This window comes from Typopeltis vanoorti, chromosome 19 (genome assembly GCF_054136105.1).
Source record: "Typopeltis vanoorti isolate ZY-2024b chromosome 19, IOZ_Tvanoo_1.0, whole genome shotgun sequence".
Classification (NCBI taxonomy): domain Eukaryota; kingdom Metazoa; phylum Arthropoda; class Arachnida; order Uropygi; family Thelyphonidae; genus Typopeltis; species Typopeltis vanoorti.
The window spans coordinates 110,371,137-110,432,084 of NC_143567.1; the positions used below are offsets into that span (position 1 = coordinate 110,371,137).

The following is a 60,948-nucleotide window of genomic DNA, read 5'->3' on the forward strand; positions in this document are numbered from 1 at the left end:
TTCAAAAATTCAAAAGCAGTGATGATAAATGGATCCATTCCTATTTTATAGCCAAATTTGCGAAGAAAAAAACGCAAACGTTTCGAAATTTACTTGAGCGCTTATGATCTTCAGCACTATAGTTCTGTCTTATTTTGCACTACGTAAAAGACACAAGCTCTGCTCAGGAACCCGTATGTATGTTCGCCTTTTTTTTATTGCAACGATTACTAGTTGTCGAAACCAAGCTAGTAAAAACGTTCTCCATACCATAGCACTCTTACGTCAGAATGTTATATCAACCATTGATAGGTGCATAATAAACTTCTAAATCATTGAGCCGAAACACTTCAATTTGACCTAATAAAGTTGCTAGATTAGAGAACGTTAGGAATCGATTTATGTTTGTATCGAAACATGGAAAGAAACAAAATATTTTAGAAATGTAATGACTTTTTTGACACATGATTGCTATGCTATTAAATAGAGAGGGTTTTCGTTCCCTTTAGGTTTCCGCCTACTCTCTGATGCGAACCAACTTTGTGAAACAGTTGTCAGGCCAGCAAAACTTTAATAAAAGGTGAACATGTAGGCTCCCGGGCAGAACTCGTGTATTTCAGATAATGTAATACAAATCAAAGCAGCTCTGATTCTGATGGTTATATTTTTATAAGCTCTTGTGAAAGTTTGAAACTTTTAAATGGATTTCTATATCTGGCAATGAAATAAGGATGGATCCATAATATCCTCCAAGAAAATATCTCACTTATTCCAAACTGAAGCATTTCGACTCCTCTATACTTTAGTAAATAACAAAAGTAAGTTCCAACTGGACAAGTCTAGAGAATAAAATTATAGAAAGTAGAAATTGTTGTGTTGATTTAATCGCCTAAACCAGAAATGGAACGTTGATATTTGTAAACTCAGTTGGAATGCAATGCTGGTTTGCTTATGTTTCGCGAGAATCAACCACCCTCTGATTCTAGTGTACACAATGGATTTCCTTTTTGAGTCTTGAATGTGCATTGCTTCCAATGGCTTACATTATTTTATTTCGGTCGAAGACTTTTCCAAAGTAATATTTGTACGACTTAAGAGATATACATAACACTGCAACAAATATCTTAAGCATATCGAAGTGAAAGGAACCATTAAAAATGCCATTTATCGAAGCGGGTTTTTCCTCATTGTAGAAATGAAGCTCAAATAAAACGCTGAAGCGTTGCAGCTTTTTAAACCTCTCTTGCCAACGCTTCTTGATTAAAATGTAGACTTCTCCAGAGAAAGCCTGACAGCCGCCAATCGTGCTGTGTGCACGCAGTAAGCAGAAGGGCGAAACAGAGCGGCAATCGCAGTAAACACGTCAGCTGCGCTTTAATCACAGCAGGAAGCGTTCTTCGAATGTGCGTCCAAAAAAGAGAAGACGTCGACTTAATTCAGAAGAAGAGGAAATGAAAATCATACTACGTGCTAGTACAGCATAACTACTTCTCGAAATTTCCCTCCGAAAGCAGATGTGGGGAGCGCGTTTTCCTCAATAAAACGTCTTTTGAGTCAGTCTACGAGGGACATTAATTCTTAACGTGATATTGAAGCCAGCGCTTTGGATCTTCGCATGTAATCGAAGTCCGAAGCGTGTCTGGAGAAATTAATGAGCCATCGCCTAATTAGGAAGACCACTGACAGAAGAGAAGACCGTGCATGACGGATATCCTCTTTGCACGGACAGTCAGGTGGACGGACGTCTATCAAATCGATCATTAGGAGCGGATCAAATAAAAGTCTTTTTGCTAATTAGTTAGTGCGTCTGTTGGGCTGTTGTCGAAATACCTTCGCCCGCTCTGGTGGCAATCGTCGTATGGAACATTCATCAACGGCTTCGTTGGCGTGAGCTGTTTACCAGTTACCAACTCGGGTATCAAGAATCCGTCTGTTTCTCATTGCGTCATTCTAAATTGGATATTCTCACTAATTATAAGCGAAAATGGACCTTCATTGCCATAAACGGATGTCACTTGCGCCACCTGGTAATCACTGAAAGGCAAAGCTAAATATTCATTACTTGGATTGCACAAAAAAAGCGTGTTTAAATTTAAAAAATTATTAATCAAGAGAGATACGAACCTTTACACTGTTCATTCGGTAGTTCTATAAGAAGTGTGATCGAAAGATTCTCCAAATGGTACTGAATATAATAATTTCTAGGCAATCAATTTATTTATGATTGAACATCCGTCGACTTGTGCATCTCTCACCAACCGGTGGCTTTGAATCACACATTTCAATAGTGCGATTTAGCAGGGAAATCTGTAGGTGAGCATTTAATTCACCGCTTGTTTAAACCACGACTTAAGATACATCCCAAGATCGTGTAGCTATTGCGTTTATCAATCAAGGAGAGATAGAACCGTACGAATCCTTTGACAAAAACAATCCACGAAATGACATTGCTGTGCTGAACTATTTGATATGTGGTTCAGTGAAAATACAACTTGGGACGTTGCAAGTGTTTTAATGAAATGCAGCTCTATGTGATTTCGTTTTGTTGTCAGAATTCAAGTTTCCTTCAACAAAGATTTAAGGCCGTCATTTCAGTTAAAAGTTCGAAATTGTAATGCAAATATTCACGTCGCAATTTCTTTGAAAATGTCCTTTATTTTTCAAAGAAATTGGAAATCATAGCAGGGCTGATTTCTATTTGCTTGTTAAACGTGTGTATCAAGTGTTCTTTTCCTAAAGCCAGATAGTCGTGTGCAGATATCATTTGAGTGTTTGTATGTCAGCAATGAATCACGCCACTTGGAAAGGATCCAAAGTGTCCCCAAGAGATTCAGGTAAATGCATCTTCCATGAGTCGTGTTATGATTATTACCCACTCCATTCTTCTGAAAATTGGCATTGGCATCAGGCCAGGTTTTCATAATTTCTTCTACCTTTATTTCTGGCGCACACTTACTGCACTGTGTTCTTGTGGTGCAGTGCATCTTACTGTGATTAATGATTTAAAACACCTAAAAGAGACAAGCTTGTCTATTAAAAGTAGATCTTCATACAGGTCTAAGTTTCGGATTGTCCAACTATATTTAGAATTTGTTCCTCCAAATTTGATAAGTTTTACACTATGCATTCAAAAACATTTATGAAATATATAAATAAATAAAACTCTGTTGTTTGTTTTTAATTTCTGTAGACGAACAAGACATCAAGAATTTGACAGATAAATTTTGTGATGTTTTATGGTCCGCTTATAAAGATGACTTCTTAATTTTAATTATGTATTTATATTTCTGCTAGACAAGTGAACTTCACCGTAAGGCTATAATCAGCATTTAGAAGTAAATTTTTATTGAAGTATCGCATTATAATTGTACCATTCATATATTTCAAGCAAAGACTACTGTTGGTGAGTTATGTACTGCTACACTATTCGATGACACTACCAACTTCCTTAACCGAAAAATCAGTGGTTAAGAAAGAGGTCTCACAACAATGAATTCGAATCCAAGGAGTTGAATATGCAAGATCCAAACATTTGCCTTCAGTGAGTATTTTAAGATCATGAACCTAGTGACCAAAATATTTTAAATATTTCGGACACATAGAAAGAATGGAAGGAGGACTTCCAAGGACAGTAATAGAAGGTAACGTTCCTGGAAAAAGAGGAAGGGGTAGACCATCAATGAGACGGATGGAGGGTGTATGTGTGTGGAGTGAGTTATCTTTAGAGAGTTGAAGCTTCCAGAAAAGCAAACAACAGGACTACATGGGGGAAGCCTGGTGTGGCACATCACCGAGCATCCGAGTGACCATACTGCATCTGTGGATGCCCAGTGAACATATGATGACGATACGAACCTGGTTTGAAGTTTAAAGAACCAAGGATTGACAACACTGGAACTGGAATATGACGCATTCCAACGTAGACGGATCTTTTCTTCGTGACACCAAAAGATTCGTTAAACAAGCAGGGGACATCTCTCACATAGTTTGGCTTTCTCTTTTTCAGCTACTTGAGTTTTTTCCGAACGATATTTGCAATCTGCCATACCACAGAGTGAGTGGATCCAACAGTCCTTTATAAAGACTTGGATAGACTTTTATTGGTGTCAGAATATCGTCAAAAAACATCTTTAAAGATTTTTACTTGTTTTCCCTATTTGTTTATGTAGATTAAAAAGAGGCCGATGAACTCTAATAAGTAAAACAGCTTTACCAGCACAATAATTTAAGTACTTGTTTATTTTTAAAAGTTTCTACATAAAGCATTACGAAACAGACTTGTATAGAGCTTCCTGTTTGTGTAAATGTCATTTTGGACTATCTTGTGCAATCAAAGGACGAGAAAAATTTAGAAGGTGGTGTACATTTCAAAAGATTTTAAAAGGTGAGCAAAGAAGCATATTCATTAGAATGAAACTATGGCTTAAATAATCATAGAAACTATTTCTAAGTCGATCCTTGAGGAAGACTCTTTAAAAGGTGGCAGCACCTGTCTAACAAATACCTCTTGCAACGACCTCAGCAGACCCACGCGGTCTTTAATGATTGGCTACTGGAAACAACTCGTCATGAAGGGAGAAAAATGCCGCAAACAATTTCCAACACTTTTTTGCACGCACGCACACGCACACACAGAGTGTGGTTCTTGTCAGATGATGTTTAATTCAGTGTTTCCAAGGAACTTCGTTCCCAGGTATCCGACGTGTATTCCGAGCACGTGAAGCACGCGACCTGCCATCAACTTAAACGCAATAAGTATACGAAGCACGTGAAACACCGTGATTTACGGGGGAGGAAAGAGCACCTCGCGACACGACCTTTCTTATCGTGCACCGAGAAGTCCCGCTGACTGTTCCGATCCGCTCTATTTATAGCCCAATCGGAAAAGACACAAACGCGGGATGATTAATATTTCAGAGATGACGCGGGAGGGACGTGAGAATTTGTTTACTTGTGTGTGTGTGTGTGTGTGTGTGTGTGTGTGTGTGTGTGTGTGTGTGTGTGTGTGTGTGTGTGTGTGTGTGTGTGTGTGTGTGTGTGTGTGTGTGTGTGTGTGTGTGTGTGTGTGTGTGCGTGCGTGCGTGCGTGCCGCTCTAATCAAGTGACGAATAGGAGCAAGTGAGATCCACTCTCCCATTTCGATTCCAAACGTAACAAGAGGGGTCGGTAAAGTTTTTCGAAGAAGATCTTAACCCCATTCGAGAAGCCAGACTTAGCATATTTTGACGTCACTCTCGCTTCCGAGAGTCTTTATGCGCGAGGTCACTTTGAAATGCTAATTACCGCGAAGATGCTAACAGCACATCAACTGCAATCAATTAAAGCGAGGATCGCCGTTTATTTAAAAGAATGTAAAAACTTCACGATGTTTGTCTTGCATCGAGAACGATTAAATTCCGAACTAAGAAGATCGATGAGCGAACATCGCAGCCCGAATAAAGACCTCTTGGTTAGAGAAAAAAAAAAGGAAAACGGGCACTCGTTCCACAGGGAGGTGCTAAAGAGCGAGCTTCAAAACCGTAAAAACAAACTCGGTAAGGTTTAGATGGGTGAAAATAAGTTTAAGAAAAATGTTTATCTTTTCTTTTTTCTTTCTTTCTTTCTTTTTTTCTTACTTTTTTCTCAATTTAAGGAACCTGCCACCTTCGTGATTCTAAGATAACCTTGGAAAAGGATCCCAGATGGGTGCCCTCTTATTAAAAACGAACAAATATCATTCGAAGGAATTATGAAAGGGATTTCTAATAATTTCCCCAATAAGATTAAGAGTCCTATTGCAATTCATGGATTAGCTTTAATGTTTGTCAGTCGTGTGCGTGTTTTGTGTGTGCGCGCACACACACATTCGCTGAATGTAACGACGCAAACATTGCAACAATTGGGCATGAAGAGCGCTTACCTCAGACAAAAAATCTTCCACTACTGTCTTAAAAGGATAACATCACTTTCTGGACTGCTAACCATTTAATATAGATTCATCTCTCTCTCTCTCTCTCTCTCTCTCTCTCTCTCCGGCATCCAACACGCCTGCTTTTCTAACCTCACCTTTCCCATTCTGAACAACGAATCAATGAAATTCATCGCTTGCTCTAAAGACCCCCCCTCCGTTTATTGGAAAGTAGTGCGGAAGAGTTTGTTGTTTGGTCTGTGGACTGAGATTTCCGATTATATAAAAATATAATCAGGGTATATAATATACAAAATAATAAAAATAGGGAAGAAAGCCTTAGCCTCAAACCCTCGGTACTAGTGTACTATAGATTTATAGATTCCTGGATGGGAGTAAAAAAGGGTGTAAACCTATAGTTCATCACAAACAAAAACAAAAACTGACCCTCCTAACTTAGACTACCTCTGCATACACATTTCTGAAGGCTAAAAATGTCAAGCTCCTTCCTAATCCCTTAATTTTTAATACAATTCTGATGTTAATGCTTTCATTGATGTTCACATTCACACCCATAATTTTTTTTTCAGAACTACTCTGATATCTCTGATCTCCAGTGTTTGATCTACTGTTTTATTATTTTTAACCCGACTCTTAGATCCACAAATTAAACTGGTTTGAAAACTTCCTGGTGTACAGCTAGTTGAGTATTTTGACTAATTTCTTTCGAGAAAAATTTTCGAAGGAAGAGGTAAAACTTCAACTGCGTTGGAGTTTTACCTCAATGGAAAACCTGTAGAAAAAGTACATTATTTTCATCTATTTCGCCATCGTTTTTAGTGAAGACCGCAGACAGACTGAATTTGGAAAGAAACATAAGCAGAATAAGAAAAGATACTACGAATGGTAGCCAGTTGAGTAAATTTATATGGAATAAGAGAGAAATTATCCAAAACACAAACTAGCAATTTAAACTAGCTTTCAGTTAAGGATCGGAGAGTTGGATTAGAGATATAAAACATTCTGGTAGAATAAGGGCAGAAGAGAAGCCTGGTTCAGAATCCCGTAACAGCTAATATAGCATCGTCATTGGCTCACAATATCATAAAAACATTTCATAACAACAAAAAATGAAAAACATATTTACACACGCGGACTCATTTCCCAAAATTTCCACTGTTGAGCAAGCAGGCTTTAGGACTCAACATAGTTGTGTGGACCAAGTACTACAACCTTACTACCCATATCTAAGCAGGCTTCCAGAGATGTTTGAAAACCTCTGTTGTGTTTGTTGACCTTACTGCTGCGTATGACACGGTATGGAAAGAGGGGATGCTATACAAGCTGATACAAATCATACCATGCCAATCCATCATAAGACTTAATGGTAATATGCTTCCTGACAGGTTCTTCCATGTGGTACTGGGAAACAAAATGAGCAAACTGAGAAAGCTGAATAATGGGCTCCCACAGGATTTAGTATTAGCACCAATTTTATTCAACTTATATACATCTAATCTAGCGACAACTAGGTCAAAAAATTTGCTTATGCTGATGACATAGCCCTCTCCATCCAACACCAGAGCATTGAAGTAACAGAAAATATTCTCATAAATGACCTTAGAACCATTGAGGAATACTTTCATAAATGGAGACTAACACCAAACCTCAATAAGACCGAGGTTAGCTCTTTTCACCTAAACACCAAATTGGCAAATAGGAAACTTCAGATCAGCTTTAACAACACAGTGCTGTAGCACCAAGATTTCCTTAAATATCTGGGCGTTACCATGGACAGAACACTATCTTTCAAAAGACATCTTGAGAATCTCTCTTTAAAGATCAGAACCCGTACTCTCTTTAAAGATCAAAACATACAAAAACACTGCGATACTCCACGTTGGCATCAGTCTACTCTGCGGCAGAATATTGTTCACCAGTATGGCTAAACAGTTTCATATCAAGAAAATAGAAAATCGACACACAAATAAATGCAGCGATGAGGACAATAACAGGTTGTCTCAAATCCACCCCCCTCTACTGGCTTCCAACTTTGAGCAATATTGCACCACCGGACTTACGCAGACAAAATGCTCTAGTAAAAGAATACAAAAAAATAAACAGCAATCCCCTGTTGCCGATACATGAAGACCTCCGATATATAAACATGAATAGCCTTAAATCCCGAGAGTCTCCACTAATACTGGCTGAAGAAATAGTCAATAGCAATTTCAATGTTAATTTAAAATGGCTAGAAACTTGGAAAGAAAAATCGCCACCAGACTTAAACATCCTTCCAAAATCAGAAAGGAATTGAGCTTCCACGTCATCTATGGAAAAGCCTAAATAGGATACGCACAGGACATGGTATCTGTGCAGACAGCTTATACAATTGGGGAAGATCACCTACACCCCAATGTGACTGTGGGGCGATAAATCAAACCATCCGGCACATTGTGGAGAACTGCAGCATAAGAGCCTACCCTGGTGACCCGAGAGACTTTTTTGAGGCAGATCCTTCAGCTCTTGATTGGCTATCTGAACTAGACTTAAAATTTTAGACTTTTTTTTACCTGATATTTGTATATGTGCATTACTTGCTTCATTTTTATTGTCTGCACAAATATGTATTTATATATTCTGATGTCATGTGTCTTTATTATGCCATACGCTAAATAAATAAATAATCCATGATTTAATTACCTTCTTAATTTCGTCATTTTCAAATGAATACTGCGTTTTGAATCCAATTAATCGTTGCAACTTATAAGTTGCAACGAATGTTTAGGAAAGATTTTCAACCAAACTATAGAGGGATTAAAACAACATTTCCATCCTCTGTATGACTTATATAGAGGAAATGAAGTTTATCTTCCTGAAAACTCGCGATTTTTAGATCCTATATTCAAGTCAAAGGAGCAATGAGACACACATTTAACTAACATTACATACTGGATTCGCATTCTTAGTTTAATCGACTGTTCTGAACCACTAACCGACATAATTTATATAGTAAAAAGTTGTCCCATTTAACTCTGAAATAAATTTTATATTTTACTCACCCTACGTACCGTACTCCAAATGTGTTGTGTGTTTGTGCGTGAGAATCTTGGCCTTCATTTTGCGATGTTAACAGCTCGCCGCGCAGTTCACGCTTGTTTCAAACGCTGAAAGAAGAACTGGAAATCTGCTACATTTCTAAGAATTCTTTCCTTTGCTGCAATTTTCTCAGAAGGCATTTAATCAGCTTCAGTGGTTTCCACTTGGAATCATTCGCCGACACCTGATATTTCAATTTAAACAGTGGAAAGTAAGTCAATCAAAGTTCAAAGAATCTTTCTCCTTTCCCCTTACGAGAGCAAGATGAAAGCCTTTTGTGGGAAGGCAAGTTAACAAGCCTCTCTCTCTCTCTCTCTCTCTCTCTCTCTCTCATCCACATCGTTAACTCATTTCCGTAGCACGTAGAGCATGAAACAGCTGACCTCCGAATGCATTAGCTTTCTGAATAAATAAGAGAAACTCGGTTTTCAGCAGCCACCGATATGTTGAATTCGATGGAGGAGAGCGCGCGGACCCCTTTGGTATGCAGGAACGTTTTTAAATAAGATTTAAATGGGTTCTTGGAAATGTTTAAATTGCAAGGCATGTATTGCTTAACAGAAACTTGTTCTGGTTTGTTGTCCCAACTTGTGACTCTTCTGAATTCACTTAAATGTACATGATGTGTTGAAAGGAGGCTGTCTATCTATCAGAAATATAAAACCTCCTCGTTCTTGCTATGTTTTTACTAAGATCCGTCTTCATTTAGTTTGTATCCTCCGTGTAAATCGACTAACTAAGCACTCCGCATACTTGACACTATTTCAGTGGCGTGTTTCTTTTTAAATGAAGTGTGCTTTAGAATTTAAATTCTTCTCATTATGTTTGCTTATTTTAATCCGGATCAACTGCATCATCTCCAGCGGATTGTATTGGCTTAAATCATATTATCATTGCAACCTTCTTGTTGCAAATGCAAGCTTAAAATTCTCAAATTTGAAAAAGAATGAATTGCATTCTTTTAACGACATACCAATATTATTATTGTTATTGTTATTAGTTTGATGATAGGAGATTTAAACGTTATTTGGTTTATAATCTCTTAATTAAATTTTATTTGACCACACAACCGAAGTTTATTCTAATGTTAATGCTTTGCTTACTTAGCAGTAAGCAATACTTTCAAATGGCTTCTGGTACCACCCACAGAATCCCCTTTTCCCTACCTACTTCCATTACTCAACCTGCGCAGCCAGTAGAAATATTTTCCCTGCTAATGAGAGCACTGTAAATAGTGGGACGGGAATTATCAGCGGAGAAATAACAGCTTCTAAAGAACATGGCAAAGCACTCTGTTTAATTATAGAAAACATGGAAGGGAGCGCTTTAGAATTTAACTGGAAAGTTCAAGGATACATGTAAAACAACTCCAGGAAGTTTTGAAAGGTTGGTATGTAGTTCCTAAACCTAACAAAAGGCATAAACTTGAAAAGAATAATAAATGCTTATTAGCAGTAATAAGGATGAGAACATCAACAAAACCTGTTGAAAGAGATCGATCAGATATTTAGATTTATTCTCGCCCTTTCGGGTATCTTTATTTCAGTCTATAATAAAGAGAATAGTTGCAGTTCATAAACGAATATGAAAATATTTGAATCACTTTATTAAAGGGAAATATTGTCAAAGAAATCTCCGAGAGGTGAACAAAAGAAACTGTTTTTATTTTGAATAGAATTTACTTAAAAGCGGAAATTCTTATGACAATCAGAATCTTAATATTCTCTTAAATTTTATCGATTTGTCTTCTTTAAATAAAGGCGACTTCACAACTTCCTTCTGTTTCTGCTAACCGTCTTGGCGACAAAACAGTATCACGTTAGCACCAGACGCAATTCTTCGAATCACATCCCATTTTCCCTTTTCCTGACCGACGCTAGAAATATTTGTATTATTCCGATTCGCCTTATAATTCCTAGAGAGGTAACAGAATTGCGAGGACTTTATTATAGAAGGATATTGGACAACAAACGCCACTTACTGCAATCCTCAGATAGACTTCTTACAAGACTGAGAGAGTTATGCTAGAAACCGGAAATTCAAGAAAAAAGGTAGTTGCGTGATACGAGGTAAAGTGGTGGTGGTTATCAGAAAAAATACTTCCAGAAAAAATATCACTGAAAACCACTTTTTTTTGCGGTCGACATCGTTAAAGATGATATCGGTTGGTAAATGTCAAGGGTGAAAATTGTCCTTTGACTCCTGAGACGTTTGCTCTAATAATGTAAGCAACGAATTGAAAAGAAAAGCATGAATTGCCAAGAATTAAGGAGTTCAAAATAAATATGCAAATGATAAGATTAAGCTAACTTGCATAACTTTGAAACTTATAGAAACCCAAATGATTCCAGGAGACTTTGACTTCGAAATTTGACTGCTTTAGATTCCAAATATATCGAGAGAGAAACAGATCGAACCTCATCTCACCCTTCACCTTTGGTTTAAAATAGTTTGTGCCAAAATACATAGCATTTCTTCTAATCTATTGTAAGAATACAAATCCCCCTGCTTTTTAAATCAGCATACCAGTATTGTGGTACAAAATCAAATTATTCACAGTCGCAACAAACCCCTTCTTAAAAAAAAGAAAGAAAAAAGAAAAACCGTGATCACTTCTCAAATTGTAGGGTCTGCATTTCAAAGATAGCACTGTCGTGCGCAGATATTTGAAATTAATATTTTCCACAAATATTACTTCAATCCTATTGCTAAAGTTCGAGTTCTGCTAACATAATTTATTTCTGTGTGGCAAAATGTCTCGTTTTGGCAGTAAACTGAAACTTTTTAAGTTCCAAAAATTTGATAAACGTTAAAGCCTTTTATGTCGTCTTGTGTTATCCCGAACATTAAAAGGGAGTCGCGACTGCTGAAACCAGTGAAGTACAACGCGCATGTTCGCTATCAGTGTATCGGTTTGAACCGTTGCCAAGGTCTTATTGTTAAACCGGTCACTTTTAGAAGAAGCCCTTGTCTTATATTAATTCAATGAAGCAGTTGGCGAGGATTTACAAGCCGTTCCTTTGAAATAAACCTGCGAATGGCTTCCTGGTAACAAATCCAGTTATACTACCTGCGATTTGTTTTAGAAATGAAAATTGTCGATGGTAAAACAGTCTGTTTTTTATTCATGTAGCGAACTGTACTTATATTAATGTTAGAATATTCTTTAATACGTCCGCATCTTCTGGTTTTGAAAAGTGAAAAACTATTTTAACCGAGTATAAGTAGCTGGTGTTTCGCAACAAAAAATTTCAATTTATTTGGTTTATGAATTCGTAATTATAGAATCATTAATAGTAATGCTTGCTTCAGCATCGTCTGTTCCACTCGCAGTTGTACGTGACGTGTTAGACTGCCCCTAGTTGTTACCCGCTGCAAATTTTCTCCGGTGATTCATTTTTCCATTAACACAAAATGTGCGTGTTTATGTGGGGAGAATAATAAAAAAGAACCATACAAAACTTCTGGAAGGAAACTTTCTTAATATCGGTGGTGGTAAAAATTAAACGAGGCTAATAAAAGAGAGTGATGAATGCTTGAAGGGATTTGCAGTAGGAAGAAAGCGCTTTGAAGTATTAATTTACGATTTTCTATTATGATAATCACGCTATCCTCAACAGAACCGAAATTGCTGCCATATTTGACGAATTCAAAGCAATTTGCATGCGAATTGATTGAATTTATATATCTCGCCAATTTTCGTGTGCAGGCAATACGCTTACATCACAATTTCTTCGTTACTAAGATGTAACTGGTCAGAACTTCTGGGGATGGATCAACTCATGGCAATGCAAATCTAGAATTAAACAGTTGCAGTTCTGATTTAAACTCTATTCTTTCTTTCTTACTGTGAGCTTTTTTCTTTCTTAAGAAAGATGGTTTAAATCGGTTGCTTAAACTATTTACTAGTAAACGCATTTCTGTGTGGAGTGGATAATCTAATCTTTCCCTGGAAATATGACTTCCCTGTATAATAACCCTGATCAGCGGGGATGCTAACAGTAGCAACTATTATTGTAGAAGATAATTCGCATTGCTGATGCACGTGAAGACTGATCCAAGGCACGTACGGCGCTGTTTCGGGAGAACCATATGAAGGCACGGGAAGGGTCAGCGCACCAAGCAAATCGATCCGTGTGCATGCTGCGGGTGTGTCACAAAACAAGCCAAAGAAGATCGTATGCTCTCTTATTCTCGTGCATCTATGTATTCACGTGCAGAATATACTTCTTTTTTATTTCAAATGAATCAATTTTGGCACTTATATAGATTCAAACCATTACAGAGAGAGAGATGGAAAAATATAATTAAATCGTGTAATTTGCTTAAGCTTTTATTTTTTTATAGTTACTTTTTGTTACATATTTTAATATCTTGTTAAAAGATACAGGGGGTTATCAAAATAATGGAAACACCTACAATTGTTATTAATAAGCTGTAGGCCCACCTGGGCCTGTTAGAATCCCAAGATTTCGACTTGGAATAGACTGATACAAGTCATGTACAGAAGATAATGGAATTTTGGTCATTCTTCCTGGAAAAGATGTCCCAACTGTGTCAGTGATATTGCAGGAGGCAGAAAATGTGATTGAACCTTGGAGAGCCGATTGGAGACAACGCCTTGTCCGTTTTTTTCGTACCTTGTCATAATCTTTGATACTGTGGCTCGTGATACAACTACGATTTCTGCCGTTTTGGTTACGCCAGCTCTTGCAAGCTGCACTCTAATAATCATTCCTTTTTGGAGGTAATTCAGGTCTCACATTTTGCACATTAACTACACAACAGATAATTCCACATTGACTGTGACACTTCTCTGTGACAGCCGATATCATACTGCACTGTATAATATACCTCACATCGCGAATGACGTTTCCTATATGATTTGTATATACCGCATTGCACGCATCTTTTTTCTATCGGTGTTTCCATTATTTGGAGTGCGGCTTGCAAGAGCTGCCGTAAGCAAAACGGCAGAAGTCGTAGGTGTATCACGAGCCACGGTATCGAAGATTATGACAAGGTATGGAAACGGACAAGGCGTTATCTACAATAGGCTCTCCAAGGTTCACATTTCACAGAAAATGTGATTTTTTGGTTCACAAGGCTCACAGAAAATGTGATTTTCTGCTGGAGGCAGAAAATCACATTTCTGCCTCCAGCAACATCACTGGCACAGTTGGGACACATTGTGCAGGACAAATGCACAATGTGTCTATTTCACGTCGAATTCATGGTGTTCTAACAGCCCCAGGTGGACCTACAGTTTATTAATAAAAATTGTAGGTGTTTCCGTTATTTTGATAACTTCTGTATATAACAAAAGTATTGTTGTATGCATATAATTAAGAGAATATTGGGTTATACACTTTTAGATGGAACATGAATATGATATCCAGTTTTGAGACCACCTAACTGCTTACTGAAGGCATGAAGTGGCCTAGAAAAGTTTCATGTTTGGTCTCTAGAGCAAGGTTGCTGGATTATGGATTCGCATCTTTCCATGGGTTGGATGCGTCACAAAAGCTGTAAAGTTTGGAAACTGAACTGTAAATAATTATGAACGAATAAAATTGATATTTGATCGACATGGTCTGGTGTAAATAAATTCTGGATACGATTAAGATTCAAAAATGGATTGTCTTCGGACTATTCTTCAAGCCATTTGCTTAAAAAAAAGGATCTACGAAGAAATAATGATCAGGAATGGCCAGCATATGTACAAATTGACGAAAAGTGGAAATATCATATTTTAGGTCCAGGATGAGCGATGAACAATGAAAAACTGAAAACGTTGATAACAGTAGGGAATTTTTCTACTGTGTGTTGGCTCCTCGACGCATTCGAAGTGGAAATCGTTTGGATTTGTCCATGAATACAACAGGGTGTATAGAACGTGATCACCAAGTGCAAAAATCGATATCTGTATAGTAATTTCTTAATATTTCTTCAACGCAAAAAAATGCTTAGCCTTTCCACTAGCCAACGGAAGTCTCCTTTCACAGTACTCAAATCTAAATATTGTCATTCTAAAGAAACCACTATTTCGATCATTAAGAATAAGATAAGACACTATTGACCTATTTCTCTGTTACCCAAAATACTAAATTATAAGCTACTTCCTACCTGAACGTGGTGCAAGTATTTCCAATACAATAAAATAATAGCATGAAAATACTAAAAAAAACTATTCTGAACAACTTCAGCAATCACAGAGGCGATAAAACGGGAGAAGGTAGTCCGCAAAGACCGCTCTATAAATGATCCCAATCCTTCTCGTCTCTGGTCCCGAGTTCTGCATAACGTAATAGCAGTGCGCTAAAAACTAACAGTCCCTGGGCGACCTAAATGCCGCGTGTATTCTAATGGACCATCAAAGTGTGGCATCTTTAATGGGTTCGCAAGTCAGTAACGAGATCTCCGATGGACAGAGCAACGAAGTTTTTTGAGTAATAAAACTAATGAATGAACAATGAGAACTTTCTTAAACTTCGCAATAAACCACTTAAGCAAGATGGCTAATTCTTCCTTCCTTTCTTATTTCTTTCTTCGCGAGCAAAAGCTAGATAAACGCAGTTTTCGTCCGTGACCCACATTCCAACGGTTCTAATCAAAGCCCATTTTCAGAGCGCCTTTTTCAATAGCTCCACAAAACTCAATCGATATTTTATGTCGTTTCTAAAATTCGTTCATAGCACAGAAAAATAGCGATTGCCTTTCTCTGTCTTTGGTTGCAGATTACAACAAATCACGAGATGCAAAAGTAATACACATAAGAAAGGACTCACGCTCGACTCAAGTGTACAGCAACGGTGATCGTTTACGGAATGAAGTGTGCACAGCCTCACGATAATATGCAAGCTGCTCTCTCTCTCTCTATCTATCTATCTATGTGTCCATCTTTTTCTACTTCCTCTGCTCTTTTCCTCTCTCTTTTTATTAACTCTGTTTTTTCTGTTTCTTTAATTTGTTTCTTCCTGCGCTTTCTTTCTCTCTCTTTCTCTCTCTCTCTCTCTCTCTCTCTCTCTTTCAATCTGATTTTGAATCTCTCTTTATCACTCTGCTTTTTCTAGATTTTCCTCTATCTGCTCAGTTTCTATATATATATAGAGTGAGAGTCATATCTATTATGAGAATGGAATGCAATTGTACTCCGCATTTGGCGCACCTGCTTCTCCCCTCCAAATAAGCCCCATTACCTTCATTAGTCCAAAGTCCATTATTATAAACTGACTCATTAGGTCTAATGTGTTCGGTGATTTTCTGTTGTGTCCATATTTATGCTTCGAATTTCTGTGTGAAACCACAACTGGATGAAAGTTAATGGCCGCTGCTGCTCTCCCCAGCTAATAAACTTTAGTAAGCTAATAGAGATGGCTGCGGAGCGCTGCCACGAAGAATGACTTAAGCTCTCTCCCTCTCTCTCTCTCTCTCTCTCTCTCTCTGTCTTTCTCTCTCCACTGTCATTCCACAAATGCGCACTTTCTCTGAACAAGAAATGTGGATGAGTTTTCTTATTTGTTGCGCAATTTTTAAACTTTTGTTTCTTAACTGTCTTAATGAAGCAGCGGAGAGCAAGATGTAAATCTGTTAAATACTCCCATCTAAATTGACTACTCAGCAGGTCGCTAATTGCATTTTAATAATTCAGCGAAGTAATGAGGATAAAAATTATCAGACTCCCTGCAGCTGTGAGTGTGTGCGTGGACGCGTGCCAAGTGCTCTGCTATCAGCAACTCTGGCGACGTATCCGAAAGTTTCCTATTGCAATTAACGATTTCCCATTCTCTCACTCATCTAACTTTCACTGCATTAGAAAAAAGTGTTTAATTTCTTGCGTTGTCTTAAATATTTGCAATCAATTAGTGATCCCTCCGTTCCCTCGCTTGAGACTCCTCTAGAAAGCTTTTAAAATAAACGCAAATGGCCGTTTCTCGAAAGAGAATAATAAACGAAGACATTAAAACTAAAATGCATGAAATAAATTGGAAGGAAACAAAAATTATAATTCTAACTGAAAAATAAAAATAAATTTAAGTAGAAAAACAGAAATTAGAATTGCTGTTGAAAGGAAGTACGAGAAGAATACAGTGAAGTGCTAAAGCATTATGTTACACGTTTGCATACACAGGGGGAATTTAATAATTAGCGGACTTGAAAGGATGATTCAAATCTAATTGGAGTAATATCTCGTGTCGAAATGCCGTAAATTGACACAAATCCCGACTGTGTCAATGGCTCTTCGACTATTTTGGTGTCACTCACGAATCGTTTCGCTTTACCTATTTGTTTATTGAACTTCACACTTTTCGGTGTGTTTGAGTTTGGCTTTAAATCAAAGAACTAGCCGACCGCTGTGGAAACACGGCTTGTACACCGGCCTGCGGAATTAAACTTTCCATTCACCTTGATGAGTTCCTAAAATTAATCAAGACTTGTCAAACCTCGGTAATTAGCATTTAAGCCCTTCTCAAACTCATCCGAACTCCTTAATTCTCACAGAGAACCACTTTCTATTTCGTGAGTTCCTGTGACGATCTAATCAAGCGATTGCACTTCCTATTTGCTAATCGTCGCTGTCACCTGGATCCATTTCCTCGGCATCTCCTAATTAGTCGAGACACTCTCACTTAAAAGCGTCGTCTTTTATGGTTCCCATATGCTATTATGAGTATCTTACATAAAGACACGGTCCGTTTTCTTAAGAATAATTGATAAATAATTAACGACCATTAGCTGTCTCTAAACGAGTCGATGCAGAGTCAGAAAATGGTTTCATTGGCGCCAAGCGCTTTCTAATTAAATTAAGTGAAGAGAGTCTGGAAAACGGATTGATCAAAGAAATAGAGGGGGGTTGGATTACAGAGAAGTGTATTTTCATATTCGTAAAGATCATTGAAATGCATTGATCACTTTTGAATACAATGAAAATGGTTTGAAATTCGCAAATGAATATTACGTATCCAGAAACTTTAATTTGCTGAAAGAGACAGCGGAGCGTGTTTTGCTTTCAGATGACATAAGAGAGAGAGAGAGAGAGAGAGAGAGAGAGAGAAAGAGAGATAAAGAGTGAGAGAGATGTGTTTTTGTGTTGTTTAGTATAAAGTTTCTTAGCATCGAATAAATTCTCTCGCCTGCTCGACATCGTGGAACAGACGCATCAAACAACGCATTTCACAATTACGTCAATCATCATTAATGAATTATTTATTTCGCGAACAGAAACTTCAGCTTAGAACTTCGACACCTCCGTAATGTAGGCCATAGCGATGATGTCCTTTAGCGCCGAATTGCGCCTAAGATACGAGAAATTCTTAAATGGACTTCAGATGAAACTGAAACTCGTTCGCCCTTTTGTAGAAAAAGCAACGACCTAACGACCTGCAGTTAAAGAAAGCTAAACAGTTAGAGCATGATGCGGATATACTCCTATAGTTACATACGAGCTTTGATGCATAATGGAATATAGAATTGAGAGGGATAACTTCGATTATCCAGAGATTTTTTATTGAAATTCGACAAAAGGCGTATGGCCCACTCCATAGCTTATTGCATTTTTGAAGTGAAGTCCCTGCAGCTCTACCAGTCCTTCCATCGGCGACTTCACTCCAAAAACCTAATGAAATATGGAGTTGAGCATACACGTTCTGTGGACGCCCAATAAAAGAAAAGCCTCTGCATAACGGAAGTTATTCAGAAAAGGAGGTAAGACAATCAGTAACATCTACTCCTCCTGGAGGGGCGGTCAAGGCACCAGCCAGTTGGTTGGAGGACGCTGTGCATTCCTGTTCAACCAGGCCAATATATAGATTCGACTAACTGCTATCTATCTGAATTTTAGAGTGAAGAGGATCAATAAACAATACTTCCTTCCGTTTTCACTGTTCTGGCTTTATGGAGGAAAAACGAGTCTTTCTTTTTAAGAATTTTATCACACAAAGGCAGGTCACAACCTACGATTTTTATGACCACATTCAAGTTTTTGGTACTGTCAGTATTAGATGATAGCTCACAACTTTGGTTACAGATTTTAATGAATGGAGGGGGAGAAAGTATTCAGTGAACATTTGCTAAGTCTAATAAGAAACAGTGAAACAGAAAAGAGAAGAGTTAGTCGAAATTTCGAATTATTTCTCAGGGATTGCATAGTGGACGAACGAAGGAAGGGATGCATTCTTAGATGAACTAAAGTTTATTACGGCACATAAGAAAATGTTGGCAAAGAGAAACAGAGGGATGCAATGAATACAACAGAGTCACACGGTTGAAAATATGTGCAATGGACTTCGGTAACGGTTTATAGCAGCGGGTGAATTTGGATATTTTTAAGAAACGATGAGATAATTGATGAAAGTGGGATATCTGTGATTTTCTCTGTGTTTCTTGATTGCCCGTTTGATGATGATTATGCAAATTCGTGAAGTGGTGTACAGGACGGTTAGTATTCAGTTTGATAGCTCTATATGAAAACGTTACATCATACTGAAATTTGGCCAAAAGAATAAAATTTGGTCGTCTAAATCCCACACTTCCAACCCATCCTCGTACGTTCAGTATTCAGTTAATATCTACTAATTGGGTGCACCATGAGAAGATGAGAATTGAATATTAGATCGGTAGTTCTCTGTATTCCTTAAAAGACGACGTGGAGGTCTGCTCTCAGTTATCCAGCTTTGATCCTTAAGCGCTCCATTGTGAAAATCAGCAACAAAAGACAATGAAAATAGGCAGAAAGGTCGAAATCAAAAACTGTATTCTGAAAATGGCGCCATATAGAACGAGTAAAACAATTCAGCTATTTAGGCACAGTTTCAGTTAAGATGGTAAATTAAATATGGAAAGATAGAACGGAATTAGCAAAGCTTGAATGGTAGGTGATACATTGAATAAATCGGAATGTGAGCCAAAACACTAAAATAGCTGTATACAAAACAGTGTTCGAACCAATTTTAACTTGTGGATCTGAGAGCTAGGTTAGAAATAAAGCACTTGATCGGAGACTGGAAACCACAGATATAACAGTTCTGAGAAAGATTCGAGCAGTGAACAGATCGCAACAGTGACAGAATCCTATTAAAAATGAAGACACTGGGAAGGAAGCGATTGTTGGAGTTCAAGAATGTGTTAGCACAGCTAATCTGAGGTGGTATGGTCCCTTAAACAGAATGGGAGAGGGAAGATTAGCCAAACAAGTGTTCTCTGCTAGGTCGGGAGAAAAATGATCCAGAAGAAGACTAAGATATATTTGGATTGATACACTAAGGTATACCTAAGAAGCCAGAAATATAAGATTTAATATATTGAAATTTTGACAGATGAGAGATTTGTATGGAGGACACTTGTCAATAAAGAAGTTATACGAATTGGTTTTAAAAGTATTACTATCAAAACATGATTATTTGATTAATATTAATCCTAATTAATACATAAATCTTAATTTATTTCCTTTTTTTGCTAAATTCTCAAAAATTAATGCAAAGTTCAAAATTATTTTTACTCTACGGAAAATTCTTTTGGTAATAGTTAGGCGTTGACTGTGTTCCTCTTCTAGGACCCAATTAATATTTCCTTGAGGTGTGTGATGGAGATCGGTTGTGCCTACTTAGTAGTGTCACTAAATGCCATCTTTGACCTGAATGTCTGCTGACCGGTCAAGATGTCAGAAAGGTCAATGTAGCCGAATCTCGAGTTTTAAACCTCTGACTTTTTGAATCGCTCCGCAGATGGTCGTTGCATCTCTTTGTGGATGAAATGTACTGGAAAATTTTTAACTTAAATATCATAATAATATTAAAAAAGAAAAAAACTCAAAATGGCATCCAAAATTGATGTATTTTTTTTCATTATTTAAACAGATAACAAAGACTTTGCAAAGCAATCAGGTTATCCGATAGCTACCCTCACTCGTGTCGAGATAAACAAAAGTCATGTACTGCTGCTCCTCCTTGGCACCATCGACGCACTCATCGCCATGCCGAGTCTTATTCACTGCTTGCGGGGCATTTCTTATCAGTTTTAATTCCGAGAACAAGGTGTGCAAGAAGATTCGCAACCGAGCAACAATTAAAACGTTGCTATGGCAACTTAAGTGCCAGACGAGAGACACAATAGCGTGCCGATGTTCAGCGCGAGGTTTAATTAACGCCAGATAAACGGAACAATAACGACAAACCTGCGAGTCGTACTCGATTTCAAAGTAAGAATTGTTTAAATTAAATTTTATTCCTTGAAACACTCGATTTGCATTAAGAACGTTGCAAGTGAAAACGATGTGAAATGCATTCACCGCAAGAATGTCTTCGTTTTGTGGTTTTGTCAGTCGTCTTCGCATTTGCTTTAAGAAAATTCTCGATCTTGCTTTCTTTCTTGCTGAACGTACGCCAAGTAACAAAGCAGGTTCTGTCGCTGCAAGAGATCCTCACCACCATTTTTCTCCGTTGTGGGCCTGGTCTAAAAATAAGATTAATAACTAATATGTTCTCGCTGTTGTCATAGTAACCGTCATCCAGTATTTCCAGATGGCTTCCTTAAGGACTTCGGCAGTTTTGGCGACTCCTCCGTTTTTAACGGATGAGACAAATTTCTCGATTCTTCGCTTAAGCTTTCATCTTGATGCGTTCTTATTTAAGGCTTAGAAAAGCGAGGAGTGCGACTTCGAGAGTTCAAGTAAGTCCCATAAACGAGACTTCTCCATTTGTGGTCTTTGTTGTTGCGAGAGCATTGGTTTCCCATAATACCAGACACAAGTGGTAATAAGAACTTCGAAATGAGAACACCTGCTCTACGCGCGACGTTACCACACCCCAACAGTACTTTTTATCATCGACCGATTTTGATCATAAATGTCACCCTCGACATTGATCGATTATGTTAAAGAAAAAGCCTATTAATGAAGGCTAGTTGTATCGAAATACAATGGGTCGTTCACCATGCAGGACGCTAGCTGCGTTTCATCATTGTTTTCATTTGACAGATCACGCAAACTTTAGCCCATCCTCCACTTTGTTTGCAGAGACACGTTTCCTCTTTTCTAGTAAAACAAGACAAAAATCTCTATCACGGTGACCTCTGCAGAAGACTCTGTTTACCAACCTTGGGACTAATTGGTTTTTCTCTTTATTTAGAGAGAATAAGAGCAGCACACCGAAGACGAGATTTCCCTTCTTTGGCGGCTCCATAACATCGTTAAACACTTCAATACGCGTGCTCTGAATGTCCTGAATTAATAACTCCTGCTCATGTGACTAAGTTCGTTTCGGAAGGGATCCAGATCATGCTACGCTTTGCATCAGGTAATGAACAATGCGGATTAATATTGTTAAACTACTGTTAAACCCAAGTCTAGTCGTGTAATTCAATTAGGAAGGGAAAACATTCTACCGAATAATATTTTTTTTTCTGCTTTCAGTTTCCTCCTTTCCGTTTTCCATCTAAATTTCCATCAGTTTGTTTGACACAAATAATCTAAAAACGGTTTACTCTTAGAATAATTAATCGGTATCGAATTAATTTAACAAAGTAGTTTACTAAATAATTTTGAGAAGAAGATTAATTACCGGACGTTGATATTTTAAGGGCAGAGCGGCTAATTGTTTATAAAAGTAGGCCTCTAACATCGCGCAGGAAATTACTTCGTTAACTATCGTGGCAATTTTAGGTTTATCTTAATCTCCTCATCAGACATTTCGGGTGTTTTTAACAGACAACTTTTGAATTAACTAGTTAATAAAAAAATTACCGCAAGAATGAAAATTAAACTTGCTTAATGAAGTAGGAAGCCCGGATGCAATTTTCATGGAAACAATAGATACGAAAGATATTATCACCGTTAAGCAAGTGACGGGATGAGTTGAAGGTTGGGAAGAAATGAATTAAAATGTAAATATTAGATATTGCTGCATCGTCATCTTCTTTTTGGCCTTCATCATCATCATCATCATCATCTTTTCATCATCGCCTTCTTTGATCATTATCTTCTTCTTTTTCATTTTTACCATAATCATCATCTTTTTCATTTTTTCATAATCATCATCTTTTTCTTCTTCTTCTTTCATCATCGCCATCTTCTTCTTCATCTTTGAAAACAACAGTGCATGCCTAGAAAACAATGCGCAATTAATAGGCTTTTGTTTCTTGGCTTCTACTACCCTTGTGAAATATATTTTGCACTAATCTTGCATTTACGAGCCTCGGCACTTCCTACCCGGCTATAAGTAAGGATGCCCTTTGCAGATTGACGAAATCGGCGCCAATAATGAGCAAACGACGCTGAGGAGCGTCTTCTTGCTTTTCGTAGCTTGCCATAAAGTCGCAGGTCCGCTCCCGACAGACGCTAACAGGGCTCCATGAAACTGTGAGTAAATAATACATAAAGGTCGCTCGAATGCTTCACCAGCTCATCTATAATTCCTCGAATCGCAAACATCTGTTGCGGAGACACCCAGGGGTTGCTTAATTAGTGACAAAGATGTTGTTTATACTTAAACGATGAGAATGAATTTTTTTCTCAGAGTTTGAAAACGCAGTGGTCCATTCTTTAATCAGAAATTAGCAACCTTACGAGAATAGCGTTCTTTATCATCACCCATTACGCATTGGCGAATTTTATATTTCTTCAGTTTTGTGGCCTTTGAAAAAATGCCTAAAATGAGATTATACCTGAATTCTGTCAGTTCACTTCAGATGTTTATGCAAATTTAAAAATTACTTTTCTATCCGATCTCTTGAATTTCTTCAATGAAAAAGAAATTAACTTTGAAAAAAAAAATAATAGAAGCAAGTTATAAGTAGGCTACTATCCGGTCAAGAAACGTGTATGTAAAACAATCCAAAATAGATCCATGGTTGGAACTCAAGTAAACTTTTTTTATTCATTATTCTTAAGGATCATCTCCACATTTGTTTGTGAAATGAAAAATGTCTGCCAGCGAAGACATTTCCAAGGACGTCCCGGCACTTCTGTTGGAAATACAGAGAGTTTCATCTGGGACTCTGAATTGTTATACTATTTTTCACTTGAAGGTCGTTTAGCAAGTCTCAGATGAGGATACCAGCAATTTTCCTCTGAGAAACTCCGACTGTTATCCCATAAAACAGGAAAACCAACAGGAGAACATGATGCCACTATCAGACACAACATAATACTGTGGTCCCATAGTCTTATTTGCAATGGGCCTGGAGCCAACATGCTCAATCGGCAGGGATGATGCCCTTTTGTTAAAAGGAATTGGATTCGAATCCTAAACGAGAACTTTTATGAGGATTTTTTATTTGAAGTAAGTCAGCAACTCTCATGTCGAGGTGGAAGATTTTCGCCCTCCTCCAAAGCGTCGTGTTTCATCCCAGAAAACTGGCAAACCGACTGGGGGAACGCATGCAGCTTACAGACACAACGCACCATCATAGCTTCGGTTGTTTAATATTCGAAAACAACTCAACAGCAATATTTCTGGACCGATTTAAAATAGCCCAACATATTTGTGAGATAAGACCAATTGAAAATAAGATTCTGTTTAAAAGTAAAGAGTTTTATGCTGTTATTACGAGAACTGAGCGGCAAGGCAGAGAATGAATGAAATGCATCGAAATACATATGGAGCTTTTCATGATTCTTTTGTAAATTACCTTTCAAATTGTATTCTTATTATTGTTGTGACTTGAATAGCGACAGGTCAGGTGCAATTCGATTTCTCTATTTTTTTCTCTCTTACTTTCCGTAAGCCAATGAAATGAGAAAATTATCGCTTTTTGAATCTAAAAACGAGTGCATTCATATCCTCTTCATTGTTCCTCGCAGCAGCAAGTTTAATACTCGCTACGCCTAGCAGTTAATAGGTTTTTTGTATTTTCTTTTCAGAATGAGAAGCCGTCACCATGGTAATTACAAAGTCCATCAATGCCGAAGAATGAACAACGAACAATTTTCCAGGTAGATGTAGAGTTTCTAGCCTCACAGCCAAAGTCCTGTAAGTTATTATCCTTATATATAATGTGCTATTTACACAGAAAATCGGGCCATAAAAATCTCCATCACTCTATCCAAATTCCTTCTGTTCATCCTTTACCGTTAAGACTATTCACCTGATTTCATTTTTCTTAATGATTGTCGTCGTCTTGGAGAGAAAAGTTCACTTTATTGTATAAAGCCTACCACAAAAAGTTGAAACACTACCGCACATTAGTACCGTGGATGGTTTAAGCGTTAATATGATGCTTCAAGCCACTTTAGTCCTCCAGTAAGAAAGACGGCAGTCTCAAGGCGGAAATGAAAATCGCCTATCGTCCAGTGACTTTCATGCGAAGAGATGGAATTCTCTTGGAGTTAATAAAGCAAGTGGCGAACTCTCTGCCACATGCAAATCTTCGAATCTCTGCAGTGTTCTTGCAATAATTTGCACTGCTTCTTGCAGTGCAAATTATTGGAATCCATGCGAACTATTTGGAATCCATGCGGTGAATGTCTGCCGTGTGCAAACGTAGCATTGAGAATTAACAGCAGTTCCTGTGGACACCATTAACACCCCAAAACACAATGCTGACACTTGCATTGGGAATATTTACAGGGAGTTTCATCTGGGACTCTCTGTAAAGAGCTCATCATTAAACGTCGGGGCTCCCTAAGCAACTTTCATTTGCGGTTGAAAGTTTTTTAAACTCAGTCAGTGAATACTGTCTCACCCTCTGATATTCGCTTCTCACATTGCAGCATTTTACTGCCATAATTCAAAGAATTCCAGTGGCGAACTGGAGGTCTGTTCAGTTTAATCAGATTTTTTGTGCAGCTAGTGTGATGAACCTCAAGGCATAATTTCTCTGATATCCCATTCTAACTCTTGGTATCTTCAGTGAGCTGTAGAAATTCGGAGTCATCATCATCATCGTCATCAAATTCCTGACATATCCTCAGGGGTGCATAGGATCTTATGATAGTACTACATGAAAGGATACATCATTACTAAAAAAATTTACATCATTGCAATGGACCACATAACTCAAAGTGATGGTACAAATGATAGAAATTCGGAGTTACTTCGCTTATTTGGTACCAAATACTTCTCCGTACCTACCTTCAGAAATCCAACTTCACCTCATTTCATACAGCAGACTTTTTCGCCTAATTAGTTTTCTACATTAGAACCCTAGCAGCCTCAACTTCAAAATATCAGGCTCCATTTGTCTTCTGACCATAGAATCTTTGAAATACCATATCATACCTACATCCTTTTCTCAATTCAATCTAACGCCTTATAAAAGGATTTTATTCTCCCAGACCCTTCCGCACCCTGGCTTTCTATTACCCATACAGACTCCTTCCCCTATTTTGTGTCTTACTGCTGATAAATGACGGCATCCTTACAAAATCGCAACGGGTGTGTTTACATCCAGCATATGTTCTTGCAGCCAGGAAACATCGGACCACTGGCTGCATATTCCATAAATCCAGATGCCAGAACTGCACAGCTGTCTCTGAGTGAGAACAAGCAAAGTTATTTCCAGCACGTCGATGATAAATAATGGGTTATGCGCAAATGCTTAGTGCTTGTGAACGAAGATCAAGTCTGAGAAATGACCGCCGGGCTACGCAACGAGCCTCAAATGTGCGCTCAAATGCAGTAAATGTGGTCTCCCCCCCCCTTTAGTAATAACTTCTTATCTTGATTAGAATTTGCCACCGTGCACATAGATTTCAGATTGGTCAGAGGAAATGACGTCACAGACCACAAATAATCTCTCATCACGCCACATTAAATCTTGATGTTTATTCATCCCATTAGCCGAAAAGGAGTTATTAGCACCGGATGAATGCGCGGCCCATTAACTTCCTCCGAGCACTTCACGACACGTGACGTCATCAGCCATCTGCTTAACACAACACCGCATCAGCAGTTTTTCTTGCGCCATTCTTCCCACACCATTACCGTTCGCGTAGTGTTACAGCTAAGCATATTCACCTGACTTTATGAGAGATAATGACTATCGATCTCTTATCAAGTTGACCAGATCACGCATCGCGCCGGATTACTCGGAATTAACTTCTCACAACTCGCCCGTGAAGTGCGAAAAACTCGTAAAGAGACAAAACTCTCGACGTCCGTGTCGCCTTGTCCGCTGGTGTCAGTGCTTCTGAAGGATTAAACTCGTTGCGCAATGGCCATGCATCAGCATTTCGGTTATCATTTAGTAAACATTTGCTTCATAAGAGTGAAGTAATTCATCTGAAAACTTTTTTTTAAATTTAGTTTGATTAATTAAGCATGCATGTAGAAAAAGGATCATCCAGTTTGAGTTACCTCAGGGTTGCCATGAGAGTTTCCTTGCTGGGAGAGAGAACCTTCGTGGAATCGCGACCGTCCCCTTAAGATGGCCTCTTATCGGAACTTAAACTAACCTCGCTTTCAGAAGTGATATAACGCAACCTGTAAAGTTAAAAATGTGTAACTCAAATGTGTTTTATAAAGATATTTTATTTTGTATTTAAGAGTAATTTACCACTTTATAAATCACTCCAAACAAGACAGAAATAATTCACAGAAATACACCAAAATAAAAATGTCCTGACGTAACCGCGGACATTGATTCTAGTCCAGGAAAGCGTTCATCATAATATTTTCTAGACGTCTTTCTTGCCAGAAAAACCGTCCGTATAACTAGACCTAACCTTTTCCAGAGCAACTTCAATATCTTCAGACGTCTGAAACAGCAACACAAAAGGCAGCATATCCAGTCTGATATAAGGGATCCCATTCCCCCAATAAAGCATAGATCGCCGGATTTATCGACCCATCTGTGTTTATTGTTCATCTTCTTTCAAATTACTCCTTCAGACTATAGTTCACATTTACCCTCGCAACCAGCATCTTTGAATAGATGTCGCCATTCAAACAATAATTACTTTCCTGGCTGTCTATTGGGTTTCTTTAAAATGCAAAAAATATGAACTAGTGTTTCTGGTACTGCAGTGTGTATGCTGTATGTATGTGTGTATGCAAGGAAGGTTTGAAGGAACTTATTGTGAAAGTTAAAGAAGAAAGTGCTAAATATGGTCTTAAACGTAACCTCAAAAAGACAAAAGTTATGGCAACGTGTGAACTTATTGATTTTGAAGTAGATGGAGAGAAAATGGGAGAAGTTAACAATTTTTTTCTCCTAGGATCTCGAATTGATAAAGATGGTTATTGTACCGAAGAAGTTAGAAGAAGATTATTACTAGGAAAAAAGCAACGACAAATTTAAGCAAGTTCTTCAAAGATAAAGAAATTAGCCTCCCAATAAAAATCAGAATCGTGAAAGCAATGGTATTCCATGTGGTGCTGTATGGATGTGAAAGTTGGACTCTGAGAAAGAGTGAAAGAAGGAAGATAGATACATTTGAATTATGCGTTTGGAAACGCTTACTAAGAATACCATGGACTGCAAAGCAAACCAATAAATCAGTGATAGACAGAATAAAGCCAGATTGCTCCCTCGAAGCTATGATCATCAAGCAAAAATTGTCATACTTCGGACATATCATGCGAGCAAATGACAGTCTGGAGAAGATGATGATGCTTGCTAAAGTTGATGGAAGCAGGAGAAGAGGAAGACCAAGAAATAGATGGGTAGATGGAGTTAAAGAAGCAACTGGAGTGCACTTGGAGGTTCTGAAAGACATGGTCAGGGACAGATCGGAATGGAGAGCGTATGTTCGTGGAGTCGCCAGGAGTCGGAAACGACTCGATGGATCATAACACTCAGTGTGTATGCTAAGAGAAAATCTGTTTTCATTTTATCCCACTGTAAATGAACAGAGATCTAATATTGTTGTTGTTGTTTACTTGTCGGTGTCAGTGCTAATTTGTTGGTTTGCCTTCGTTTTGTTCCTGTATAATAAATAAATTATTTTCGACTGTGGCTTCACTTCCAACCGTAATCTGCCACGCAGTTTCTAATCAGGTAACCAAGGAAACAGAATGTCAGCTACAAGATGGCGCTTGGTACGATAATGTGCACGAGCTGTCAAAAATCAGTGACAAGAAATAAAACAAAAACTTATCTGAAGAGAGTTATAAAAGGAACAAAGTCTGAAATTATTCTCGCAGCGCAACTTCGTTTCCTGAGCGCATTTTAGTCATCCAACCGCCTGTTCGTATAAATAGGTGCGGTTATAAATAACCGCTTGTACTTAGAACAATGTGGCTGCCGATCAGACGCCCGGTAAAATGATGTTCGCCGAATAGAAAACAGCGTTTAATGAACATTTTTGATGTTCTTATTTATAGATGTGGAGGCGAATGACGCAAATCAGAAGGGCGGATAACACCGAGAACTATCCCCCCCCCGTGACACGGGATTAACCGAAGCAACTGCAAAGTGAACACTGATGAAGATAAACAGAAGCAAAATTTGGATTTCACAGTGGTGTCAGTAACAGAGTAAAAATTATTTTTTAAAAAAAGTTCATATAAAGGCAAAGTCTCTGCTACGTGTATGAAATAAGTTTGTAGTTTAACAGTTTATTATCATTCCCATCACGTATACAAGATATTTATACAATACAATTCAATGTGCAATATTATACAATACAGTTCAAATATTACTATCATTTTCATTGGTTATCACACTTATTTTTGGCTATTATTTTGTTACAGCTAATAAATGTTTCCTTATATATATATATATATATATTCAAATAGAGTAAAATACATTTCGGATAGTTTTCGTAGTTCATAATAAGTTACTGGTTTTAGTGATAAAGTAAGTTAGTTTGTGTATTTATGTGTAACCACGGTCTTTAGCCATACTGGTTCCTCGAGAATTAAATTAATTCGAAACAGTCACTGCGAGTCCAGTGACCGTATCTATGAGGGCTCACCTTACACAGTTTGGTTTGGTGTACATGTTAATATATTAGTCTCCTAAGTGAATGAACTAGTTAGTATATTGGTACCTTAATTGGATATGATATGCGAGTTATAATGATCTCTTATACTATGCGTTTAAAGTAATTGTCAACATTGTTTATTCCCACGAGGTAGTCTCTCAATCTTTTTCTAAATGCATATTCTGAGGTTGTAGATTTGATTTCATTTGGGAGTTTATTGTAGCTGCTTCTCGCTAGGCATTCGAAGGATTTATGAAAAATTTCTTCGTTTGCCTTGGGTACTACTAGCATGTTTCGGCCGCAGCGTAATCCATAGTCTACATTATATACCAAGAAACTTTCAGCGTGCCTTTTTACGCATAATAGACAAACATAGAGATATAGTTTCTGTAGTGGTAGAATATTATTCATGACAAACAGATCGTTGGTAGAATATGCGAAGTCAGTAGTGGTTCTGGCTTTAATTATTCTGTTTTGTAATCTTATTACTATGGAAGCAGATTGTTGTAATAATCTCCACCCCAACAGGCGATGCCATATTGCAGTGAGGAATTTACCCAAGAACGGTATACGCATCTTAAGAATGCTGCATTTACAAATTTTTTAACGTAATATATTCTATTAATTATGAACCTGAACTTATTTGTTAAGAAAGTGGTGTAGGAGCTCCGCTTCATATTGCTATCGATGTGGAGGCCCAAATAATAATTGACTGATTTTGATTTTTGATTAAGCTACAGTCCCAATTTAGGATGTCACTACATTTCCTTTCAAATCCGCACGTAACACGTTGACGAATATCAAAAGAATTGAGGCCCATTGGCGAACGGTATTCCCTCCCAAAGGCTACGGGTTCGAATTCAGCCATGGCATTGGATGTTCGGGATTATGTTGTAAATATAAGCTAGATGACTTTCATCACCTGGTATGGGCCTTAATGGAAGCCTCAAGAGTGTCTGAAAAGTTTGGTGTCTAGAGCAGATTTTCGGAGTTCAGTTAAACATAAACACATAAAAATATATAAAATTAATTAAAAAAAACGCTTCATCCACTCACAGTATGTACTATATGTTTGCATCCTTTCGCGGGTGGGAGACAAAAAAATAAAAGAAAAGCAAAGGGTCAAGGGATAGGAAAAGCAGTCATTCTCTTTTCATGCAGCAATTCCTAAGAACTTCATATCTCTGTAGCCGTTAATGTTTATTCCTCTTCTTCTGCAAAATCAAATCGTCCTCTATCTCCAAAATGAATATGCCATGCAATGTTAGGTCGGGAGATCCCATCTTGTACTGAACGAATCTCGGAACTTTTCAATTGAAGCTGAAACATGGAACTATATGTCCCATGTTTCCAGAAGGGCCTTCTGGAAACATGGGTTTTTCATGTAAGAAAGTACACAAACATAGCTGGGGAACATACGCAGTTAACAGCATAAATAGCCTTAATAGCATCATATTGTAATTTTTAGCCTTATGCGTAATACCATAAATAAGACTATCAACAGCATAACAGTCTTAGCTGCTTGAGCTGTAATTCCAAACAACGTAACTCAACTCTTTCAGTCTGTGGCAAAACGATGTGGGATATACCGATATTTCAGGAGTCTCTTGAAAACAAAACTAACCAGTATAGGCTTACATTTTTGAATTATTTTTAAATAAATATGATTATTTAAAAATGAATGTATTTTAATAAAGAAATGTTTAAAAAATATCTTCAAAAAATTAATGACTGCATCAAGTGTGGTAGTCAACTCAGTCATTCAATAAATGTGAAAATGCAAAAACAACAGCATGAAATCTTCCAACTTCTATCTGGGAAAAATGAAATCCTTCAATACATGTTGAGAACTAATACCATCACGTGGCATTAGATGGCAATATAAAGATGGAGCATAATATAAATCGCCGATTGACACAGATTGGGATACGTCAAGGACGAAAAATAGTAAAAAAGATCCAACACAATTTTTGAGAGACTGTAAAAAAATTTCACGTTACAGAATTGCTTGTTCTCTCTATTTTGCGATGCAGGGGGGACGCGTGAAATCGTCAGGTGGAAATACTAACGATAAGCACGTGATAAATAAGAAACTCATTGATTATTATTATTATTATTATTATTATTATTATTACATCAACTCTCCTGGAGTAAAAGACTCATCGAGGGAGAGAAAGATAGGTTTATTCCATTAATTATCCTATCTCTTCCATTCCAAATCTTGTACAGTAGTATTAATGATAATCATAGTCTGTTGTCAGTTATATTCCGAGTCTCTTCACCTTTCTCGCAGTTACTGCGGTCATAACACAATACGTGTCATAAGGAGTAGCAAATGTCTCCATACTTCTCTGGTACTGAATCCATACTGTATTTCAATGGACAGAGTCCCTCGGCGAATTTAATTATTTGATGAGTCTACTAGGATACGATTGTCTGGATTATTCAGTGTATTACTATTGATATCCTGTGCTCATTATGAACTAAAAATAAATAAATTTTCTGTGAAAATAAGAATATTCGTTTCTGAAGGAAATATCAACAGTGGAGGCTATCGATGGGCTTCAAACATTCATTTTGCTTTTTTCTCTTTCCATAGCTATATTAAGAAAGAAAGAAAGAAAGAAAGAAAGAAAGAAAGCTAGGCACAGCCATGAGCATTTCATGTCGCATTCACCATCAACCTGTCTTTTATTTCTTCGTTCAATACTACTCATTCCTGGCCATTGCATCAAGCTTATTCATGGTTTGTGACTTATTTGATTGAAATTCAAATTTTGTTTGAAACTTGTCTCTGGTTTTAACAAAAAAGTCTTTTTATTCATTGAAATAATTTACTCTATTTTTAAAGAGTACATCGTTCGAAATACACTGATCGGTTTCCTTTTTAAATTATTAAGGTTTGTATTCCTTTAAAATAAGCATTAGCCTATTTTTACTCTTAATAAAAATGCAATCGGTACTATAAAAAAAGAAGTACTATGCAGACTACGTAACATTTTTTTCTCAAATGTTACATAAAAAAACAAAACTTGGGGAACACTCTAGATGTTCATCAATAATAATTTCAATGCAACCAGTTTACTAACACACTGCACAAAGAAATACTCGAAAAAGATTAAATGTGGTATATTCACACGCGCTCGCAGAGTAAAATCAAAATAAAAATAAATCCTCTAACATCTTTCATTCCTCAAAAGGGAGAAGGCAAGATCCTAACTTTTTGAAGATCGGGACGCAGCCAATCTTCTCCAGTAGCCGTCACTAGTGGATAGCCTAAGACTATCAGTGAGTTCGTGGGCATCATGGCAGGAGAGTACGGTAGACTACTGCCGCCATCTCGTGGTCCTAATCGTAACATGTTATTCTCCGGCTGTGAGTTGCAAGGTCGATTTTCAAAATTCTAATTCCGTAAACTGAAATACGGAGAATGTTTTAAATTAAAATTTGTAAATTTGACAACTCCTTCTCTTATGAAAGTGCCACTATATCTTGTTACCATATTTCGCCACAATCTAAAATCAGATTTAAAGGTGTGTTGATATTTTGCGTCGACTGAATTGAAATATTAATCAAAGCAATCTTTGATAAAAAGCCACACGGCTATTTTTTCTGACGAAGTTAATTAAATTAAGGGGAGTAAAATCCCTTATTATTTTATAGCCAGTATGCGAAACTTTGAGATCGAAAACTACGATCTAAGAGTTTCATGCCGAAGAACTATCGGCGAATGGTGTTGTACTATACTACCAGGTGTTCACTTACGCTTGGATTCGCCGATAGTTCTTCGGCATGAAACTCTTAGATCGTAGTTTTCGATCTGAGAGTTTCGCATACTGGCTGTAAAATAGTAAGGGATTCTTATCCCCTTAATTCAAAGCAATCTTTATTCTGACTGCTCCTACAGAAACTAATAGCGGAAATTTCAATTTTACCAATGCATACTTTTAGGGAAATTATTAATGCTGAAGAAAGAGGAATCATGAAATAAATAGTCAGAAAGTGATCGTAATGGATATTAGTCAATGTTTCACTTTCCAACTCACCGACGGCAGGGGAGAAAAATGTAACGCGGCACTGTATCAACACTCTGACAACTGTGGGTTATGCTTTGGAAGTGCGCGACGTGTTATGGAAACATATCACGCTATACGTCAATTGTCACAGAATAGCCACAGCGACATTAACTTTTTCGCGTCTCCTGGCAACAAATATTACATGCGCACAGTAACAGCCCGTGCTTATTAGCTGCAAACAGTCCTATTCAGCTCAACCACGCACTCTCGTGTTTAGATTTTGAATCGCATATTTTCCGACCACTCACGTCTCGTGAACTCAGCTAGTGCAAACATGCAATGTATGGACGCTGAAAGATAGCTTTGAAGAAAACTTCGAGTGTCTGTTTTAAGTGTTTACATCTCTGTTTCTTGTAAGAGATTATGCTATCTCCTATGACGCAACTTATCTCGGCAGCGGGTTTTAGGGAGTGCCGTAGTAACCAAGTAGAAATTTCAATAATTCAGCAGATTCAAAAAGTATTGGGGAAAAAAGATAAGATTTTTCTTGTTAGAAAAACGAGCAGGAAGCACATTATTGAAGTATATTGCGAGTGTTTACGTTTCACAAATGGAAAATGGGCGCTTCTATTGGCTATGAATTATTTCGGAAAGCAATTGGAACTGCAAAGTACTCCATCGATGTCAAATTTTGCTCTTCGTAAGTAAGTTAGAGTGTGCGTGACAATGTCGATAGCTGAGGAAAATATGTTAACTTGGAAAACTGGCATGAAAAACAAGAGAGAGAGAGAGGGAGGGAGATCCTTTATGGATTTATTTAGGTAGCTCGCGAAAGAGAAATATTTCAAACACTGACGGCTCTCCCTTTGTGAGTGTGCTCAGGGAAAGTATCTCGCAGCACTTTGGGTGAGGTTCTGCTACACTACTTGAAATAATCTCAAAATGGACTTCATAAAAGGTCTAATACTGCCCTCTAGCGATTAAATTCCATTAACTATTAGAAAGCACAATAGCTGTACTAGTATGATACAGTTTCTTAAAATATATTCGAGTGGCGTCCAACAAATGTCGGCCCTCTTAACGATGCGCGAGTGAGTGCCAGACCGCTGCAGGGTAAAGAGCCATCGAAATATCCGACGAAATCGCCTGACCTTTTCTATATGCTATATTTTTTCCCTGTAGGATTAGGTGAAAAGCAAGAGTATACTCCACGAAGGTACAGAACATCGCAAGACTGCATCACATCACTTAGGGCCTCTCCTTGATACGTTAATTAATAGGTGGAGTGGAAATTAATATAGTTATGATTTAGTCGTATAGGAATCATGCACGTAATTGTGATGGTTGAATGTGAAGGGATGTTATGTTCTCATATATGATATGTAACTCCAGCATATTGACCCCGATGGGTGTGAACGTTGCCCATTCTTCAATAAAAAGATTTCAGCTTTGAAATCGTGTCACTTTCTATGCAGACCTCGCATGCACCCAATCCATTATGAATCCGTTCTTTTTATTTTCAGTTAAACTACGTAATTCTATCTGACACCGGACTTAATTCGTATCCTGTTTATCTCAATTTATCTTTTTTCTTTATCTTTTATCTTCGTTGATTGAGAACAAAATTGACTTCTTGCTAACGACTGACGTGAGAAACGTCCCACGGAGAAATGAACGGGACAAATGGAACTGGCGCGGATTCCTGGGCCCTGTGATTTTCACTTAAGGATTCATATTTCTTTATTTTCCCAGTAAATGAACCGCTCTTCATTTATCGTTGGCCGGCATTAAGATCGCACCTCCATTAGCTTCGCTGATGATTTACACGAGTGAGCAGGCGTGAGTTATTCAGTGCGCTGGGGATTTGGGATGGAAGAAAACTATTTTCATTCAACCATTTTTCAAAACGTTTCCCAGTGCTTTTCTTCTAATAAGTGGAGCCACTATTCAGATTCCTTCGTAGAAAGTCTTCAGAATTATTCATTAGCGTACGAGGCTAGCTCGCTCTTCTCGATTGCAAAGATAAGTTCTTATCCACCCTATTTAACGTTTGATGAAAAGGGAACTTTTCGTAGTTTCGATTCTTTATTTCAATTTCAACGAAACATTTACAATTACTCTGAATTTTCTGGAAGATGAACAATAATTCTTTCAAAAAAAAAAAAAGAAAGAAAGAAAAGAAAAAAAAAGGAAAAAAAAACAGATTGTTTTGATCTGTCCCCCCCCCCCCCCAGTTACTGGAGCCTTTTTGAATCAAACATAATACGGGCATTTTGCTAGAATTAGGAATGTCCAATGCATTTAAAGACTCAAATTCCGTTTTAACCTACTAATTGATTGTAAAAAACAAAACAATTTGCATTATCAGTAATGCATCGAGCTTTTGAATACATTAACGATAATATAAATATCTATCTTCAATATAAAGTCAAATAGACATTTTTTATGTCTATGTTCAAGTGCCTCATTTTCTATCATCAAGCGGCACTACCAAATGCCTTTACGAGTCTTTTGAGCTGTTTACATATCAAATTGACTTGGGATCACCTGGAGTAATTACGAGGTGCTACTCGAATTAGAGGAATTTGAATAGCGCGCGATGAGCAGTCCCCCTCTATGAATCAGCATGTCAACAGCCGAGAGCTGAGAGGCTACGTTCTTGAGTTACGTGCATTTTTGTAACGTCGTGGTTTAGTGGTTCGGCAATTTTCTTCTCGAACTTTATTAGCGGATTTTAAGGAGCAAAAAAATCTGCAATTACATCTTGTACCACAGTTATGACTCTGAGAAAAAACAGCAGTCGTCACAGCGGAAGTCAACAAATTCATCGCTGCCGAGTTCGCATTCATCGCATCAAGTTCTCAGCATGTGATGTCAATATGGATCTTTTTTCGACATCGAAGTATTGTCCACAGGAAATTCCTCCAGCCAGGGTCGAACTGTCAACGGCTAAGGAAGAGCACACGTCCAGACAAGTGAAAAAACAACGACTGGCTTCTCCACCATGACAACGCTTCCAAATTCCTCTCTTCCAAAAACACAACAGCCAATAACAATCTCCTCTATTCTCGTGACCTCGTCCCCTGCGACTTGTTTCCTATTCTCCAAGACGATATCCGGACTGAATGGACGTCGTTTTAACACAGCTGAGAAGACCCAGGCAGAATCGCAGGAGGTGCTCACGACAGCCACGCTTGAAGACTTCCAAAGATGCACGGAATCATGGGAAAATATCCGAAATCGCTGTATGCATGGCCAAGGGATTGTAATATTGGGTTCTTGCTGCTATTTCTGCGCCGCTGTAAACTATGGCTATCTATTTATTTATGCTGTATTATTAATTCTTATTCTTGGTTCTATCTCTTACTCTACCTTCCGTGACTCTATATTCTTATACCTGAGAGCACTAGAAATTTATTTTTATTTACAGACTGCGCCATTAGGCTTCCGTGTGGTATAAGAATTAGTAGTACTTCCAGTGGGTCCTAATCTAACACACAATCCTATCTTAATTAAATTACAGTCGTGGCTTTCTATGCGTTCCTTCTCCTCTATCATTTATTTCCCCGCTCACCGAATGCATTTATTTTGGAAACAGTGCATTGCATATTAAGATCAGGTAGCACTCCTTGGATATAAATAACAAGCATGTTTATTGTACACTAAGTTTGAATATACAATACATACAGAGTAGGAAAATCGCATCTTCTAACTATTAGTTTTAGTATGACAAATCCTTATGGCAAATTCCCGCAAATATGCAATGAACATATACAAATCACTGCAACTAAATTTATGACTCCTAAATTAAGCTAATTCTTATAAAACATAATTTCTGTAGCAATTCTACAATTAAGCATCATAATACCTTAGATTTCCTTACAATTAACGATTAACGTATCCTTAATTGTAAGGAAGAGCACAATTTGCTATGCTCTGCTCTACATACATAAATATTCCAACCATAAATTGGCATCAAATTACTCTCAGACATATATATATATATATATATATATATATATATATATATATATATAAGATTCGTCTACGTGACAAGGCATCTGGTCTGGCTTGGCTTGGTTTTTCCGTGACTAATCGCTTCTGATGACCGTCATTGTTAATCTTGGACGTTGCGGCAGATCGACCTCCTTTTCCTCATTTTCCTCCTTCGGACTTCCTTATGTTCTAGCCAAAAATGTCGATCCCCTATGGTTGAAGATCCATGCCTTATTTCTGGAACCTTGGGTTAAGGATTGGAAGGCCCAAATATTTTCTCGTGACTCTTTTGATCTAACATTTCCGCCGACCTCCTCTCTCGTACATCTATGATCCGTTCTACCGGACTGCGGAATTATGTTTGAATCTTGCCGACCCTTTCTCTACTGATCTTGAAGATCGTGTAAGACTGAACTTGTAAACAAAAGGGCTCTCTTACACTTTAATCAGAGCACTAACATCAAATAACCTTCCGATGGCAAACGTTTGCCCTTGACTTTACCACTTTGACATTCTTTGTTTATGCAAGCGAGCAAGCTAATTCCCTTTGGGCTTTGTACATAGGCCTTTTGTATTCTATTTACAATAACAAATAAAATTTACCTTTTGAATTTGTGAGGTGACCCCTGTAAAAGGCGATACAATAAAAAATGAAAAAAATTCACGCTGCATCGAATTTTACAGGATTACTTCGAAGGAAAATTGGAAATTAGGAGTTACTGTAAGCATTATTTTTATTATCAAATTCTTCCCGGAACTTTTGGGTAGCATCTGGTAATGATTTAGGTAGCACACTCTACTTTATTCACTTGCTTATTAGGTAGAATGTTTGTTATTTTTGTTCATAAGCTTCCTAAGAAAGCCTCATAGTCTCGCCTTTCTTTTTGCAGAACCATTCCGTGAGATGTCCGTCATTGTACGCCACCTACGATGGTAGTCCGCGAAGTCCACATGGCACTGCAGAGGGCAGCAGAGATGCTGAGGGAGCAAAACCTGTTGGCCGATAACGCCACCGGTGGGGACTCTCAGAACCTCACTCAGATCTACACCATCACCATAGGACAGATGGCCGTCAACGGCACGGGGAACCAAACCGAATTCCTCTGCGACGACTGGGAAGACGCTCAGCACGTGCTGTTCCAAGGTGCGCACCTGTGTTACGCGGCCGCTTTTCTAGTGCCACACAAATTTCGTTTGAGTATCCTGCTCATGCGCAGTGTGCTAACGATGGGGTTTCTCATGGTGACGTTGTGGGCGGGAATGGACATCTGTGCTCCGGATATTTTCGCCTGGAACTTAACCTTCTTAGTGACGAACTGTGCTCACACAGTCTATCTGGCCTACAAAACACTCCCTCCAAGGATTCATCCAGAGCTTTTAGAGCTCTACAACAAAGTCTTCACTCCGCTCCGAGTCGACAAAAAGAACTTTAAGCAGCTCATTCGGAATGCCGAAATCCTTAGCCTAGAGCCAGACGAACACTACGCCATGGAAGGAATTGCAGCAGCGGATGAACGTTTGTCCATACTCCTCAGTGGCAAGTAGGTATCCTTCCACGATCTCTTAGCCTCCAGGTATGCTTTCGACTTAGGTAAACTTTATTAACGCCTCAACTAAAATTTTCAGTTCTCATCGTAAAATGTGCTGATCTGATTCCATCCTAATTTGATTGAGATGTTGCTCATATTTTAATGCTTTTCTTATTCCATGTAAACCACCTCGTGGGAATATAAGCATATACTGAAGGTTTGTTGAAAGTTTTCCCTAAAATGGGCATTTTTTCGCTTTACTGAGATTGGTACAAAACACCATACTTGAGAAATGTTTTGAATTTGAAGCTATATTCAGAGAAATTCTATGGGAGAAACAAACGAATCGACCTCATACCCTAAGAACTTATTCTAATTTATGAGTAGCTTTACACTGAACCGTTACTGCATTAAATTCAGTTAGTAGCTTACTGTGTTGAACTCAGCTTCGACAATACACAACTCACCTAAGTAAGGGGATAAGCCTGGATTCTACGCTCTCCTGAAGACTGACATTAGGCAATCGAATTTCACATACTTGAATCCCTCAAACAGGCAAACGGGCACCGTCGACACACGTATCTACAGACATTAAATATTTATTTATTTTTGTAAATTTTTGTAAATTCTTATAAAATTTTTGTAACTTTATGCATATCGTAACCTGGATGAGCTGTTGCTCTTACGTTACACATATCATTATTCAACATATTGTACTATTATAGGAAGCTTACAAAATTTACCCTTAGAGGCGCTAAGTTGCCTAAAATCCCTAATCAAGGGACTAAATTTGTCTTGAACTGAAAAGAAATGGATGGATGTAATTGTAATAACAAGCACTGAAAAACTTCGTGCAGTTCAGTGAAATTCTCTGAATAAAACTTGCGCAGTGAATGTGGTCTTCCATGAATATCAAGTCACGAATCAATCAATCCGATCCGACACATGTAGTAAAATGCGCAAGGATAAAAATCTTTCATGAAATGTACAGAGAGAGAGAGAGAGAGAAAGAGGGCTACGTGGTCTAGGTGTTCGTGACAAAACGTTCCCAAAACCTAAAAACCCCGATTAAACTAGAGATGAGAAGTTTCCTACGCATCTCCAGTTTACTAACCTACTTTTTATCTTTTTTTACTTTCTTTTTACAGTTTACTTAACTACGAATCTACGCGTAGTTTAGTATTCCTTGCACGTGGTTGTGAATTGCATCGTCAATAAAATATCTCAAGATAGGACAGAAATATGAGACTTTTAGTTTACATGCACTTTTAATTCGCATTCCTTTCAAATATCATTTTCTTGACGATGGAAAGGAAATCTTGTCAGTGTTCGCAATTTTATCTTCCAACATCTGCTCTGAATCGTTGCTGCCATGAGGATCACGTCCAATTCTATTCTTAATGCCGAGTTGTCTAAGTCTGGTTAACAGAAAACATTCTCACCGGCTGTAGGCGGTAACAGAATTAACAAAACGACGAAAGCGCTAAAGAATTGTCCCGAAATTGCGATCTATGCCACCTTTTAGGGATTGTACTAATCCTTTGTCAAATCGGTTTGACTTCATAAAAACACATAGCAGTCAAACTCGTTTGGATAAAATCAAATAAAAATAAATAATAAATAATACATAAATCTTAAAGGAATCACTGCTACCATCTGAGTCTCTAATTACAAAAGCATCTGTTGGCAGTAAGTAGATGAATCCATTCAGGAATGATCGTCTTCTTGTTGCTGCGGTTTCTTCGTTGTCCATTGCTTTTGAATTATATTTATAAAACCAGAATTGTGCATGTATAAAGCAATTCGTTTTTATTTAGTTTTGTGAAAGTATTAATATTTAAAAAATAATAATAAATACTCATCATATGACGTGTGCCATATGAACAGACAAGCTCTATCATTGGACACTACACAGAAACGAATTGAAATCTCCAGAGCTGCCTTCCGGAGTCATTTATGAATTACGCTCACGTGCACATCCACTATTTTAACGTGCAGACCTTCGAAACTAAATAGGGTGGTGAATCTTTATCCAGTAGTGTACTACGTCTTTATATTGCATGTGTTCTTCTATCCGGCTTGCCTGTTTTGAGGGGCAAAAAACCCACGTATCCGGAAAGAAAACTCTCCACCTCCGTATGAGACCAGCTAACTTACTATTTCATTGAAAAAAATTGATAGATATTCCTCACGTCATAGACGAGATGCGAACCCGGGTCTTTCCTACAATAGGGATAGTCTAAACCAACTGGGCTACAGACGCTCAACCAACTAACTCTCAGGTTAGTTGGTTGAGGGCCAGTTTAATATTGGCCTACGCGTGTAGGCCAATATTTGTGAGTGTCTGTGACTCACTGTTCAAGTTTCAAAGAGAAACATTGCTTATTACTCGGTATATAAAAGAAAGGTCATGATTGATGGAAGTTTTTTCACTTGGCTATGCTGCCAATTATATATTTAGTTTAATCCTTGGTAAGCAAACTTGGCAATTCGTGGTAAAGTTGGGATAAGTTCTGATCACTTTCCTTAGTATCTCCCATAATGCAAGCACATCTCCTTGCGGACATGTATAATGCTATGCATTAAGGGAAGGGCCACTACCCAGACCGGTTTCGACATTTATTGAAGTCTCATCAGTGGGTGCCAGACCCAGAGGTGGTGACACTAATGCAGAATTAATGCAGAAGTCATATCACCAAATACCAGTTACCAAAACGTGTCAACACCTTATTATTAAAATAAGGATAAAGATACTAAGGCAAGTGATCAGAACTTATCCCAACTTTACCACGAGTTGCCCCAGTCCTGAAAATACTTCAGGCGCAAACTTTGTTTGCTTACACTTGGATAAAGGATTAAACCAAATATATAAAATATCATTATTATCCTTTCTTTGGATAAGGTTCACACCCAAGGCGAAGCCTTCTGCACTTTGTTCTTCCCTAATAAGTTTTAAGTTTTTGGCAATGTTGTTTTTAAACTTGATACTTTTATATTTTTTTTCACTGTCATTCATGAAAATAGCTCGTGATCTGCGCAAAGAGATACTGTGCACCGCATTTGCTTCGCCGAAGGCCCACCGTGCTTTGTACGAATAGCTTACTTCAAGCCATCTCGTAAGCTCGTTGAAATCTTTAAAAAAAAAACGCTTTGAAATAAGTTTATTACACTTCCTGAGATGTTTCATGTTTCTCTAAGAAAATATCCAACTGGTTAACTTTCGGAGACAAACACGTTGCTTTACTTCATTTCCTTAATGAAGAGATGAACACTAGAGTTTAGTGCCAAAATATATACGCGCATTAGACGACTCATCTTGGCGCAGTAATATCAACCTCATTTGCTAGCTCATCTGAGAACAGTTTCGCATTTTTATGATTCTCTCGCAGTTTCTCTCACGCATTAGACCTTTTGGCCAATTACGGGAAAGTAAGTTCGCTTCTTATAAAAAGTAATTTTGTTAATGACAAGAAGGTAATTTAACGCTCATAGTTTCTGAACGAGAGTGGGTTTTCCCAACTACTTCCACATGAAACGGTAATCAAAATAGAGGAATCGCAGTTTTTAATGGGAAATCAAAGCGCTTCCTCGCTACATACGATCACTCTTAGGGAGCGATTCGAATATTCCAATCTACTTCAATCCATCCACAAAACGTAGTGATGGGATATGAGCACAACTTTTCGAAACATTTCAGATAAGTTTGGTTTGAATAAAAGCATCGCACAGAAGTCCGTATTGGATTGCATTTATTAAATTGGAAAGAGAGTAATGCGTGTCTGATTCCCTTCCGTTTAAAGTGGATAAAAAAACAATGAAATTGCAACTTTATTAAAACGAAACAACCACATCACGGTGAGTGGGTTTGTGGTGCAGTAAAAATCCACTTGCGCCAAAAATCTTGGAATTTTTAAATGGGAAAAAAGGATATTTGCAGAAGAGCGCGAAGTAAACGGTCCTTTTCACGTATCAAGGAAAAGAACCTCCTGGCTTGCTTTGCGTTTAGCAATATTGATTTAGTATTTGAGACAGAGCCAGACTGCGAGTGGAAAAAATAAAGAAAAAAAACAATGGGTTTAACCGAGTGCAACTTATTATCTAGACAGACAATGTCTTTATTCGATAAAAGTAGCTCTCCTTCCGTGTGAAATTCATTTCCCTAAGGTGATTAACTCCACACAATACTTGCCGAGATATTTAACGATACATCTGTGAAACTATTAGGCCATTACAAAGTGACAGAAAGAATTATAAAATACTATTATACATAGATGATCTCAATTACAACTGTCCTCTCTCTCTCTCTCTCTCTGGTTCACTGTATGCGACGTAGAAGAAGAAAACGAGTATGAATAATAACTGTGATGATCACTCCCAATATTTTATTTGTTTTTGCGGAGCTAATCTGAAAAAAAAGAAACATTTTCTCTATCCTGAACAGAGAATTAGTGATTTGTAATTTCGCCATATTTTAATCAGTTAGTAAGTGCGATATTAGTAATGGGGAAGAAAGAAACAAAATAAGAAATAAAATATCTTGCATATCAAGCGGAGAAAATTGACGCGTAAATAATCGTGAAATATTATATCAAGAATGTGCTAAATCATAAAATTCGTAGAGAAGATAGTATTATAATCTCCTACACAGTAAATAAATTCTAAGCAACATATTTTGAAGCAATTCTACGTTACGAACTGTTTTAGAAGTGATCGAAAATAAATGTTTGCTTTTTTTTCCTTTATGCAATTTTAATGATTTAATTATACAAGCTCCTCCTCTTCTATGTGCTGGATTGATGCTAAAAGGTATTGAATAGTAGCCTGAAAGTACATTTCAGAGATAGATTGTAACACAGAATTTTGCACACCGATAAATTACGTTACTAAGAAGTATATATTGCATAAATATGTAAGTTATAAATTACATTTATATATTCTTGATAATTAATAAAAATTAAAAATTATCTAAGTAACTAGCACAAACATACCACATCCCTACGTAACCTCCTCAGCCTCTAAAAAGCTTGTTCTTTTTCGTTCTAAACATTACTTCTCTTCTTCTCCTCAACTCCTAACACTTATAAATCTGAGATACGACCAACCTTGGAGTATTGTTCCCAGATCAGGAGTGGATCAGCCAAGACCTCCCTAAGAATTCTTGATGATATTCAGAAGAGGACAATCTCTTAATAGACCATCCTTCCTCAGAGACTTCCTTCATTCACATTATCATATGCACTGTGTTTCAGTGCTGTGCCTTTTTATGGTATTTTCATGGGCATTGCTCCTCTGAATGGCTGCAACCATTCCTCCACTTTCTTCTAATTGCGTAAGAACCACAGCAGCCACTGGCCAACACCTATACATTGTCCAACTCCGAACACACCGAACAAACTTATAACCATCCCTACCTTCCCTTTATTCTGTGCACCTCTGTTCTTTAGAACAATCACTGTCATATTGTTTTTTGACATCGAGTACAACCTCCATTTCTTTAAGAAACATATAAATACGCTACATCTTTTTCCTCAATCACTTACCCACACATGACACTAGTGTTATTAGTCCTGTGACTTTTCATTTCTTTCTTTCATGTGTGGAATCGCCATGAAAAAAAAAAGACTGTCCAGCAATTATCGGCTATTCGAACACTGTCTTCAACAATTTCTTTTTCTGAATGAAAAACTCCTTTCATCACTTATGTGAAGACGAAGTATATTGATGTGATAAGGAGGTGAAAAAATTAAGCTACTTGTCTTAAAGGAGAAAAATAATTAAATTTGTTCATTTACTTTTATTAACATTTTGAGAATTCGACTTGTTCTCCTTGTAATGGGATCTTAAACTCATTTTCAAGTTAGCTCTAGAAAGATGGAGAGGGAAATGTGAGAAACAAAAGAAAATTATTGATGAATGGTTTCTACGATTGAAGACTGAGGTTCTTCTGGAAAATAACGGCGAAGCGCAATTTTTCGAAACATTTTAATAGGTTGTGAAGTGAATTCGAAGAACGTTTAATAAAGTAGCAGAATTTTCTGCTCAGTTGAAAAGATCTTTGGTGCGGAAGCAGATAGAATACTCAGAATACTTTCTTGCTTGCACTCAAATATCTACACCGGCAATGATAGAAAGAAGTTGAACAATTCGGTGGAATTTAAAAAGAATCACGTTAAAATATTCAGATCGTCAATTCTCAAGCCAGTTCCTAAAGAACAAAAAAATTTTGTTGCATATGTAAAACATGAATATTAACCAGAGTAAGGGTTTTAGAAGAATAAAAGAATTCCGTCATCAATTAAAATTTGAATTTAAATATTATAAAACTAACAGTACAGTCTCCGCAGCTCAGTGGGTACAGACATTGCCATTCTTAGGGTGGAAAGATCTGGGTTTCAATCCCGTCGAGGTCACGAAGAACCTTCGCCAGAGCTTTTCAACTGAAGGTGAATTATCGCGTGGGTTTTCCTCCCAGAAACAGTTTTTTTTTTTATCCCTCAAAACAGTGCTCACTTGAACATGCATATCTATAGACAAAAGTACCTTCTTGTAGACAGTGCATCAGATCAATGACAGAAGGTTGCATTAAAATGGCTTGAAGGGGACTCAACCCGTCTTGAACTGATGAAAAGTGGATGGATGGAAAACTAACATAAGACATAACCAAAATTAATTTTTGTTTTCCCTATGCAATACGTGAACGGATCTTTCCGGGAAAAATTTGTTATCATGTGAAAAATTATAATGATGGGAAGTGGGAGTTCGGCAGGAAGATGCCATTTCACCTAAATTATTTACAGCGGCCCTAGAGGAAATTTTAAAAATCTATATTGGTAACGCAGAGGAATTATAATAAATGGAAAATAAAACTAAATCGCGTACGATTTGCTGATGACATTCTTCTTTTAGGAAAGTCTGCAGAGGAACTTCAACAAATGATCAATGAATTGAATGCAGAAAGTAAAAAGAAAGGATTAAATACAAACAAAGCCAAAACAAAAATAATGTATCATAAATGCATTGCCAAAACAAAGCTAGTACAGATTACCAAAAAAGATAGTAGAAATTGATATAGTAACCTCCTATGTTTACCGAGGACAAAATATCACAGTAGAGGAAGAAATTATTCGTAGAATTGAACTTGGCTGGATAGCCTTTGGAAAACACCGTGACGAACTCAAAGAAAACATCACACTCTGCCTTAAAAAATTCGACAGTCATATACATTAGTTCACGACATATAGAAGTGAAACGTGAACTTTTACTACAAAATTGAACAATAAATTGAGAAGGAAAATGAAACGATTCCTTATTACCATTCTAGATAAAGCGCAAAATTTGTGTGAGAGCTATGACTAGGATAATAATAGCCATTAAAAGATCCAAATGGCAATGGGCAGGTCTTATTGCAGGACGTAACACTCAAATTGGACAAAGTTGTTTTCTTAATAGTATCCCAGAGATGGGAAGAGAGCAACAGAAAGACCAACCAGACAGTGTGAGGATGAGATTAAAGAGATAGTTGGAACTCAGTGGTATTGAAAAGCTCAAAAGAGCTAAAGATAAGATTGAATGGAGCACTTTTGGGCAGACGTTCGTCAGAAGTGGAAAGAAAGTGGCTGATGAAGAAGAGAGGAGGATAATACCAATGAAAAATGTTGTGAAAATATGTATTGCGGCGTATAATCCTCTCCGACGTTACACATCGTTTCCTTCCACTTTTAACATATTCATCTCTTTACCAAAGGTGTATTCCTAAGATATTATTATGTAGATGTGATGGGTTCACGAAAAATCGAAACACACTACTGCAGGAAAATGCAGAAAGCGAGACACTCATCGGTGAGACTGAACTTGGCGATCTGAGTGGTTGAGTAAATAGCATTTCAGCTCTGCAACCAATTGTCAGCGATTTTCATACTACAGCCAATGTATATATCTTATCAAGCATCGTAGTGCGAGATCATCATGACCACCTTGCTTATAGAAGACCCAAATGCCTTGAAAAAGTTGCACTTCCAGACAGGGTTTCCAAATGACCTGAAAGCTCTTGTTCACATGGCATTATCGCTAATGCACAATACTTTGCAACGCTTTTGTTGTATTAGTTCAAATGAAAAACCGCTTTTAAATATTTTCACTTTAAATGCGCACTTGGATGAAACATAATTTGAGGTGTGAAATTCGTCGAGACTGCTTATTGGCGACGAAAGTACTTTCAGACGAATTTGCCAGTCCTTTCATTTCAAGCAATCATGTTTCGCATCCGATGCATTTAACCTGTCGAAAGAAAAAGCAAAATTTCCCGTATTTTCAAAAATAAACACGTTACTTCTTTCTTTCTTTCATTCATTCCTTCGCATCGTAAGTTTCATTGTGTCTTGCATATAAAAAATAGAAACATAAAAGCAAACAACAGGATATCTAAAGAAAAGTGTACACTCTTCTCTTTGGTAAGTTGTATCCAAACAGTCATCAAAACGTTATGCCAGATTCGAACTCGGAGCTTTTATATCAAACAAGCAAAAAATAGGAATAACGATAAACTAGGAATTCCTTCCTTTCTTCATGCACGAAACACACTGTCGGGACTTATTGCTCAAAATAATGCCCACTTTCTAAACGTTTATAAGCTGTAAAATACATATATCGGCCACTGAATTAGAAACATTTATGCAGATACACGTAATCGTCACTTATGCAGCGTATATGGAAAATATTTGATCACGTGTTCTAGGCAACTGTTTAAGAATGTCAGTGGTCAGTAATCGTCGCTAGTGCTGATGATCACAATGGAACAAAACAAAGGATCTTTCGCAGTCCGATAAAAAGCTTCTTCTGGGTGCTCGTCTGGCTGTAGCCATGATTCTGAAAACAGCAGAGCTGTCTGGGTTTTCAAAAGGTGTGATATCCTTGGTGTTTAATCAGTAGAAAAATAACCCTCTTGCCTAAGAGGCATAAATGTGGTCGTAAGACAGTCTGGCAGGAACGGGATTGCCGTAATCTGAGAAGGCTTGTACAGAGAAACAGGACTTCCTGTTTGTGCGTGCAAGCCTTCTTACAATGGATCGAAGCATTTAATGAAGATTGTTCGTGACGCTAAAGGAGTTCCAACAAGGTATTAAATAAAATTTCTAATTCAGTGACAGGTATGTGTACGACTGTGACTATTTAATGAAGAAATAAAGCATGCACGAGAGAGCAAAGAAATAAGACAGATATATGTTCAAGATTTAAAAAAAAAAAACCGCTTCCCTTGACTGTTAAGTGAATTATCCTTTTAAATCCTTATGGATTCCATCTCATACCTTTAAACCAAAAACCATTTCCAGTGAATGTGGAATTTGAAAAAAAGTCATATACTACTTCGTACAGTACAACTTGTACTGCACGACGTATTGTAAGCGAGGTACTGTGCGATGGTCGTACTGTACATCTCACCTGAACTGTTTAACTATGTTGGATTTATATGAGCAAAATATCACAGTGAAGCGTAGGGCGCACTTAAGTTAGGTCTGTTTCACTATGGAGAAAATAACTGTTTTTATTATTATTATTATTATTATTATTATTATTATTATTATTATTATTATTATTATTATTATTATTATTATTATAAGTAAATAATTAAACGCTTAGATCACAAAATGTGAGCTGCTTCGTATTTCGAAAGGAAAGTCGATTTCCTTACGAGGAAGTCGACTTTTTCGCTACTGATGAAGGTTTTCGAAGCCACGACTGAGAAATTAAATTTGAAATGTTTTTGTGTTGCAGGATGAGAGCCACGTGCGAAGACGTCCTTCTCCATTACATCCTCCCCAACGAATTTATTGACTCTCCGGAGTGGGAGTCATGTACAGCCGACAGTGATCAACTTTTTCAGGTACGAAAGGCCATTTTATTCATTTAAATAAACATTTCATAAATGTTACCAAGTTATACTTCGGTTTTAAGTTAGCTTCTTAAATGCATCTGTTTTAAATCCTCCTCATACCAATGCCTCTGTTTTATTGTGTGCTCATTACAGATTCATATGCACACTTTCCACTAAAATCAGAATGTGAAAACAAACGAAATATTGAACTTTGAGTTTAATGTTTTAAACGGGTTTAAAGTAGGTTCTTATGTATGGACGCACTGGTTCCTGTCACTAATGAGAATATTTTGTTCAATTATGCAACTCACACAAAGCCATGAGGAGTAATCCGGAAGGTCTCATAATCGCAGAACAGCCACGGGGGAACAAAAACGTGCAGCAGAAATGTGCAGGTGCATTGTCATTGTGATAATACACTCGCACGTAGCGTTCATTGCAAATTTTTCTTTGGTATTAAGAATCATCACGTTCACAGACGGTATTTTTCTGGGATTATTCATTGTCTAATTATGCTAAGGAGTGGGTGATATCGTGCCATTCCTGACTAAATAACGCACATTCACTGATCCTTTATTTATTGCAATCGCAATTGAACAGTTGACTCTTTCACTTTTCTTTCTTTATTATCGTGGATCGAAAAACCACAGCTATCGTCGTGTATCAACTGTGTTTATTTCCGCATGTGTAAATATCTTCATACATTTGGACAAAATTTAGTACACCCGCAAACACACACACACATGTTCCAAATTCGCAAATATTCATGATGTTTTAACAGTAAATCAAAGGCGTTCTTGATAAATTCCTTTTGATTGGAATTTCTACGTAGCACTCGTTTTGCCCTTCCACAATCTCTTCCTGAATATAAATACATGCTGACACAGCATCTTTATAATATTTTGCAACACGTCTATGAATTAATTAAAATATTACGCAACGTTTCTCGGTCTTCAATTCGATTAGTTTTATTCTTAATAAAAACAGTTTTTGAGTCTGGTGGTTTGTCAAAAATTGTTGTTCATTTCTGAAATTCCAGACAATACATCGAAACCAAATATACGCTATTAAAAATTATCTCCAGTGGTCGAATCTCCAGACAAAATTTGCAAGTTAAAATGTGAACTGTTTTTAAATACACTTTGAAACCAAAAAACAGATTGCCTTACAGCAGTCATCTTTTGTAACTGCTATTAACATCGTTCAGTAAAAAAACGATAGAGAAAGGAAAATGCAATACTTGCAGCGAACGGGTTTCGTGATATAAGTAAAATGGGTAGATTGTTCGCTTAAATAATCACATAAATCAAGCTTTAAACGTTTCCAAACATCATAGTCGTGCGACCTTTCTATTAACAAAATGAGAGGAACGGAAAATTCTAAGAAGATGCGTCGATATAAGACAAAAACAACAGTGGTCGAAAGGCTCCGATTTGGTATTAATAAGATAATAAAAATGAAGGATATTATGGATCTATCCATATATAATAGCTTTATAGCTAAATGTAGAGATAAATTTAAACGTTGCGAAATTTACCACAGGTTACAAGAAAATATCCTTCTGCATCGGATTTGCCTTGATATGTACTACTTAGAAGACACGAACTCTGCCCAGGAGCTTGTCTGTTCGCTTTTGATTAGTGCATAAAATTAAATTTCACTGGCCTGACAACTGAACTGTTGGTTCTCATCAGAGACCATACAGATTTCGAAAGAGAGCAAAAATTCTCGGTACCGTACAATAGCAATCTCATTCCAGGATGTTTCAGGAATTGATTATGCACCTACCGAGTGTTCACTTATTGATGAGGAACCCATCCAAGGGGTTAGTCAACCTGCACTATACTAGTACCATGGATAGGGAAGAAGGAACTTGTTCACATTTTATTTGAAGAGCTGTCGATTGTATTTCTTTGGGAACATAATATGGTTCAAAATGTAGCAGCGGAGGAGATAAACGAAGAGAAGGAAAAATTCGTTCTGTGGGGTTGTCGTTGAACTGTGAGATTGTGTTGATTTGCTGCTGCATGCACTTGAACGGATTTGGCCGTGAGTCCGGATATTACTCAATTCACTTATTATAACTATCTGACCTAGGATTGCTAAGTTATTCAACAGAGAGCTTTTGCTTTCTTTTGTCTGGTTTCTGACGAGAACCAACAGTTCATCGGTCATGCCAATGGAATTTAATTTTAAAAACTAATAAAAAGCGAAAACAGACGGATCCTAGGCAGAGTTCTTGTCTTCTAAGTAGTACATATCACTACAACTCCAATGGCGAAGGATATCTTCTCATTTCGAAACTTATAAGTTTCTTTCTATATTTGACTATAAATTATGGATGAATTCATAAAATCCTCCATTTTAATATTTCTGTTAGTTTTCTGAGTTCTCTTCACGTAGTAAAACATACATAACAAAATCAATCAGTGACATTCATTATTATATATACTCTGGTTACTAGTCTTTCTTATAACTAGAGAGTTGTACCAAACGCGCTGCTATTTACACATTAGATTAATTTTTAAATGGCGCACGGGAAGCGCGATAAAAATACTTCCTCTTTCGTCTGAGACCAAAAGCTAACTCAGTCTTGTTATAAATACAGTACAGTAAATGCGAAAAAAAAAACTTTGTTCCTGACAATTAAGGAACCTTGGAGAAGAGATGACTATCGTAGCCATCGCACGAGAATTACAGCAAACATTAGTGTGCCTGCTTGGCTCCACATAAGGATTTTTATCCTCTTTAGGCTACGTAATTGCAGCAGGCTATTAAACGTACAATTTTTCAAAGTTTATGAGTAAAAGTTTTCCTTTTTTTATTTTTTTAAATATGAATAAAACAACAAAGAATTCTCTTCAGAAACAATTTCATCATCATCATCAACAACCATGGGCTCAATTCCCGGATGTGTCTGATGCATCTTGATATGATTCTTCCATTGCATTCTATTTTGTGCAAGATGACTCAGTTTGTGTATAGAGTGTCCACACCATTTGACAATGTCATCGCTCCATTTTCTGTTTGGTCTTCTTTTTTGTTCATTCCTTCAATCATCCCAAACAGCAGCATTTTTATTTTCCTCTTATCGTTTATTCTACATATATGGCCAAAGAGACACAGTTTCGTTTTGATTATTTTCTGGATCAGGTTTTCTTTTCGTCTGTAGATTTCCTCATTGTTCACTTTCTGGATCCAGCTTATTCTCAAGATCTTTCTATAGCACTTCCTCTCAAATGCTAATATCCTCCTTTCAGATTCTCTCAGGAGTACCCAGGCTTCACATCCATAGAGCATGCTGCTGAAGATACAGGTTTCTACAATGCGCAGTTTAATTTGCATCTTTATAGCTCGGCTCTTCCATCTTTTGTACATGGCTTTTAAAATACTTGTCTCTGGCTATTCTAATTTTTATCTCTTTTTTGGGTCCAAGTCATGCGTCATGTGGCATCCAAGATATGTGGAGCGTTCCACAATTTATTGTTTCAGGAAAAAAAATAATAATAAACTATTAACTGGAACTTTATATTGCCTTTATTAGTTGACCAGAGATTTTTGTAAAATATATAGACAAACTTGTAGAAAAGAATTGTCTACAAGTTTCACCAACGGTTCTGTCTGACTTCTTTAAGACATATGTAACGGTACATGTAACTAATGTTTGCTAGTAAAAAAGAAGAATGGAGTGACACACTCAAATAAATTAAAACGACGCGTAACATCATAAGCATGGAACGTGGTGTATCAGTCACTGTTTATTAAGCGCGTTCTATAGTTTTTAGCGAAATGAAATTCTGGTAAGCTGAGCGAACTTATTAGGCTTTTCCAGATGTCTTTCAAAATCATTCCTTGATTTCTGTTTAGATTTTATACAGAGCGGAGTACAACGGAAGCTTCTTTGAAGATTCTACATCGAAAGTCCTCTTCTACATAGGACATGGAGATTTTATCCCAATCGATGGGATAGAGATCGAGAAGTGATGGGCTAATCCTGAAGTATCTGTTCTGTTGTTGTTCGCGTCCCATATATGTTCTTTTTTTGAATTTACAGGCTTCTTGGTGTTTGGCATATGTAATTTAATCCACAAGAACATGGAACGTTGTATACACCGGAGTATTTGAAGAAGGTATTAATGTCCTTTGATGATCTTAAAATATGGAGTGTTGTCTTAACAGGTCTGAAAGCAACTCTGACGTTGAAAGACTTAAGGAGTTTGGCAATTTTTGTTGACACTGAGCGATGACGATGGACGATGTATATTGCGTGACAGAAGGTTGCTATTGTGGAGGGTTTCTATGAAGAATTTTTATGATTACATTTCTTGGTTAAACGTTGTTTACTAGGGTCTGAGATATGAGAGTGAGTTCATCAAGGAGATCTTGATGAGATAATGTTTGTCGCTCTATTCTTAAGCATATGTATTATGCTGAGTTTTTGTGCAATATGGTGAGCCGATTTGAAGAACAGGTAACGTCCAGTGTGTGTTGGTTTTCGATAGATTGTGAGCTGTATTTGTCCATCCTCTTGTTTCTTGATTAGTGTATCTAGAAAAGGCAATTGGCTATTCTTTTCAAGATCTAACGTGAACTGTATTTTTGGGTGGAAGGAATTTATTTTTGTAAGAAATTCAAATAAGGTTATTTCTGTACCTCTCAAAATTATGAAAACATCATCTACATATCTCCACCAAACCAACGGCTTTGGATTTAATCTGGAAAGGATCTCAGCTTCTAGTTTTTCCATGAACAGATCAGCCTTCCTTCCACCAAAAAAAGACTGCTTTCTTAGTCTGTTTTTGATCATATATTTTGATACTACAGCTGGCGTACTTCCATCGATAAACTCGGTGGAATTACGCCAGCTGTAGTTTATGCGTTTTCGACAGCATTCTCTTACTATAAGACAATATAAGAGGGGATGTCTCTATGTTAAGCATGAGATAACAGCCACGAGCGATAAATTAATTTTGTTACATCATTTCCACAAAACATGGGCTTCCTAAACAAACAGCGCAATAGTGATGTGTATATGTCGGTAGGTAGCCAAGAAGAAAGAAGGAACTTCTTCGTATATTTTAACATAAACGGTAGGTTATATTTACGAAAAACTGAGTGATTAAGACTGTTCTAAAGCACAAAGGTAGACGGAATGAAAGAGAAAGACGAGAAGTTAGGTCAGTGTGTTTAAATCCAAGTGGATGGAGTTGACCTGTTTACTCCTGGTCAGAGTGGATAGTAAGTGTTCTGTGGCAAAACGCCCAAGAAACTACCAGCAGAAGAGGAACAAGGAGGAACTACTATTTCCTCCTTGTGAGAATGTGGCTGGAATGTGAAATGGGTCATCAGTTAATCAGATAGCTCTCTTCTTCTAGAGAGCATCAAGCATTTTAGGCAGCATTTGGAGTATTACCAAAAAACGTAAGAACACTAACGTATTTGGGATTTGTACAGTACTTGGAATTGTGTTACAGGAGACAAATAATGTCTTGAGCAAAAAAGCATGAATATCTTTTTAGAGGCAGAAGAGGCTACGGATGTGATGGGCTTATGCAGTCAGTTCATGAACTGATATGGAATCTCGTAAGGATATCTGAGCGTAGCATTATCAGTGATGAGAAGGGGTGAAGCATGGTCTCTTTTGCATGGAGCTAGGCATGATTGCATTTGGTAACCGTAAAATTGACGAAGTACTGTTTAAGGCACTAATTATGAATGGTCTTTGTACATTGGAATATTTGAATACTACTAACAGGATTTTCCAGACCAAAACAGGAATGGAGAGTGCTCTCATTAGCAAAAATATGGACGGAATTTGATATTAGTGGGGCATGGTCATTTATAAATAGGAGAAAGAGTGGGGCGAAAGTACTGACGCGTGAAGTTCTCCAGCACTAGCAGAGGAACTTGACGAGAGGTAGCCATCTACCATCACACGTGGTGAACAACCGAAGATGAAATTGGCTATCCAACTGCAAAGGATGGACTGTACACCATAAGATGAAAATTTGGTAAGAAGCCACTCGTGCCAGACACGAGCAAATGCCCTGCGAATACCTAAAGCGACCACGTGATCTTTCCATAACTTATTATTGGAATAAACGTTAGTAAGTATTTTAGAATTAGATATTTTATTCAGGAATGTGCTAAATAGCATTTCACGTTACCTTTATTATATCGAGCTATCCACAGTGCTTTAGGGTGAACCGTAGATTGTTCTCAGGGAGACGGAAAGACAGTTTTAACTTAATCTTTGAGCTAAACTCTACTATTTTGTTAACTCGCTAAGATTGCTGAAACAGTCCAAAGTGAATAATGCATTCATTTTCCTTCAGCTATTTCGTATGGAATTACAGCTGATGCAACTAAGGCTATGAGGCTGGTGTATTACTGCGTGAATTCTTCTCACTGTTGTCTGTGTTTTGTTTGATGTAAAATCCAAACTGCCGGAGGGGAAAACCTTGTCACATATAAGACAGGCTAACTCATCTTCAAGTGAAAACCTATTCCTTCAGCAGTTCATTTTAATTAAATGCAAATTCTAGAGTAATTCGGGTAAAATAATTTTGTGCAGTACATGAAATTGTAAAAAGTTTCTACTCACTAAAAAGTTTGTTCTGTCCTCCTACTCCTTTCTTCTGGCACAATGCACTCGTGAATGATGGTCTTGCTCTTATTATCATGTTCTTGTTGTTGATGATTGTTGCGTGTTATTCGCTTGTCACGTCTTGTAGCCTGTCTGCGTTTTTGAAGCAAAGCTTAATGAAGTGAGCTCTATATTTTTTTTCTTGCAGGATCTCAAAAGATTCATTTGGACGATATCCCTGCGTATATCAATGAATGGTTGTTTTTCCTAAGAACTGTCAAAAGAGCTAGTTTTTGATTCATATTATTTTGTTCATATATTTCTTTAAATTCACTTTTATGGTCGATGAAGATAATATTCCATTAATTACAATCCAAGTGGACGAAGGAGACGCTGCGGTTGCCAAGGCCACAAAACGAGACATATGCTGGTGATGCGCCGCATTGTGCAGAAGAGATGCTGTGCAACTTCAGGACTAAACCTTTTACCTCGTGTTTCAGTTAAATTATTCCGAAGTTGCACTCGTTCTAAAGGAACTACAAGCAAATCTATGGCGAAGCGCGTTCGCATGAACGAAAGTATTTCATGCGAACAGTTTATATTTAATCAAAATTAATAAACATACAGCAGTGTTAAAAACAGCAATATTTAGAAGAATGTCCAAATTTTTGTTTTTAATGGGGAAAAAAATATTCACGAAAAAATCCCCCCCCCAGAAAATCATTGTCCTCATTGCAGTCAGGGTAGCTGTTGTAAAATACAAGTCGAGTACATAATACATGAAGAATTGCGTCATCAACATACTCGATTGCATCATTAAGGAATATAAAGGCTCTAATTGCTGAACTTATTGTGGACTTCCCTCTTCGGGAACCTGTCGCATGATTTTGACCTCTTTCCCAAAGAGAAATAAAATTCTTGACGATGCGATGATGAACCATAAAGTAGAAAGCAGACATCGCCGAGAAGAAGCAGAACTACGAGTTAAAGCGAGTTCGCTGACTTGGTTAATCCGCAGACAAGCTTCGTACTAACCTAGTGTTTAACAACCCCGCTGTTTAACCGGCGGTCTCCGCGTTTAAATCCCTCAGCAGGCATGGATGTTTGTAATTGTCTTCATTGCTTAGTGTGAGACCACTGCAATGCTTATTGGAAGGTAAAAGGGGCTTGAATGCTTTTCACGTTTGGTACCTTGAGCGGGGATTCCGGATTATGTAAAAATATGTAAATAGTATGCAAAAAATAACGAAAATTAATAAAAATAGAAAACAAGTCTTTAGTCCAACCGCGGTGTCCATATTTGTACTAGATGGAGAGTTTTACTGCGTTAGTGGACAGCAACTTGGAATCTGTTGACCAATTTTCCGAAGAGAAAAATAGTCTTGTCCACTTTCAAAATGGATAGATGAATATGCTAAGTGGAATTCAGAACAACGAAGACCCGCATTGTCTCTTTCCGGATAAGTCGAAGTTCATCCCACATATCAGGGGGAACTGATTAATTCAGGCTCCTCATCAACGCTGTTGGAACGATGATGTCCAGTTTCCTATTCCCAAATAGTCTGAGATGTTTCGTTTAGCTTAAGGTTGGTTGGTTTTTCTTCAAGGAACACGCAAATCTGATGGCCATTGACATCTGGGAAAGAAGAGAAATTTACTGCCATCCATAAATGAACAGCATTTTTTAAGGGCCCCGCATGCACATCCGGCCACTAAATTAGAAAGCTTTTATGCAGATATACGGAAACGTCACTTACGCAGCGTATTTGCAAAATATTTGGTCCTGTGCGTCACCACGTGTTTTAGGCAACTGTTTAAAAATACTGGTCAGTAATCGTCAATAATGTTGTTTACAATGGGAGAGAAAAAAAAAAGAATCTTTCGGAGTTCGATAAAGGGTTTATTGTGGGTGCCCGTCAGGATTTTGAAAAGTGCAGAGCTGACTGGTTTCTCAAACAATTAGTATCCCGGGTGTTTAATTATTGGAAAAGTATCCCTCGTTGCTTCTTCTAAGAGACATAACTGTGGTCGTAAGGCAGTCTGGTTGAAACGATATTGCCAACGTCTGTGAAGTCTTATACGGAGAAACAGAACTTCCTGTGTGCAGCAATTCACTGAAGCATTTAATGAAGGCTGTTTCGCACCCAATCTCATGTGTAGAGCAATACAGAAGGAGATCATACCAAAAAGTGAAAAAATGTAAGAAATTATTATACGAGTGTGGTATCGTGAACTCGGCACGACTGTCGTTTGCAATGTCATGCAATGTCATGTCTGTGACATGCAGGGTGATTTCTGACATGTCACACAGAACAATCCAGTAATAATGGCAAAATGTGGTCGAAAATACTACGGAAACAATAAAGAACAGTTTATACTTACTTATTGTAATGTTTATAATTTCACTCCTTTTTTTAAGGTCACGCTGAAGTAACATTCGGTTACATCTTGTATTTGTATTTTGTGGCGATATTTTTGGCAAGTCTAACAGCGTAAAGATGACAAAAGAATGACAATGTTTTCTATACTACTTTCATTTTTTTTATTTTGTGAATAAACTGTACTTTCAATGACGGCATTGCTTTAATTCCTCTAACTTGATAGTTCGTACACGATTCTAAAACAAAACGGGTACTACTATGCTATTAGCACTACTATAAACATATGTAGGCGATAGCAAAACTTTGTAATTGAAAAGCACTTCAATAGATGTTTTATAGTTCACAACACAATTAGAACATCGTCAAACGTACTTGCTTCTAAAGTACTAAAGGGATATTTTGATTCAAGTTAACATCAAAGCAAAAACAGCGAATTAAATGTATTATACCTTCGATGAGCCGACTGCAGTGTGTGTGTGTGTGTGTGTGTGTGTGTGTGTGTGTGTGTGTGTGTGTGTGTGTGTGTGTGTGTGTGTGTGTGTGATTGTTCTGGAGAAGGAAGAGACCTGAGTTTTCGAAATAAACTAGGGTTGTAGATAAAACTTATTCTATCCCATCTGTTTCGCAATTCAATCATGTCCGAGGAATTAATTAAAATGGGGGTAAATGCATGTTTCGTAACACCCATTCCCGCAACACAAATACACTAAAACTTGTTGTTGTTCATGGCGTGCATGCATGTAGACCAAATAAACAAGCAAAATGGGAATTCTACTAAACAGGATTCCAGATAATTAACTGAATTATTTTCACAACAGAATATTTCGATAGTAACATTTGGAACCAAAAAACATTAGGAGAGCTCAGATGAATCCATTGATGTTTTTTGTTTCTTCCCCTTGTGTTGTACTGTCTTAATTCATATATTCTTTATTTAGATTAATTCATTGAAGCATATCTGAATCCGTTGAAAAATAAACTAACGCGATTTTAATTGAGTGTTTTCCTTTATCGCCACCAGGTGACGTTAACAGCGACAGAGGAGTGTCGATACGTCTGCTGGTCACGCAGAGTGCTGCAGCAAATTCTGAAGAACAATCACTTTCTGGACGTTGTCCTCTACAATCTGATTGGGAAGGACATCACCCACAAGCTGTATTCCCTGAACGAATTTCACAGGCCCGACCCCTCCAAGTTCCCCGTCACCGATACTGCAGACTGGTGGAGGAGCCAAATCCCTCGAAGTCTCAGCGTGGATGCCGTGCACACGGGCACTAAAGGTCACGTTAGGTCACTGCTCTGGAGAGCGCATGATCGGAGAGCTAGCAGCGCCCCTTCGGACAGTCTAGGTACTTCAAGCAATTCTACTCTAAATGCTGCAATTCCTCTCGTCCCATTAAGGTGCAAATCGGAAAACTTTCAATAACAGAAATAAACACGATTCGCCAACTGCACACTCAGTACACAGAAACTGAGTTCGAATCAGTGCGAACAGATCAAATACAAGAAACTTCTCTTGAAACACTGAATAGCTCTAAAACGCATGATGCTGCTATTGCGAATATTTATCACCCTTTTAGAAATATACGAGCACAGTTCAAAAAAAAAAAAACATATTCACTCGACGTTTAGCAAACCAACGCAGAATGTTTCGTCTTATCCGAATTTTTATCACGCAGTAAATCGTTGCCTTACTTTTTTCTATGCCTTCAAAAAACCAAATGAACTTAAAGCTGGGAAGCCAAGTTAAAACGAAAACAGCTGTGCTAACAAAACTTACAACGATTTCCTTTTTTGATACAATGTTAGATTTTTCCCCACCTGTGATATGTCTTTTGTTTTACACGACTTTGACTAGCAGCCTTGTATAGAGTACAAGTCATTCACCTCTGGCCGTCCTATTTCAGCTCATCTATAATAATAATAATAATGTCTAAATAAACAGAACTATTAATAAATAGCACTCTTTGTTACCTGATAATTGACGGAACTCCATTTTTTATTAATTCACAAATGTGTGTGTTTAGAAGACACAAAAACTACACTGACCAACAATTAATACCCTTTTCAAATAACACTGAATGCTCGTTTTAATCTAGATTTAGAAAACGATTTAAAATACCAGCATTTCTATTTCATCTTACTTTTAAATGTTTATGAACTCTTTTGCGAATCGAACTGCATGGCGTCCACACCTTCGCTACTTTGAAGAAATGAGCAGTGCAAATAGACATGGAATATTTAATCAGCATATCTCATACGTCATTTGCAATCATTAACGCTAAAGAAAAATTCCACTGCCACTGAGCCAGTCCAACTAATAGGTCTCGGGTTCGAATCCCGCCTTGGGCATGGACTTTGTGATCGTCTTGCAATGAGAAAACTCGATCGGCATTGGAATTGCGAGAAGAAACAGCAAAGAAAAATTATTTAATCTTCAACGATTCTGAATGGACTCAGCATTTGGGGGACTTTAAAAATGTTTGTTTCATTTCTAGGTGACAACAAGTCACTGAATATAGTTTGCAATGAATTTCTTCAAGACATCAGAATTCCGCATCCCATTTCGGTAATTCACTGAGAGATCATCCAAGAGCAACAAGACATTTTCCAGAAGCTTCATCCACTTCTCCAAAGATTCTATACAAAACATCTACTGTATATAGACATTTTGGCATAGACTGTGTCACACTGTCTCTATCAAATCCTTTTTCACCAAGCTTTTCGCCAGCAGTAATTCCTTT

The 60,948-nt window shown here is 37.5% G+C and overlaps 1 protein-coding gene across 1 annotated transcript; it reads left to right on the forward strand.

The window, feature by feature from the left end:
* Window positions 1-38,767: 38,767 nt before the first annotated feature.
* On the forward strand, window positions 38,768-59,630 carry LOC150096436 (popeye domain-containing protein 1-like). Its single transcript, XM_090409065.1, has 3 exons — window positions 38,768-39,378; window positions 49,138-49,246; window positions 59,226-59,630. Exons 1-3 carry the CDS (start codon window positions 38,768-38,770, stop codon window positions 59,628-59,630), a joined length of 1,125 nt encoding a protein of 374 aa, XP_090265191.1.
* Window positions 59,631-60,948: the final 1,318 nt, after the last annotated feature.

Excerpts from the sequence above, each read along its gene's own strand:
- LOC150096436 (XM_090409065.1), top strand. The coding sequence starts at position 38,768 with ATGGTAGTCCGCGAAGTCCACATGGCACTGCAGAGGGCAGCAGAGATG. Across the intron at positions 39,379-49,137 it reads TCCATACTCCTCAGTGGCAA|GATGAGAGCCACGTGCGAAG; the intron begins GTAGGTATCCTT and ends TTTGTGTTGCAG. Across the intron at positions 49,247-59,225 it reads ACAGTGATCAACTTTTTCAG|GTGACGTTAACAGCGACAGA; the intron begins GTACGAAAGGCC and ends TATCGCCACCAG.